Genomic DNA, 71,783 nt, shown 5'->3' with positions numbered 1-71,783 from the left:
CATCTGGCTGCTCACGGGTTGGTCCTGGGGCTGGCTGCTTGCGGGATGTCCCTGGGGCTGGCTGCTTGCGGGTTGGTCCTGGTCCTGGCTGCTTGCGGGCTGGTCCTGGGGCTGGCTGCTTGCGGGTTGTTCCTGGAGCTGGCTGCTTGTGGGGTGGTCCTGGTCCTGGCTGCTTGCGGGTTGGTCCTGGGGCTGGCTGCTTGCGGGTTGTTCCTGGGGCTGGCTGCTTGCGGGTTGGTCCTGGTCCTGGCTGCTTGCGGGTTATTCCTGGGGCTGGCTGCTTGCGGGTTGGTCCCGGGGCTGGCTGCTCACGGGATGGTCCTGGGGCTGGCTGCTCGCAGGCTTGTCCTGGATGCTGAAGGGCTAGTCCTGACGCTCTTTTACGTTTCGGAGCTGGCTGATGCTCATCCTCCTCTTCAAACTCAGTGTCAGACTCTGAATTTTCAGAAATGTTATCCTCACTTTCTGAAACTATTTCCTCTGCATCACCATCAAAACCCTCTGTCTCTTCAAATATCAACTGTAAGGCAGTCTGAACAGAGAATCGCTTTGCCATTTTGATCAGTTGTGGTATGGAACCACACTGACTGAGCTTTTTTATAGTGACAGGTCCCCAAGCTTGGTTCCCGCAAGACAGAGGGTGAAATGTGTGGGAATATGGGTGTAGATAGTGTTGGGTGCTCCAATGTTGCAACCTTGTGTGGGAACAGTGGGTGCACACTGACCAACACACCACACACCAAGGGCCCATTCACCTGCTTTACTCTCCTCTCACACACACACACACACACACACACACACACACACACACACACACACACACACACACACACACACACACACACACACACACACACACACACACACACACACACACAGAGGAGGAAGGGAAAATGAGGGTGCACAGAACATATGAATTCCACACTTAAACTAGCTCCGGGTCCACCGGACCCGAACACCCTGTGTGTAATATAAATGTGATGGGGGGGTATACAGGGGGGGAAATGTTTTCTGATTCATGTTCCTCACAGAAAATGAGCCAAAGCCAATGAATCTTACTTCAAAAAAATAATTATTTGTATCACTTTTATAAAGCTAAAAACTGAAAACGGGTCCCACAGACCCGAACACCTTATGAGGGTTAACAAAGGGTTAGGTAATGACTAGTTTGCTATTTATTATGGAACCTTAGTATAAAGTGTTACCGTAATATGTTAATTGCCACTTAGTTAGTTTATTTTCTTCTCTTTTTTTGCAGGCGTGACAAGTTCACCCCGAACTACAACTCCAGGGTCTGTGGGTGGCATTTTCCTGATGGCAAAGCAGCTGGGCCAACACGGTTTGCATGGAATGACGGAAAGGCTTTCCCCGACCACATCCCCACCAAACGTAAAAAAAGAATGGTCCCTGCGAGCGTGGAGGATGAAGGAACAGCTGGACCAGGCCCAAACCACCTTGACATCGCTCCACAGACCCCTGGTACTTCAAGTGTTGTGCTTGAAATTGAGAATGATATGCTCAGAAAAGAAAATGACCAACTGAAACGAGAATTGGAGAAACAAAAACAAACATTTTCATTCAGTCAAATCTCCTCACACCCTGACAAAGTTAATTACTACACTGGCTTGACAGATGCTGCCACTGTCTTCTTTTTGGAAGCCCTTCTCTCCAAATTTGATCTCCAGTACCACTTTAATTGGAATGTCCAAATTATGCCCCTTATCGATCAGCTACTCCTGACTTTGATGAAGCTCAGACTGAATTGTGGCATCCTAGACCTTGCAACAAGATTTAATTGCTGCCGTGCCACAGTCACCAACATCTTCACCACAATCAGCAGTGCACTGTATGACATTTTGTACGTTGGCATGATGGAAAAATGGAAAACAACATCCCCTCGAGATTCAAGAACCAAACATCCCTGCCAGATTGCTTCCAATCATTTCCCGACTATCGGATTGTGCTTGACTGCACTGAAGTGGCCGTCTCCAATACAGAAAGACTGGACACCCAGAGTCATCTGTACAGTCATTACAAAGGACGCACCACACTTAAAGCTCGGTGTGGCTCCCAATGGAGTTATAACCTTCGCCAGTGACCTATACGGTGGAAGTACCTCGGACAAGGCGATAACAGCTGACTGCGGAGTACTCCAACAGCTAGAACCAGGTGACATGGTGATGGCAGTTAAGGGATTCACTATTCGTGACATTTTGCCTGAGGGAGTGTCACTGAACATCCCAACGTTCCTTGTCAATGGACAGTTCACAGTGGAGGAAGTAAACCACAACAGACTCGTTGCCTGTGCAAGGATTCATGTAGAGCGTTCCATACAACGTCTGAAAACATTTGGCATTTTGACCTACATCCCGTACCAGCATAAGAAGCATGCCAACAAGATCCTAAAAGTATGTGTTAGTCTTGTGAATTTACAGAAGCCCATTCTTCAAGAAATTGCATGAATAAATGTCATTGTTTTACTCGTGTCTATCTCATGTCTGTCACATCAAAATCATTCAGTTTAAGCCACCATCAGTTGGGAACTACTTGGACATACACTTTGACAGGCTAGGTGCAAAACAAGCTGAACTAGCAGACAAATTTGAGTCTTCACACAGAGTTGCTCCCACTCCCAGTCAGTTTATTGTTAACACAAACAATGTGAATGTAGCAGTAGACACTCAATGAAGTGCGCATAGCAGCCGGTAGGGGGAACGCTACATAAAGGGGCAGGTCTCCCCGGTGCTCTCTCTCTGCGCTCAATTGCATGCATGACTTCCGGTCCGGAGTGTTGTCTCGCGGCAGGTAAGGTGGTACGCTGCTGCTTTGTTTCCGAGATCCTATTGAGGTTGTTGTTGATTCTTGGGTGCATTTGCTTTGCTGCAGAGCGCTTGAGCTGCCGTGCCCCGCTATAAGCGTGCGCTATTCCCGTTGGCCTGCGTTGGTAAGTGTCCTCTTGGTCTGCACAATCTGATTAAATATTAGCGCTAACAATGGTTCGGTTGTAGGTACCGCATGTAGCTGTAGGCTCCTCCCCCTGTTATCGTCAGTGTGCCGCCAATCGAGTCAACAGGTATAGTGTGTTTTAATTCAGCATTGGGCCCATACGGTCATTTCAATAATAAACATTTTTACCAATTTTATACATTCTGTTTTTAGATGAGGGACGGCTACTGAGCAACCTGAACGGCTGAACCCTGCTGCTTTGTCTTGTATTTCGTCTGCGGTTTCAATTACAGCGCCGTCCGCTGTTGTGTTTACAGCTTTGTCTGCTGTCCTTGTTTATAGCGCTGTTTGTTGTCCGTTGCCTACAGCGTTGCAACAGATTTGGCGTTGTGTTACCACGGCCGGAAACCGTTACAGCCATTTTTACGGCCATAAGTGTGCCGCCTTGGCCATTGGGTTTGTTTTGCTTTGAATATAGTTTGTTTATTTGCTTTCTTTTCTGTTTTTGGGCAAAGGATATTTTGTTTGGATTGATTGTTTGCCCCGTTTTGGTTTCGCATTAGTTTTGTTTCATTGTGTTTGATTCTTGTCTGTTTTACTTTGCAGAGGTCTGGTGGTGGCGGTGTCCCTCTTCTTCCGGTGTGCTGTGCTTCCCTGGGATTTGTGTTTGTGTGTGTGTGATTATCACTTACCCGGGTGATTTATATTATTTGGACCCTTCCCTTCGCTAGTCCCCCCATTCACATCAGCCTCCGCCTTAACAGTTTATTGTGTGCTTATTCCATTGGATTAATTAAATAAAATATATATTGTTAAAACTGTGAACCACTTCTCCTGCCATTAGAGTCAATTTACTTGCGTGTCTTAAATTAAATCTTTGGGTGAAAGTCCCAAGGTGGCGTTGTCTGCAACCTCCTGAACACGGGCTGTGCTTGGTGTGGTCCCTAACGTCACCTCGCCGCCGTGCTCCCCGCCCGCTTTTCCCCTCGCCCTGCCACATAACAAAATAATAATATAGTGAACATGAATGAGGCCTTACCCTTAAAAGGTCCCATGACACGGCACCAGGTGTTGTGTGATTAGCTTACAAGCCGTTTTGGAAATCTGCCTCATATGACATCACATGTGGGCGTGTCCACCTAGATGTGTTCTGGATAGATCAGTCTACCAGCCAACACAGTAGACTGCAGCAAACGTTGCTCATCTATCCGCCATACATCTAGGTAGACACGCCCACCTGTGATGTCATAAGGGGCAGATTTCCAAAACGGCTTGTAACGGCTAATCACACCACACCTGATGGCATGTCATGGGACCTTTTAAAGAGACTAGGTGTATCAGTGTAAATGGCATCTGACTATGTGTAGTGTGTTATGTACTGTGATGAGAATGTACAACAAAACAAAAGGATAAATACCTTGGTGGTCCGGCAAGCTGCAGAAGAATGAAATCCTGCACTAGAACAGGTCATGAATGCAGAAGTATGCGAGGAAGGAAACAATCCTTATAAAATGTTTCCAGAATGTTAATGTTGCTAGCCCATGCTGGGTCTTTAGGGATAAGCAGGATAACAAGGTCAAGAGGAGTCCACACCACAAGATGACAATTGTTGGCTCCTGTCAGGTGCAGATTGCCCTGAATCTGATGCCAGTGGTTGTGTGTTTGCTTGAGCTTCAGTAAGCCAGTGACTTCATCCAGTTCTAGAAAATAGTCCTTCCTCTCCGCTGCCTGCAGGTTGGTCTTGGTTCTGGCTGAATAGGGACATTTCACCTCAATGATGAAGTCATCAGCCACCGTCCCATCTGGAGAGCCACCGAGCAGTAGGGTAACTTGGGCATCGTTTGAATTTGAACGATTCCGATTCCGATTCCTCGTTTCGATTCCGGTTCCTAACGATTCTCGATTCCGATTCTCTTAAGAGGCAGGGTCAAAAAAGTTTACATGTTTTAAATGAGCTAGCTAACCAGAGGTCTTTCTGGATGAAATAGTCTGAACTTCTCCATGAATTTGAATTCAATGACATTTTTATTTTTTATGAACTTCATTTTGAATTTCTCACAGGGCTGTTTTCAACTAGGTAGTATATAGATATCAAATCTATGAAATAAATATAAATGTTATGAATTTTCTTTACACAGAGGTACACTTTTCACAAGATAGTTTAATTCACTTTTGAAAACTTCCAATTTAGACATCCTGCAGGTACTTAAACATTGAACTGAGCTCCAACTGATGGGCTAACCTGGTGCAGATAATATCGAACAAACAAAGAGGAACAACTTGTACAACCTAGCCCAGATTAGCAGCAGGTACAGTATAAAATCAGAAACAGTTCTTGTTTAGGAAAATTATCATATCTGCCTTCTCGGGCAGTAGGCGTGAGCGTTCTGGACAGATAGTGTCTCCTGCAGTGGAGAACACACGTTCGCTGGGCGTAGATGAAGCTTGAACACATAAATATGAGAAAGCAAGATCTGCCAGTAAAGGATACGTTTTTCGTATCCTTGGTATTTGCATTTGAGTTGACCAACCGTTTACGTATTTGTTGCTTACCCGATAGTGCGGTGCTAGGGTGAGGGTCGGAGCCGGAGGTAGAGGCAGCGGAGGAAGTGGCAACGGAGGATGGCCGGCGCAGCGCGTCAAAGACGGGGCACTCAGTTATCTGTACACCATGACCCCGGAGATGTTTGATCATGTTGGTGGTACACCCGCCTTTGCACGATATAATTGTTTTGCAAATGTTGCACCGAGCCGACTTGTCATTTATTTTAGTGAAGTTAAGCCACACTTTCGAGCGCCGCACAGTTTCCATGTTTACGCACGCACACACAGTTTGGCGGGTTCTCCGGAAGCTTCTTCTTCGTTAGTGTTCGGCGGCTTCTTCTTCCGGTCAGCGGACTGGGCATCGAAACTAGGAATCGAAATTTTAAAATTTGAACGATTCCGGGAGAACCGGAATGTTAGTCCCGGTTCCATTCGATGCTCGATGCTCGATGCCCAACCCTACCGAGCAGGCCACACCAGTGCGCTCCATGTATTCCTGCTTTGCCTTTGGCTCATGGAGGATTCCCCAATCACAAGCCTGGGGGCAGGGAAGGAAAAAATATGCAATCGTGAAGACTATCCCTGCATTCCGTATCGCATTCTACACGACACAAAAGTGGTGGCTTTGCATCCTACAAAATTTGACTGGACGTAGTATGCATTCCTATACTCTAGGCATAACATTGACATAGTATTATTATTAATATTAATTTATATATTCATGTATTTTCAAATGCATACAATTATATGTATAATATGGAAGTATGCTTCAATTCAAAACACTTAGTGCCCACCACTTACATGAGATCCTTGTTTGAGGTTGTATTGGCCAAGCAGGGTTTTGAATAAGGAAGGAGGGTAAGAGTTCCGCTTCAATGCTGCCAACACCAAACCGAAGTTGCTGGCTGTGATTCTTTTGTGGCGATATGCCATCCTGTTAAAAGAAAACCATAACAGTTAACCTCATGCCACTTGCAACACAGGTGCATTTTGACCATGTAGCACACAGGGATGTTTCCAGCACTAATGGAGAGAAAGCTAGTCAATACCGTACACCTGAAATCAATAGAGACTATATTTGTATGTATCACCATAAGGCATTCTTAGTTTGCCCAACTGTGGCTCTCTCAATGGCTTCTTTCTCTTGCTGGCTGACAGCAAGCGATGAAAGCACATACAGAGCTTTGCCCTCTGCATTGCCATAGCCTGAGCTGGTCACTACCCCATCAAAGGTCTTGATAGGGACGGTCTAAGTAAAACAGACAAATATCATGAAATTAGACAGAAAATGTTGGTCAATGATGTTCAGTAAGTCATGGACCACCAACCCGGTATCACGCAATTGCGTGCTCCTACGCACGAACGTTAATCTATTGAAGCGTGTTCCCGAGCACGATAGTCCGACTTTTTGCGTGTTACACAAAACGAAATGTAAACCAATGCATTCTGAATGGGAGTGTTCTAAGACAATTAACGTGCTCCACAAAACGGTACGAGAGAGAGAGAAAGAGAGAGCGGGAGGGACAGAGAGAGAGAGAGAGAGAGCGAGAGAGAGGCTTCAGAAAGGGTGTGCGCAGATAGTACAGTGCACCCTAGTTATGTTTATGCCAAAACCTATATATATAATTAGACTGTGGAAATTGCAATAAGTTAAGAACACAACTTCGCACGTTGAGCACACAGCCGTGTGACTCGTTTATTTTGTAAAAAATAAAACCGGAAAACAAAGCGTGCTGAAGGTAAACAAATCCAGCATGGTCTGTGACGTCATGAGACGCACGTAATCCTTAAGGTGCGAACACACCAAGCGCGTACCTCGCGTACCATGTACGTGCGTAACGCAGCGAAAATGTAGCTTGACCATTTTGTGTCAAAAATGGTCAGATACGCGCGTATCTGACCATTTAAGGAGTCCGAGGATTAAGGAGTCCGAGGAAGGAAACCCAAACGCCGCCGTGTTTGGATGGATGATAGAGCTTGGATCGGGTTAGATTAAATAATCTCGGATATAAATAACAATAATCGGGTTAAATAACTTCACATGGTGTGTCTGGTGTGTTTCCAGCATTCGTAGTGTTGATCAGCAGAGAAATAGTCCGCCAAGACGTTGAGGTTGCTTAGCAATCAGAGACTCTGTCCATGCAAGTGAACGGAGCGTTCACTCTTCGTCATAACTATCAAACCAAACATCCTTCACATTCACCGAGCGAACATTATGAGAGTAAAATGCACATTTCTCGCTAGAAATGTTCCCATAAACGCATTTAATGGCGTAACTATGTTACTATTTCCACTCAGAATAAAGAAAGTTGCCGGCCGTGGCTGCCATGGACATGGCTGCTCTGGAGTCCGAGGTAGGAAACCCAAACGTCGCCGTGTTTGGGTGATAGAGTTTAGATCGGGTTAGATTAAGTAATCTCGGATATAAATAACAATAATCGGGTTAAATAACTTCACATGGTGTGTCTGGTGTGTTTCCAGCATTCGTAGTGTTGATCAGCAGATATATAGTCCGCCAAGACGTTGAGGTTGCTTTAGTAACCAGAGACTCTGTCCATGCAAGTGAACGGAGTGTTCCCTCTTCGTCATAACTATCAAACCAAACATCCTTCACATTCACCGAGCGAAGATTATGAAAGTAAAATGCACATTTCTCGCTAAAAATGTTTCCATAAAAGCATTTAATGGCGTAACTATGTTACTATTTCCACACAGAATAAAGAAAGATGTCGGCCGTATGCTTCTGTCCAAGCTCACTACTCTCTGCCAGTGACGTCGGGTCAAGCTCAACGCTGATTGGCTATTGCGGCGCGTATGAGCATAAAAAGTTCAATTTTTTGAACTCCTCGCGTACATGTACGCGCGTATATGTACGCGCGTATATGTGCGCGCGTATATACACGCGCGTATATGTACGCGCCTCATACGCCCCTACAGCGAGTAAAATGTTGCTTGGTACGCATGATACGCTGTACGCACCTCATACGCGCGTACACCAATGCTTCCCTATGGAAAAATTGCCGATTTTATACGCGTGGTACGCAGGTGACGCGTTTGGTGTGGCCGTACCTTTAGGGACCGCGATCCCTGAACCACCAAGAACGTAAATGACATGCAGTAAACAACAACACAATTGAAAGAACAACACATAACGAAATACTGTAGGTGAATTATGTTACGGTCACTACAAGGCTATAATTATATTATTTAGCGTGTAATGAGACAATCTATAGCCAAATTGTCGAAGATGCCCGAGAATCTTCGGGGATATCAGCATGGGAAATCGGCGAATCAGACCCATGAAGGGGGGGGGGGGACACGTTAGTTGAAGGGGGGGGGGGGGGACACGTTTGTTGAGGGGGGGGGAGACACGTTTGTAGGGGGGGGGCACGCTCGACAACGAGAGTTGGTTTTTATTGAACGCTCGACAACGAGAGTTGGTTTTTATTGAACGAGACTTCAACACGGAACAGCTGCACGAAACGATGGTCACGTCACTCTCGGTGACGGTGTCGACAATAATGAACACACGAACAATGTTAATAGAACAACACACAACCACATAACATCCCGAACCCATTAACCCCACTTAATCCTAACAACAAAACAAGTTAACAAAAGCCCCATTTGTCAACTGAGAACCCCAATTCCCAGAATCCCCCGCGGCTCCGGAACACGGCGTAGCTTATATTAATCTTTATTATCTGAATGGGAAATGCAATATTTTAGGACAGATACACCATTAAACGCGTTTCTAATGACATTTCTAGCGAGAAATGTACATTTTCCTTACATAATCTTCAGTCAGTGAATGTGTATGATCTTTATTAATCTTTATTATCTGAATGGGAAATGCAATATTTTAGGACAGATACACCATTAAACGCGTTTCTAATGACTTTTCTAGCGAGAAATTTACATTTTCCTTACATAATCTTCAGTCAGTGAATGTGTATGATCTTTATTAATCTTTATTATCTGAATGGGAAATGCAATATTTTAGGACCGATTCAGCGTTAAACGTGTTTCTAATAACATTTCTAGCGAGAAATATACTTTTTACTTGCATAATCTTCAGTCAGTGATTGTGTCTGATCTTTAGTTTTATAGTTATTAGGATTTGATCGGCTCGCTCGCATGTTTCAACGACGTCAGGTTGCTTTCGCTAAACTAGCAGCTCACGTGCTTCCTGCGTTTGTGTTATTAAACTGTTACTTTATGTAACTTTTAATGATATCATCTTGTTAGAAACACGTATATCTGAGAGCCAACCCAGTCGCCAAAAGCATACGTTGACAGTGTACTTTTCGTGAACACTGGATTACGTCGCATTTCAACATAAAATAGCGTGTTATACACACACACACACACGCACGCACACGCACAGACACACACACACACAAGCACACACAAGCACACACACGCACGCACAGACACACAGACACAGACACACACACACACACACACACACACACACACACACACACACACACACACACACACACACACGCACACACGCACACGGTGCATTTTGCTGCTAAAACAACAACAAAAAAATATTCCCTCAAATATTATTACTTTCAAAACGTTGGCCAAAATGGCCAATAATATCATTTTTTATTTGGGATGCTTCTAGGACATTTTGGGTGGATTTTGAACGGTATGTGGGGGGCACGTTTTTTTGCAGGACCTGGCAACCCTGCGCTGTTGCCCGAGATCTGGATCCACCCCGGCGTGGTGCCGTCTCCTTTTGACCTTTTGACCCCAGACTTCTGGGGGAATAGCTGAATCAATTCATTAGTCAATCAGAAGCATGTAAATATCGTCCCGGTGGCGTAAGAGGACGAACAAGGTGTCCTTCAACATCTACGCTTCCAGGAGATTGCAACGGTGCCACACATGAGCATATTCGAACATGTTTAATGGTAGTAATTAGCTGTCGAAATTGGAGGCCTTAATCAATACTGAGCAGCTATTGATTTGCTTCCCGATAAAGATTTGTCACAAATGACATGTTATTTAGCATCTACACGTTGAGCTGAGTCCAATGACACCAAGAACGACACTCTAGCTAATGGTAACATGTATTTTACATGGTACACCTAGGTCTAGGACATGATCTCGGTGTAGCAAGAGGCCGAGCTTGATCTCATTGGACTCAGCTTAACGTGTAGATGCTAATTAACATGCAATTTGTCAAAAATCTCCATCGGGAAGCAAATCTATAGCTGGTCATTATTGATAAAGGCCTCCAAAATCGACAGCTAATTACTACCCCGAAACATATTCAAATATGATCATGTGTGGCACTGTTGCAATCGTCTCGAAACGTAGATGTCAAAGGACACCTTGTTTGCTCTGTTGCACTACCGGGAAGATATTTTCATACTTCTAATGGATTGATTCATATTTTAAGGTTCTCGGAGTGAGACTTTAAGTGGCTGCAGCAGAAGTGTTGAGACGAAAGATTATATCAAGAGATTTATAGAATATTCCCATTCACATTATGATTCTTCGTCGTTACATCCGACCAAACATCCTTTACATTCACAGAGCGAAGATTATGAAAGTCCAGGCTCAGCAAGTGCTCCATCTCGTTGCACCTCCATCTCGTTGCACCTACAAACGTGTCTCCCCCCCCTCAACAAACGTGTCCCCCCCGTCCCCCCCCTTCAACTAACGTGTCCCCCCCCCCCCCCCTTCATGGGTCTGATTCGCCGATTTCCCATGCTGATATCCCCGAAGATTCTCGGGCATCTTCGACAATTTGGCTATAGATTGTCTCATTACACGCTAAATAATATAATTATAGCCTTGTTGAACGTAACATAATTCACCTACAGTATTTCGTTATGTGTTGTTCTTTCAATTGTGTTGTTGTTTACTGCATGTCATTTACTTTCTTGGTGGTTCAGGGATCGCGGTCCCTAAGGATTACGTGCGTCTCATGACGTCACAGACCATGCTGGATTTGTTTACCTTCAGCACGCTTTGTTTTCCGGTTTTCTTTTTTACAAAATAAACGAGTCACACGGCTGTGTGCTCAACGTGCGAAGTTGTGTTCTTAACTTATTGCAATTTCCACAGCCTAATTATATATATAGGTTTTGGCATAAACATAACTAGGGTGCACTGTACTATCTGCGCACACCCTTTCTGAAGCCTCTCTCTCGCTCTCTTTTTCTCTGTCCCTCCCGCTCTCTCTTTCTCTCTCTCTCGTACCGTTTTGTGGAGCACGTTAATTGTCTTAGAACACTCCCATTCAGAATGCATTGGTTTACATTTCGTTTTGTGTAACACGCAAAAAGTCGGACTATCGTGCTCGGGAACACGCTTCAATAGATTAACGTTCGTGCGCAGGAGCACGCAATTGCGTGATACCGGGTTGGGACCACATATGCTGTTTGGCAACACAGTACAAACAAACTACATTCAAAGTGTGAACTGTTTGATGTCTGATTTGCAATGGTTTATATCTATGGGTATGTAAACTTGAATTTATCATCAGTTGAAATGGAGTTTGGTGGGATAACTCAATCAAACTTAGCTAATTTGTAACTGATTTAATGTAGTGTACTTTTCATGTTTCTCATATAGCAGGACGTGACAAATCAAAAATACAAAGGACAGAAGTCAAACCTGAGGTGTTTCTGGTGCCAGAATCCAACCAAGACCTGTAAAACGGCCCAGCTGTGCCAAGGAGTTCAGTGTCCATTCTCTGTCCTCCTGGGTGACAGGTTGTTTAATTCCAGCTGAAATAATAGATTATAGTGTTCTCACTTGAAACCATCTCCTATCTCACATACCTGCTGTCAGAAGCATCACCATTCATTTATAACACTAAAGCCAGACAGGGCGTAGCTTTTAGTATTCAAAGAAAACCTGACCTTGAGATGTGGAAGGTGCAATCACAGACACCCTCTTCGCTGTGACCTCATCTGTTTTGGGTGCTGGGGCCCTCTTCCACACACACTCGACATCCGTGCGGGTTAGGTTACTTGGCCCTCCCGATAGCACAAGAGCAGGTACTTGCCTTCACCTCCTGTCCCTCAACGTGTACCTGAGTGAAAACAACTCAACTAGCTAACCCTCATCAAACCCCAAGGACTCAGCAACGCACACACTGTGTTTACATTAGATAGCTATCGCTAGCTTCCAATGCGAAATTCACTAACCTGTCTAGCTATGTTTTAAAGTTGTATGTTATGCTATTACGCTGAAAACAACTAATCTAGATAACCCTCACCAAACCCCAACACGGCTAAAAGACAGCCCTGTGTTGACATTAGCTATCAACACCCTTACTTTCTCACCTCAACATCGTAGCTTTTTTTTTCATTGACGCCTGGACTTTCCCTGTCAGACTTCCACCTGACATTAATACTGATACTACCCTATTCGAATTGTAAGAATTAAGACCCTTTTGTACAGACTTTGGGATGTCTGTAAAGTACGCTGTCACTGTGTAAAACGTGACCGGTTCCTGTGCTGCTGTAGCCATTGTTAGCGATTGGACACAGAAGTGGACATCTGACGTCACACTAGCCATCCCTATTGAGACGTCGGAGCAATGAGGTGTCGGAATTACGGGCAGGCCCCCTAGTTAAGTCATGCTAACTTTAGGTTAGCTTAACATGTTCGATGCATTTAACGGATTTTGTGAAATGTGTTAGCCATATGTTCAAACCACTGGTGTGCTAAAGGTAATGTGGCATTAAAAATTATAGTGATCGTCGTCGTGCTATTAACTGATAGCAGCAGCAGCAGCGCTCTGCTGCTATTTCATTTAGCATTTTTCTAAATTAATGACATGTGCAAGTAACTTCCACGCGGGGCTCTCGTGGTGTAATATTGTTACTGAAAGTAGTCTTAAGTTTACGTATGTCATACTGTGTACTGGTTAAGCTGCTTATTTGCACATTAACACAGATACATTTAGGCTTACATGTGTTTGCAACTGTGCTGCGCAGTTCTGTTAAGATGTGTGTGGGGGTGGGTGTTTTATTGCCGCCATCGTCTCCGTTAACGTATTTAGTGAGACACAGGCGACGAGAGAGGGTGCATTTCGTTCTCATGAAGCACAGTGGTGAATCCGGCCGCTAATTAAACAACACCACTGCTCTGCTGCTATTCCTTTTAGCATTTTTGTCAGTTTGCTAGCGGAGAGTTGGAGTAAACCTTTGGTTAGTAACCTTGTGCGAGGTAGTCTTGTGGTGTAATACCGTTACTGAAAGTAAACGCAAGTCATGTAGTTTACTGGTTATGCTGCTTATTTGCACATCAGCGTGGATACTTAAAGGCATTAATTTTACGGTCAATGTGGTTACCCCCTATAAGGGACGTCGGACTTGTGGGCTAGCATCGGAGAAATTACATGAATCGAATTTCTCACTCGGACAATTGCAGTTGTCCAATTGAGGAGCAGAGTCGAACTATGGCTGTAATCGGATTAAAATGTGCATGTTAACGTACTGAATGACGAAGCCCTGAAGCAGAGCTTCGGGCCAACTACATTGGCTGGCTGCTCATGTTGCATTGTTTTCTCCCTCTTTCCCACATTTGCGGAAATTAACCTGATTGTCAAGCTCAACACTGAATTGAAACATCACCACTCCCTTAATATTAATTCATTTTCTATTTGCTCTTCATGATTCTTTCCCTGATTGGTGGTGGTTACATCAGCCCTGGACACAACTCATCAAACTACCCAAAGGTAAGTTAAACTGCAGAATTAGAGTGCTAAAGACAGTGATTTTTTTATGGCTTTAATGTCATGAAATGTTTGGTCATACCATCTGAACCGAAATCAATTTCAACAGTTAAGGTGGAGTGCAAATTACTTCCAATGGGCATGTGTGTATTTCCCTTAAGCCAGACTTGATAACTGTATCCCTTAAGGCACAGTTTCTCAATCCTCTTAAAAAAAACAATTCAGCATCATGAATACAGAGATATGTTATTGCCAAATAACTATTGAAATATGTTTAATATTTAAACAATACCTGCATGTTATGGAATTTATTGTCATTTATATTAAGGTGAATGGTAGGCTATTACAAACTACATTTACACTGTTGCTGTCTTTGATGCCTCAGTCAGATAGGAATGCAGTTTCATATTTATCATACCATTTACAACGATCACCTTTTACGCAGTACGTGTGAATAAATATTAATTTGCAGCATTTCAATTACTATTTACGGGCAACTATGGCCGTTGCATGAGGTTGCAAAGGCTGCTACACATTTCGAGTTTATTGTGTTTTATAAAATGAAACTGGGGCTACTCCAGGGGCTTCATTTAAAAAAAGGGCTTATGATTCAAGTCAAAAGCATGGCATACGGTGGATGATAGCCGGGATGATACAGTGGCATACGGATTGTTTAAACTGTTGTGTTTAAACAATTGGCTCCACCACCACTATCTCCTTAAAAAATTAAACCTACAAAGGAACTCCCAGTAAAGCCAGTTTCTTTGTTTTTTCAGTTTTCCGCTTCATGTGGAGATGCAAGGACTGTGGGATTGTGTTAAAAAGAAGATCTGAGCTGCTCAAGCATTACAAACTGAATCATAGGCACTACGGACGGGGGCCGGGGCCATCCATATCCATGTACCTATTTACATTGTACATGTAGATTCAAGACTTGGAATGCCCTACTGAGCCATTTATCAAGGAATCACCCTGCCCAACAAGCTATCAACAAAGCCGTATCAACATTCACATGCCATATTTGTGGTCATAATCAACTCTCCACTGAGAGGGAATTTTTTCAACACATCTTTAATCATCTAAAAAATAAGGAGACTGTTACATGCGTGTTCCAAGACTGTGAATATAAAACCAACGTATATGAGAACTTTAAAAGCCATAAATACAGGAAACATTCTGGGACAGGGAATATCTTTAAGCCTGGTATTAATTCTGTTACAGAATCCTTTGCCAGTGTTGCCAGTGATATTTCAGATGGGGAACGTATAGAGAGCAATGACGATTTAGATTCTGCTTTTGTCGATGTGGTTCCTGAGAACTTAGAGAAGGATATCGAGCTTAAACTTGCGTCAGTCCTTCTTAAGTTAGAAAACATCTTTCTTGTGTCAAATGCTGCGGTAGATGAACTTCTGCAGGAGTTTAACTATTTGATTGGTTCTCTTTCTCTGCCAATAACTCAAAAGACTATTAGCCAAGTATTAAAAGATAATGGTTGCCAGTTTGACCAGTCAGTGGTTAAAAAACTAGCCAGTGCACTCTGTGATTCAAACCCTGTTAAAAAAGCAATTGGAGATAAAGGCCCACTTTCCAGTGCTTGGAGGCGAAAGGCTTACTATAATGCCGCTTTTCCACTGCATGGTACCAGCTCGACACGACTCGACACGACTCGACTCAGCTCGCATTTTTTGCGTTTCCACCGCGATACCATGGTATCTGGTACCTGAAGTGGCTGCTTTTTCTAGTACCTACTCGCTCTAGGTTCCAAGCGAGCTGAGCCGATGCTAAAAGGTGACGTCGGCAGACGGCCGGCGACTGGCCAGAGAGTGTGACGAAGTCACGAGAGCGACATGGCAACCATGCTGGTAACATCCATAGCAGCGCCGCAGCCAACATGTTCCACTTCTCCAACTTCTTCAACATGCCAGCTAATAATAGTAATGTGATCGATGTCCTCCATTGTTGTTATGTGGGTTCTGTCCATGTGTGGGTTGCGTATGTGTTGTTTGCGTCGCGTACACAAATACGTCACGGCCCTTTCGCGCAGCCGACCCCGCCCACGTCCAGGAGGTACTATTTGCGGTGGAAAAGCACCCGTGCTGCTACCATGTCGAGTCGTGTCGTGTCGAGTCGTGTCGAGTCGAGCTACATGTGCGGTGGAAAAGCGGCATAAGTTACACTTTAATGTAGTGGAACCAGTGGAATATATACTAGACCAAAAGAATAGAAAGTCATTCCAATATATTTCAATTTTAAAGTCTTTGGTACAAATTCTTGACTGCCAGACAATCTTGGATCAGGCTGTTAATTTGAATAATGTAGATAAAGAACCACATGGAACTTGTGCACAGATATACAGATCCTTCTTTGATGGTGCCTTGTTCAAAGAAAATTGACTTTTGTCTAAACAGGAAAGCATTTCCTTGATATTATATATTGACGTTTGATATTGATATTTTGAAATATGTAATCCCCTTGGCACATCCAGAAGGAAGCATAAAATCTGTGGTTTGTATTGGACTCTGGGCAATTTACCACCGGGCTGTAACTCTGCTTTGTCCTCCATCTATTTGGCAGCTTTAATCAAAAGTACTGATCTGAAGTGCTATGGCTATGATAAAGTGTTGGAACCTTTTCTTAATGATCTAGTCATTTTGGAACAGAAAGGGATATTTGTGTCAAAGTTGGGCAGAACAATATAAGGCACAGTTCAGTGTGTGGTTGCTGATAACCTTGGGGCACACGGTATTGCTGGATTTGTAGAGAATTTCTCAGGGTCATATGTATGCAGATTTTGCACTGCAGAAAAAGCTGACATCCAGACTCAAGAAGTTAGAAGCGGCGTCTTTCCTTTGAGAACCAAAGACATTCATGGCGATCATTTAAGAACAATTGAGGAAAATGGGTTGCCTTATTATTATGGTGTGAAATCGGAGTGTATTTTATCAAAGCACCTCTCCTATTTTGAGGTTACCTCTGGGTCTCCTCCCGATATCGTGCATGATCTTTTCGAAGGTATTGTTCCTTTTGAACTTGCACTTTGCCTGAGTGTATTCATAAAAAAAAAGTATACCACATTACCTGCATTAAATGATGCAATATCATCTTTCAACTTTAAGTGGGCTGACAAAACTAATCGACCTCATCCTGTGCCTCTCAGTTTTGGGTCCAGAAAAACTGTTGGGGGAAATGCGCATGAGAACTGGAGTCTAATCAGATTTTTGCCTTTGTTGATTGGGCGGAGAGTTCCCTGTGAAGAGCCAGCTTGGCAGATCTTAACAGACCTGAAGGACATTGTTGATCTGGTCGTCAGTCCCATTCAAACCCAGGACTCCATTGCATATCTTGATTTTAAGATCTCTGAGCACAGAATTAGATTCCAAGAGGTTTTCTGTCCCCTTAAACCAAAACACAATTTCTTAGAGCATTACCCATATTTGATCCAACAGTTTGGTCCACTAGTTTCCCTATGGACGATGCGTTTTGAAGCAAAGCATAGCTTTTTTAAAAGAGTTGCCAGGAATATCAGGTGCTTCAAAAATGTGCTTCTTTCCCTTTCAGAGAGACATCAGTATCAGATTGCCCATCATTTGCATGCATGTAGCTTTACCAGACCTCTATTGGAAGTGACAAATGTTTCCACTGTACACATCGATGTTCTTAACAAGGACATTTCAAATGCTCTGAGACAGATGTCTTCAGATATGGACACAGTGGGCATGGCCAAAAACGTGACATATGATGGACTAAACTACAAGTGTGGAATGATCTTGATCCAAGGCTCACTGGGAGGACTGCCAGAGTTTGGTGAAATCATCCAAATGGTGATACTGCAGGACAAGTTGATCTTCATTGTGAAGAAGCTCATTGGATGGTATATTGAACACTATAGAGCTTTTGATCTCAAACCATCCCCAGTCGAGAAAGTGGATCTTATTGAGCCACAAGAACTACATGATACATACCCACTGGCGGACTACAAAATTGGAGGGATGCGTCTTGTCACATTGAAAAGATATATCCATGTTTAAAGGATGAGCCCTCTCCCTGTAATGTTGTTTTATTTTGTTCTCAATACATTTTATTTTTCATACCGAAAGCCAAATATGGTCCACTTACAGAAGGTAATTTACAGGACATAATTTTTTTTTATTATTATTGATTAAAAAGGGATAGTTCAGTATTTTTTATTTGCCTCACACCTTATTGTGCTTTTGCTCTCTTTTCAGACTGCCATGGCTCATTCCACAACTGCCAGACTTAAAGTGATTTTGGGGGACAACCACATTGAAAAACTGACACTTCCCAATGGAATACCAGAGTCACTAGATGACCTTATCGGCACGATAAGGAGTACGTTCGGATTAAAGTACAGCTTGAAACTGCAGTACATGGACCAAGATTTTGGCAATGACTTTTTCAATCTGAACTCTACTGCTGAACTCAAGGATTTGGCGACAATCAAGGTCATCCAGCAAACAACGTTGATCAGTGCCACTGCATCCTCTGCTTCTGTTTCATCCGAGTCGGATGACTGTGTTTCACTGGCATCAAACGACACTATACTGCTTTCATCCCCTGAGTCTCTGTCATCTTGAACCAAGCAGTGGCCAGAGGAATTTCCAATTCCTCAATTTTCCTACGACACAGAGTTGCAGTTAGTGAAAGGTAATTCTGAGTGCCAGGTTGGAAACAAGTTGTTGACCTTGAGCTCCCGAATAAAATCTGATATCTTGAATAGAGTAGTTGAAGAAATTTACCAATATAAGGCCTACCGGGAGGATGCACATTTCTGCACAGTTGCAGAGGCCTTAATCAAAAAGCACCCTTGTTTAAAAGAGCCTGGCTCATTCAATGGCTGCTACGGCTGGAAACAGCGACTGAAGTACAAAATGGGAAACTACCGGACTCAACTCAAAGTGCTGGGGTGTCCAGAGCTGTCAGTAAATTCCCTGAGATCGAAATCAACGATGGATGCTTTCCCTGCTAAAAAGGTGAAGAGGCCAAAACGAGCTGAAGCCAACTTCTATTCATCCTTCCCTACTGGAGAAACTCAGGACAGCATGGAAAAAGAGAGAATAGAACTTCTGACAGATGTCAAGATGAGGAACAATGAAAGGGTAATCGCAGACAAAATGGCTTGCATGTTTGCCTACAGACGACAAGAGGTGGTCAACCAAGAACCCAGCATTCAAGACTTTAAAGACCGGTGGCCTGCCTTGTTCCATCAGAAAGAGGTATGGTAACAATGGAACTGAAATTACTTTTGAATTGAACATTGTTTATTGACAGAATTTACATATTCAGTTAAACTTTTCGTTGCATTGACATTTTGCCAGTTGTGTATGCAGGCTTCAGTGTTTACGTTGTTAAAACCGAGATTGTATGTGAGGTAATTTGCATTTCCTTTTTATTTATTCACTGTCATTTGTTTTAGATCAATGCAGAGTTCCTGAGGCTCATGGCTGTTCCTCTTGAGGATATGTTCTTCGCCCAGTTAGACATCCACTCAAGTCAGCTAATCAGAGTCATCCGTGCCAAAGGTGGATCAACACGCCAAAAGAATGCTGACATCATGGACATTTTGGACCAGGTACATCTAGAGCAGGACTATTCAACCTCCTTAACAAGTGGGCCGAAAAGGAAAACCACTGGGGGTTCATGGGCCACACAGAGTAAAACTACGTGAATGAATCGCTACAAATAAATCGTACTTAAAGTAGTGTTAACTCAATATATATAGTACTACTACATGGAATAAACTTGTCAGACGCATCCCTTCCTTTATTTAATCGTATCATTATAAAAGACACGTATTTAGAATTCAACAATGTTGTTTGAATCATCACAAAACAGAACTACTGTACATATGAGACATTTTGAGCCAGTGAGTCAGTGAGAAAGATTGCACTGCCTTGTTTGCAGTTTGCAGTGTTCGCCAAGATAAGTATCTTGGCGAACATGGAGCATGTGTATTGTTCACGGATGTCACAAGCTCTGTGTTCGTCAATCGACCTATCGAGTCTTAAATACAAAATGGCGTCGACGGGTGAACTACTGATGGTATTGTGTGTATAAAATGTCATTTTTAATAAACAATCTGTACACTTACAAAGTTATCAATGCCTCTTTTTATATTTTAAGACCCTTATTATACTACCAAAGAAGTGTCGGGCTACTTCTAGCCTTTTAAATAGCGATCTCGTTTTTAACATGAGACGATGCCCCCATGATTCCAAGTTTATAGCGTGGATTCTACCGATGGTAGAATCAGCTAAAAACAGCCAACTTAAGAATGCGTCTAGATGCGCTATTTTGCTCCCAAACGGACATACCATCTCGTTATCATATTAAACATCCCAGATCCATTTTACACCAGATTTATCCTTTAAGACATGGGGCCTGTGAAACTCAAGCCTCTTTGGGTTTTTTTGCCTTTGTGTTTAAAGAGACAAATATTCTTCAAACCACAAGATGATACACATTGATTTTGTTGCAGGTTTTTCGTAGAGGAGTTTTCTTCATATTCTGTGGAAAGGTTACATTTTTGTTTCCATGTGTTTTCAAAATAACAAATACAATCTGTTAATGCTTAGAGCTCAAATACCTTATTGAGGTGTTACTGTTAGTGTCATCCATCGTTATGCACACTGTTAGTCCGATTACATGGTACACCTATGGTCTGGGGCATGATCTCGGTGTGGCAAGAGGGCGAGCTTGATCTCATTGGACTCAGCTTAACGTGTATGAAAGTGCCTTTCATATATACTTTTGTTTCTTTTTTTGGAAGTAAAAAAACAACCTGCAAGTCATTATATTGAGAAACTATCTTAATATGTTGGTTAAATATAACCATATTTGGACTTACTAGTTCAAATGTATTTTCAAAATATAGGATGAAAAGTTGATAGTTGCGTTATAATAACTTGCAGGATTATTTTTTTGGTGTTCTATAGAGGTGTTCTATATGGTTAAGATTTTGCTTCCCCAAACTGTTATGCACTTTTTATGCATTAATATTGTGATTGTTAAAATGCATGTTTGCATAATACTTTGATGCCTACTTTGGACTTTATTCAGATGAATAGTTAAACATTTGTAATGTATAGCTTTTTGCCTCACACTCCGGCTCAAACACTGGTAGTGAAGGGGAGCAGGTCAAAAGAATACTTTGCAATATCACTTATGCTCCTGTGTGCTTGTTGGGACTTGTTTGAGTTAAAGGACAATTCCGGTATTTAGCACATTGAGCCCCCTTTCTGGGTTGTCTAGGATGAAAGACAACCCAGAAAGGGGGCTCAATGTGCTAAATACTGGAATTGTCCTTTAAGCTATCCTGGATGAGCGACATTTGTCGACTGCTATATAAAAAATGCATGCAGTTACAGGAATGGTAAAGCAATTGAAAATGACTAAAATCTTTTTGTAGTATAAACTGTAAATTTAACCTGTATGCATTTAATGGAAATGTGTTGGAAGATATCGGCATGTTGTGTTTTATACTTTCATATAATAAAGTATTTAAAAAAAAAAAAGGATTTGAAAATGTGATATTTTTTTCAAAGCCAATTTAAAATTTTAATTGTAAGAAAGTATTTTAATTATGTTGAGTAAACTTACATTTCACATTAAGGTTACTTTAAAAATATTCTTAACCTCAAGTCAGAATATTGGGTTCTAAGGAAGCAGTATCTTACTTTAGGATATAGCAAATAATTGAGTTGGGGAAAAAAGGAAATTTTAATTTGTTGTGCATTAATTTTAAGTTTGATTGATGCACATTTTTTATTTGAAAACTAACATTTTAGTCATTTGATCCGACTTCAAACAATTGGGTTTGTCTAACTTGCTATTTTTATTTGAATAAACTTAATTCATTTACGTGTTACCAATTGAAGTGATTCAATTAAGTTGATCCAACTTTTCCAGCCTTGATGGGGTGATATTTTAACCCTTTTTAAGCCCATTTTCCTCCGACATTCCTGCGTCTCCCCCTGCGTCATAGCCCGTTTCAGCACCATGTCAGTGGACAGGTACAATCCTACGATCGTCGTGAGTGCAGCGAATGCGCGTTCACGTTAAGAGGAGTTTCGGGAAACGCTCCAAAGAAATTATCGATGGTTCGAAAGATCCATCGAGAGAATGATCTTACGAGTGAAGATCCATCGATATCGGGAAACGGGGCCCTGTGCCTTTTTTTAATATTACCTATATATAATGGATTACCCGTGCATCGACCTGTTTGCCTGACTAACGTAGTCTCCGACTCCTAGCCTGCTCCCTGCCTGGACTTCGCCTACCCATCAAATTTCCTGTGTATGACCTCCTGCCTGTCCCTTGACCCATCTCCAGCCTCCTTCTTGGGAATTGTGTTAATAAACATTCTATCATGCTCTGCGCTTGAAACCTATTCTTGGCATCCTTCGTATTCATTACAGTCAGGTTATTATCACAAAAAAATGTAAATGTGTACACTACTTTTGTACTTGCACCAAACTTTACTTCTTGTCTTCTGGTATTTTTGGCCACAAGACATTGTGGCTATTTTACAAGGGTGTGGGTTTTTTCTGTAGGGAACAGTTGTAGGGCTCATTAATGTAATGTGTGTTCAACTTTGATATCTGTTGATGTTACATAGGATTTCTGAAAGGAAGTCTATTCTAGAATATTCCTCAAAGTCAGAAGTTGTTAATTGCAATTACGTCATGCATATACATATGTACATCCATACACATATTCATAATATGTACTGTTCATTATATTGACATGGTAGGCATCAACACTGGGAGCATTTTGAATGAGTGAGTAATTCTGCCGGCATGAAGTGGCTGTCAGGCAACCCGGTATCACGCCAAGGTGATACCGACAAACGTAAAATAGATACGTTTGTCCACATCGCAAGGCGTGTTCAGGGTGACGCTTTGCTCGAGCAAAGCGTCACCCTGAACACGCTTTCTTCTCCATTCAAAATTAATGGGGGAATAGCACCAACAGGTGCTATTCTCCTAGCATTTGGTGAAATTGTTACGTAGCCATATTAATCGTTATTATCTGAATGGGAAATGCAATATTTTAGGACAGATACACCATTAAACGTGTTTCTAATGACATTTCTAGCGAGAAATGTAAATTTTCCATGCATAATCTTCAGTCAGTGAATGTGTATGATCTTTATTAATCTTTATTATCTGAATGGGAAATGCAATATTTTAGGACTGATTCACCGTTAAACGTGTTTCTAATAACATTTCTAGCGAGAAATATACTTTTTACTTGCATAATCTTCAGTCAGTGATTGTGTCTGATCTTTAGTTTTATAGTTATTAGGAAGATTTCATCGGCTCGCTCGCATGTTTCAACGACGTCAGGTTGCTAGGGACGCTGCTTTCCCTAAACTAGCAGCTCACTTGTTTCCTGCGTTTGTGTTATTAAATCGTTACTTTATGTAACTTTTAATGATACTGTAATAACCACAGGCGAGGTAGTGAGCGAACTAAGCTTGATAGCAGGTTTATTGGATCCACAATCGGACAGGCAGGCACAGCTCCACCGGAAAACTACAACAACCAAAACTCCCGCCCGGAAGGAAACCCCCGGAACCCCCTCTCAGAAGGCCTGCCCCTTCCTCCCAAACCCTGTGACGCTACAATATCATCTTGTTAGAAACACGTTTATCTGAGAGCCAACCCAGTCGCCAAAAGCATACGTTGACAGCGTACGTTTTCGTGAACACTGGATTACGTCGCATTTACGTCGAACATGTGTTTTTACAGTATAGAGTGGTGGAGGGAGGACGTATGTTGGCCAACCCGGAAGTGAGCGTCGACCTGGGTTTCCCTTGACAAAAAGCCAACGGTTTTTCCATTGGATTTTGGATTATTGCAGAAAAAATAGCATCTTTGAAGCACCTCCACAAAAACTGAAAATAAATAAATAAATAAAAATAACTGCTCCAAAGAACGAAATGTAAACCAATGCATTCTGAATGGGAGTGTTTCTCCAATTTTTCCATGCTACACAGAACGAAATGTAAACCCATACAAATAAAGACTTTATGGTCATAATCATTTAAAAATCATTAATCTCCTGTGTGTGTAGGGTGGTATTCTATTTCTTTCAACGGGGCTGCATCCAGTCACTTGACCGTCATGGTTGCTATGGTGGTTGCTATCGACCGCTCCCTCTAATCCTTATGGCTCCAAAAACCATGCGGCAAAGGAGCTGCCGTCAATTGTATTGATTTTGTCGTAAACTAGGGTCCGATGGAAAATAGACATATATTCCAAGGTATCCTTAAAAGGCACCTTGGATGTTTTTATTTTCTGCAGTTTAGACTTCTTCTATAACCTATTTTTGAAAGCAAAACACCAAACTCATTGATTTAACGAGGCAGGGTTATTTGAAACAATTTATTAAATAAATATTTGCGAGAGGTCATTCCATCTCCTGAGTTTGCTTCCTAATTATGTCTAGTGTACACCCCTCAAAGGACACATATACGCTTCAACCTGTGGCTCCAGCCATACAGGAAATGACTCAGCAAGTGCTCCATCTCATTGCACCTCACCCAGCGGCTCGCTCGCTCGCTGAAGTTCTTCCCAGACCTACACCCTAGCCATCCAACATGCATATCTGAGAATCAGGCCTCTCTTTAATAATGACAAGTTATGAGAGAAATACACATTCACTTTTTGTTATCTCATAAGCGGCGTGGTGCCGGCTCCTTTTGACCCTTTGACCCCAGACTTCAAAAACGTGGCCACAGGCCAGCTGTGTCTACACACCTAAAGACACAAATGTACAGCTCCATCCCACAAAAAATGGGGACCAGAAACTAACCTCTGTCTTATTTACATTTATTGTACTGTTGGAGGTTCTCCGGCCTTTTCGAGATAGCTAGAGATGCTAAAATGTTTACGCACATTTCCCGGAGCCCCGAGAACGACATATCCGAGATTTGGAGTTCTAGCCCTTAGAGAAAAAAAGTTTTCCCAAAATGGACTGTCATTTGGACAAAGCCCCTCAGAAGTGTTGCTTGCAAGAATGGTTCAGAATGTGGTGGAAAAACAGTTTTTGAGATAAGAAGGTCCTACCCCCCTGAAATTTGAATACCTTATTCTAGGGCCTACCTGGGACCCCCACACAGAAACTTGGCCCGGTCGGACCCCGAGGGCAGGAATTCTATGGCCTAACTGGGACCCCCGCACCGAAACTTGGCCCGGTCAGACCCCGAGTGCAGGAAGGGGGGGCCTGCCCTCGGGGTCCGACCGAGGGCAGGACTTTCATAATCTTCGCTCGGTGAATGTGAAGGTTGTTTGGTTGGATAGTTATGATGAAGAATCATAATGTGAATGGGAATTTCTATAAATGTCTTGATATCCTCTTTCGTCTCAACACTTCAACACCGCTTAAAGTCTCACTGCGAGAACCTTAAAATATGAATCAATCCATTAGAAGTATGAAAATATCTTCCCGGTGGCGTAACGGGGCAAACAAGGTGTCCTTTGACATCTACGTTTCGAGGCGATTGCAGCAGTGCCACACATATTTGAATATGTTTCGGGGTAGTAATTAGCTGTCGATTTTGGAGGCCTTTATCAATAATGACCAGCTATAGATTTGCTTCCCGATGGGGATTTTTGACAAATTACATGTTATTTAGCATCTACACGTTAAGCTGAGTCCAATGAGATCAAGCTCGCCCTCTTGCCACACCGAGATCATGCCCCAGACCATAGGTGTACCATGTAAAATACATGTTACGATTTGCTAGAGTGTCTTGCTTGGTGTCATTGGACTCAGCTCAACGTGTAGATGCTAAATAACATGTCATTTGTCACAAATTTCTATCGGGAAGCAAATCAATAGCTGCTCATTATTGAATAAGGCCTCCAATTTCGACAGCTAATTAGTACCATTAAACATGTTCGAATATGCTCATGTGTGGCACCGTTGCAATCGCCTGGAAGCGTAGATGTTGACAGACACCTTGTTCGCCCTCTTACGCCACCGGGAAGATATTTACATACTTCTGATTGACCAATGAATTGATTCAGCTATTCCCCCAGAAGTCTGGGGTCAAAAGGTCAAATGGAGCCGGCACCACGCCGCTTATGAGATAACAAAAAGTTAATGTGTATTTCTCTCATAACTTTTTGTCATTATTAAAGAGAGGCCTGATTTTCAGATATGCATGTTGGATGGCTAGGGTGTAGGTCTGGGAAGAACTTCAGCGAGCGAGCGAACCGCTGGGTGAGGTGCAACGAGATGGAGCACTTGTTGGGTCATTTCCTGTATGGCTGGAGCCACAGGTTGAAGCGTATATGCGTCCTTTGAGACCCCCTTTGATATATAAGAGACTCCAAGGTACAGCTTACTTAAATGTTGTCACCTTTTGCATCACTTCCTTTAGGGCTTCAGCCTCCTAATTGATCATAATTGAATGCCCTCTTTCATATATATGATACTACCACCACTGGGACGTGGCAACAATTATCCAAATCCATATGGGGAAGGGGGGTACTTGTGGACAGTAGGGGTGTACACTAGACATAATTAGGAAGCAAACTCAGGAGATGGAATGACCTCTCGCAAATATTTATTGAATAAATTGTTTCAAATAACCCTGCCTCGTTAAATCAATGAGTTTGGTGTTTTGCTTTCAAAAATAGGTTATAGAAGAAGTCTAAACTGCAGAAAATAAAAACATCCAAGGTGCCTTTTAAGGATACCTTGGAATATCCGTCTATTTTCCATCGGACCCTAGTTTACGACAAAATCAATACAATTGAAGGCAGCTCCTTTGCCGCATGGTTTTTGGAGCCATAAGGATTAGAGGGGGCGGTCGATAGCAACCACCATAGCAACCATGACGGTCAAGTGACTGGATGCAGCCCTGTTGAAAGAAATAGAATACCACCCTACACACACAGGAGATTAATGATTTTTAAATGATTATGACCATAAAGTCTTTATTTGTATGGGTTTACATTTCGTTCTGTGTAGCATGGAAAAATGGAGAAACACTCCCATTCAGAATGCATTGGTTTACATTTCGTTCTTTGGAGCATAGTTATTTTTATTTATTTTCAGTTTTTGTGGAGGTGCTTCAAAGATGCTAATTTTTCTGCAATAATCCAAAATCCAATGGAAAAACCCGTTGGCTTTTTGTCAAGGGAAACCCAGGTCGACGCTCACTTCCGGGTTGGCCAACATACGTCCTCCCTCCACCACTCTATACTGTAAAAACACGTGTTCAAATTGAATGATAATGCATGAATCTATTCTTTATTCTGCCATAGTATTTATTTAAGGGGGGGAGGGGGGGGGGGCATACAATTATTTTGGCCATGGTGGATCCAGATCTGTTCCGGAGCATTTCAGCACCTCGGGCAACAGCGCAGGGTTGCCAGGTCCTGCCTGTAAAAAACGTCCTGCCCACATACCGTTCAAAATCCCCCCAAAATGTCCTAGAAGCAGCCCAAGTTGTTTTAGCAGCGAAATGCATTGTGTGTGTGTGTGTGTGTGTGTGTGTGTGTGTGTGTGTGTGTGTGTGTGTGTGTGTGTGTGTGTGTGTGTGTAAGTGCGTTCACATCGCTGGGAATTATGGGAAAAACCTTTTCGCAACGTCGGAAAGTTTGCGTGAACGCCACCTCATGACGCTGTTATGATTCTACTTCCGTTCGGCAACTGGGGCCAAATTAGTTAACAGAGTTAACCAGTTGGTGGCGTATGGTGACTCATTGTTTACTAGTGATGCGCATGACCGTGTCAGACCTCAACGCAAACGTTTTGAACGGTGAGAAAGTTGGCTCAATATAAATCAACCATCATATCACATATTTTCTGCCATGTCTACACTTTACTATTGATTGACGTTGTAACCGTCTGTTGCCATCGACTTTGCTCAGTTTTAAAGGTTGTGTACTGGTAAACCAGCTGTAGATAAGGGCAAGTGTAGCCCTCCATACAGTTGCAATACTGTATGTGCTTCTCAACAAACAATATATTTCTTGCAGCTTCCATGATCCCCGACAATCAGTCAGAACCTATGTTCCACGCCAAACAGATGGTGGCGGTAATCCTCTTGGTGTGATATATACCGCTGACGAAGAAGAACTTCTAGATTCCGAGCGGAGTGCACATGAACGGTCGCTGTCGGAAATACGCGTAAACGTGCGCGTCATCACTGACGAGCCGTCTCGTTATCACCAGGAGAGTGAACGCACCATGTGTATGTGTGCTTAACACGCTATTTTATGTTGAAATGCGACGTAATCCAGTGTTCACGAAAATGTACACTGTCAACGTATGCTTTTGGCGACTGGGTTGGCTCTCAGATAAACGTGTTTCTAACAAGATGATATTGTAGCGTCACAGGGTTTGGGAGGAAGGGGCGGGCCTTCTGAGAGGGGGTTCCGGGGGTTTCCTTCCGGGCGGGAGTTTTGGTTGTTGTAGTTTTCCGGTGGAGCTGTGCCTGCCTGTCCGATTGTGGAATCCAATAAGCCTGCTATCAAACTTAGTTCGCTCACTACCTCGCCTGTGGTTATTACAATATCATTAAAAGTTACATAAAGTAACGGTTTAATAACACAAACGCAGAAAACACGTGAGCTGCTAGTTTAGCGAAAGCAGCGTCCCTAGCAACCTGACGTCGTTGAAACATGTGAGCGAGCCGATGAAATCTTCCTAATAACTATAAAACTAAAGATCAGACACAATCACTGACTGAAGATTATGCAAGTAAAAAGTATATTCCTCGCTAGTAATGTTATTAGAAACACGTTTAACGGTGAATCGGTCCTAAAATATTGCATTTCCCATTCAGATAATAAAGATTAATAAAGATCATACACATTCACTGACTGAAGATTATGCAAGGAAAATGTACATTTCTCGCTAGAAATGTCATTAGAAACACGTTTAATGGTGTATCTGTCCTAAAATATTGCATTTCCCATTCAGATAACAACGATTAATATGGCTACGTAACAAATTCATCAAATGCTAGGAGAACGTATCGCCCCCTGTTGGTGCTATTCCCCCATTCATTTCGAATGGAGAAGAAAGCGTGTTCAGGGTGACGCTTTGCTCGAGCAAAGCGTCACCCTGAACACGCCTTGCGATGTGGACAAACTTATCTATTTTACGCCTTGGCGTGATACCGGGTTGTGTCAGGATACAAAGCCCCCCCCACCTGCCAAATGTCCCCTGTTATGACTACACGTCTGAAATTTCTACAGTCACATCCAGTGGCCGAACGATGTAACCCCAATAAATTTGAAGTGTCTCAGCCTTTGCAAACAAGAAATAGGAGGGGGGTGATGAATATGGCAGGCTAAATTGGCTGGATATTGAATATATCCAATATCCTTCACTCTCTCGAAGGCGAGGCTGTGCTCACTGAGTCTGTAGCCTACATAGTAAAGGATTTCCTTAGTTTTGGATCAGTCACAGTTAAATGTGCTTTCCAGGGTAGGCTACCAAGAGGTTGTCAAAATGAATATGAGTAAATAACATAATGCATAAATGTATTACTTTTAACTATTACGTATTTAAGTGCTCTCGTAGTTCATTATCGTGAATGTTGTAGCGTACATGGGTCGTCGGAGGTTCCATTGCGATGTGTTCGTCTTCAAACTTACTGTACGTCCACACCAGGAGCTCACAAAGTTTCGCTGCGAATTTTTCTGTTCGCTTTGGTCGCTCAAGTCGCTCATGACGTACAATTCAATTATGCAGACGCATTTAAAGGAGCCGTATGCGTTTAGTAGGCCCTACAGACAGCCATATCAAATAGTGAACTCTCCCATATACACCTTGGCCATATTGCCGAGACGGTTTTGCTTGTTCGATAAAGTGCTTCGACAACAAGTAGGACAGTGATTCCCCCCAATATAAAAAATAATCCTAAAATGTAGGCTTATTACAACCGAGAACAAAAAACTCTGCGTGCTGTAGTAGTTGAAATATGTTTCACTGATCTGGATCTGCAAATCATGATCTGCACTCATTCGTCGCATTCAAAACAAATAGACATTAGCGCACATGGCTAATTTGCATACGTGCACAGGACTGGTTGGCTCCGCAAGGCAAATAATGGAACATATCTATCTATCTAGGTCTTTCTGTCTATCTATCTATCAACGCGTGTCTAGTTTTAATGTGATGTATTGTGTGTATGTCCAGTCAGACTTGTTCTGTGTGGTCTTGTAGGCTACTGTCCTGTGTGGGCCGAACCACCTAAATGGATTCCCGACGATTTGTGTCGTTTGGTATTAATAAAGACTTGACTAGGCTATCTATCTAGACTATTTAATTAACAATTATTCACCTCAGGCTCCGTGAATAGTGGGGAATAGAGGGATAAAAGACAAGAGATATATCCCTTGTCATTTATCCCTCGTCTTGTCGATTAGTTTGTTTATGTGACGATTTCAAAAACTTTTTTGGTTTTGTTTAAAGCATGCTACACGCGATTGGTTGGTTAGATTGGTGGCATGTAGAGCAAATTAAAATGAGTCCCGCTTGAATACGAACGTTCTAGATGTAGCCTATAAATACTCCCGCATATCATCACTTGATATCCAAACCACTATGGCGTTTCGATCTCTGAACTGAAAAAGGGTGGGTTCGTTCGTACAACACCGGGTGCCCAGTTACAGCCGCGATTAATACTTCAGCCGACATTTTGTTCAGTGAGTGAATAAAGGTAGGTAGGAACCAAAGTGCCTGCCGATGTTCCCTGGGATCCACGCAAGCGAAGAGCGTCTACATTCCGATTGGCTGTCAGTGTTTGGCCGCTGAAGCGAATAATAGTCATTTGCATAAAGTTAAAAAGTTTTCAACTTCTTTTTGACGCTCTGGTCGCTCAACTTTGGCCGCTGGTAGCGTTGGTCGCTTTGGTCGCTCTTGCCCATAGAAAGTGAATGACTTCCGGCGATTTGGTCGCTCAATTCGCTTCTGGTGTGGACAGGCAGTTACAATCTAAAATATGCCATCGCTTTCTGTGATAAGTTGCTCAACTTGTGATGTTGTGATAGAATATAAACACTAATTTAGACTAATATTGACAGAAGGAAGAGCGCCTCGAACTAAATGAAAGTATGGGGCGTTGACAATAAGCGAATGCGCGTTCACGCGAAGGGGGGTCGTAATATGCGGGCGCTGTCTCCCGTCTTGGTGAACGTGTGTTCGCCTTCTAAGGCCCCGTCCACACGAAGCATAGGAACATAGGTTCCGACGGACCATCCAGACGGAGCCGGCGAATCACACACTTTCTGAAACCACCCTCGGAGGTGGTTTCAAATCTATCCGGACCTATGCGGTTCGTGTTATGATTCGTTTGGATGTCTGAAACTCTTGATGGCAATAGCCCCCCACCAGCTGGGGTCAGAGTTGCGTTGAATTTTTTATTTATTATTTTATTTGTATTCTTTTTGCAGCTTTAAATAAAGCCCCTTGATAAATATAATTACTAACTGTACATTAAAAAGTATTTCTGCTCAATTTTAAAGGTTGAATCTCCTCGTGACTGAATGTTTGGATACAGCGCGCAGGCTTGATGCGCTCCACTTTTTTCTGTGGAGAACCAGCGCCTTGAATATTTACTACAGCGTTTCTACAGCTCGATGCGGTTTCGAAATGACTCCGTCTTTACGGAGCTATCCCTGAACCGCATAAAACGAAATCGGATCGTTTTCACCAACTAATACTCTTCACTAGAAATATTGTGTGAAATGATTTTCAAGCAGTCTTGCGGTATCAGCTTGGTAGATGGAACAGCGAGGTGTCCGATAGGCGGAGATCTAGATCAGCCGGGTGGCCAGCGAAGCTGTGCATCGTGGTGCATGGTGGGAGTTGTTGTCTTCAATCCACAAGCGCCAAAAATTCACTTTCTGCCTTTTCTCTGTCAAGACGGCACGAAATTAGAGTTTTATTTTATTATTCGACTACATATAGGACCCAATTTCAAATCATATTCATGCCTCCACCGGTGAAATGCTCCTTTAAGATGGGCACTGTGAGTCCAGTCCAGTCCTTAAAAAGACTTCCGTAGACACAACATAGGTAGGATGCGGAAATCCCCCCGCTTACCACCAGTACATCATTCACCAACTGACATAAAGTTAAAATAAAATGTTTGCACTATTATATAAATAGGGTTAGGGGGGCTAACCCTTTCATATATAATACCAAAGAATACAGAATCCATACAAAGGTAAATTCATTGCGATTGCCTTCTATCCTACAGCTTTATGTCATTAGAGACGTTTTTTGGAGTTTTCTACTAAAATAAAGATCCACCTGTAGAAGTATTCTACTACCTTCCAGATGCTTCTAGGGTTAACTCAGTGTTTCTACGATGAATCACCAAAAAAATGAGTCATAGTCAGCCGGTTGAGAGGGAGGAGACATGTTTAATAACATAGCCAAGACGAGCTATGCTAGTGTAGTCTATCCTGTTTTTGCAAACAATAATAACACTCACGTAATAACCACCTCCCATCATGTGACATGTGATGACATGACTTCATGTGGAGGAAATTCCCCTTCGGAAAAGTGCTTTGTCATTCTTCCTGCTCCGATTGGTCCAGCACCATTGGCCACGCCCATTTGTTTACATATCAGCGCTTGCGAGAACTCCCGCCCCCTAAAGTTTCTGCACTATAAATATTTCCCATTCGCAAGGAAGGGATCATTGTGTGCCAACAGTAAAAGGGTATTAAATAGGGTAAGTACAACAACAGCCGAGGCCCTTGTAATATTTCTACTGCGCAACAAGCGAGCAGAGACCGAGGTATCGCCATCATGTCAGTGACAATAAAAGCCTATCTACTGGGCAAAGACGACGTCCATAAAGAGATCCGTCGCTTTGCTGTTGATAAAGAGGATTCTACCAGTTTTAATTATCTGAGTAAGAAGGTCGTAGACGTCTTCTCCAATCTCCGCAACATCGGCTTCCAGATGTACTATCGAGGTGAGTTTCAAATGGGTCATTTAAAAAAAAAATATATATGTAAACATGCTGTAGGACATAGCCCAGCTAACGTTATAACATATCAAATCGTGTTCATAAACTTGCCATGTAGCCATTATGGTGTTTGTTTATTTATTCTAAGCAGCTTAAAAGCTATTATGTGTCTTCTTTTTATTTTTTGGTCTCAGGATCCTTCGCTGCCTTATGTCGTCCAATAACATACGATTCAGTATTTCCTTGTTTTACAACCCTACGCATGTTGACCAGGCCGTCCTGCGTCCGCTACTTCCTTGTTATACCAAACTCATTACTCCGTATAGAAGATCAAATAAGACTAACAGGCTGAATCACTGTGAATAGAAATTAAAACTTCAGAAATTATGTTATCACCCCAAACCGTCTAATCCACATCTAGTCTCAAAACAGAGCTTTTGATGGGTTTCATGGGTGATGAGCTATGTGTTATGGCCTTTTAATGACATCTGATTGTTTGGATGTAGATGAAGACGGCGACATGATCGCCTTCTCCTCAGACGATGAGCTGAGAATGGCGCTCACCGTCCTGCAGGACAACACCTTCCGCCTGTTCATTAAAGGTAACACACACACACACACACTTAACGCTGCTACTTCCTATTTTAATTTGTTAAATCATATATTCGTCTACTCATAAAATTTTCTTTGATTCGTATTCCAGAGAAGAAGGAGCACAGGCGTGACTTCCCGCTCCACGCCTTCCCCGGTGGAATCCCACCCTTCACCTTTCCCCCTCCTCCCGGCCCAGGCATGCCTCATGCCCCGCCCCCTCCTCACCCTGGCCCGCCCCCCGTGCATCCCAACGTCACATGCGACGGCTGCGAGGGCCCTGTGGCCGGCACACGCTTCAAGTGCACGGTGTGTCCTGACTACGACCTGTGCTCCACCTGCCAGGCCAAGGGGCTGCACCGCGAACACCCCCTCCTGCCCATCTGGCACCCCCTTGCCAACCTGATGGAGGTCAGCACCGCCCACCTGCAGCTGGCTTCTTTAGATGACTCCTTTCAATGGCTAGCTTCTTTAGATACCCTGTTTGTCTGGTTAGCTTTTTGCATAATCCAGTTGGAGAGTTAGCTTCTTTGATTACCTTTTATGTTAGTTAATTAAGCTGTTTAGAGCTTGTTTAGATCATCGGTTTAGCTCACTTATTTTGCTTCCAAGTACTCTGTGAAAATAACAATGTCATTCGGATGTATTTCTGTCATGGCTCCAGTGGTTTCCTAGGGGCAAGTGGATGAGGAAGATGAGACATTGCATGTGGAACGGAGCTCAGCCCCCGACCAAGCCGGGGCCCACTGGGTTCACCTGTGGGACCCAGTCCACCGCCGCCCCTGGTACTTCGACCAGCCCGCCATCCTCCGACACCTCCAGCTCATCTGGTAAGTCTTAAGGAACATTAATTCAGGTCCAGCCCCCCAAAAAGAACTATACAACTTCAGCCTTAGTTGACTCCTTGGATAGGATAGGTTTAGTGCAGCCCTTGAAAAAAAACCATTATTATTATTATTATTATTGTAAGCATTATTAACTGATGTTGTGGTTGATTACAAGGTCGATCAACCAGAATGGATAAACTGTTGGTTCTAATTGTAAATTGTGGCTTTACAGAAGGGGATACAGGGTTGTTTGTCATCATCATAACTCAACTGAGAACATAACCCAATAATATTTCCCTCAGAAACAACCTAACATGAACTTTTATATGATTATAAAAGGGCTAAAGATACGAATAGAATGATTGTGGAGTAGACTAAGAGAGTTAGTGTTAACCTGATAAAGTACCGGAAATCATAATGTATGATTTCCGTCCTTTTTGTCGCCCCCTGAAGGATATTCTCAAGCCAACGCTGAATTCCTGAAGAACATTGGCGAGGGAGTGGCGGCCATGTTGAGCCCACTAGGTAAATAGACATGCCCACTGGCTCTTTAAAGCACCTTCTCACAATTCTTAAAATACAAATATGTAAAGCTGTACTACGCACACACACACACACACACACACACACACACACACACACACACACACACACACACACACACACATCTATCTAGTACCTGACGCTCCACAATATCATTTAAAACACTCCTGCTTTTCAAACCTGCAGTACTTTCTGGCTGTGCCCATGTCAGGAATCTCTAGATAAGCATTAGCCGTCATTCTAATTAAGACATCAACGGTTGCCCTTGTGTAGACGCTAAGGATAGGCATCTCTACCAGACACGTCATCATTAGCCTCTTGTTCTCTGGTCCAGGCATCGACGTGGACATCGACGTGGAGCACGACGGCCTCAGGACCAAGGTGACCTCCCCAGAAACCCCAGCCCAGTCGGGGGCCCCTGCACCTCCCATGGCCCAAGCTGATGGAGCCACAATGGGTCCAGAGGGAGCAGGGTCCGGGAGTGCTGAGGTGGATATCGACAAGCCAAACAGTCTCGGAGGCATTCACTCTGACAAAGTACTTTATTTTAAACAGACATATGTGTGCTTCATGTCATTTGTTAAATGTTTTTGACGAGCGATTTGTAATGCTTTATGGTTGATTAATGGCTCGATGCTTTTTCTCAGGGCACCAAGGAGTCCGAAGAGGAAGAGTGGACCCACTTGACTCCAAAGGAAGTGGATCCATCCACTGGTGAGCTGCAGTCCCTGATAGGCACCCCCTCTGAGGGCCAGGAGGGCCCAACAGGGCTGCGTGAGGCTGCCCTCTACCCACACCTCCCAGAAGGTACCTGCAGCTTTTACACATCCAGCCTAGTTGAGCCTGGCTTAGGGCAGATTCACACTGAATCATGCATTGCGGCGAAAACTCCAGTTCAACCATTCATTTGATGGGGGAAAAGTATGTTTAGGCTGATCAGTGGCGCTGGCCCCACGAAGAAGAACCTTGTTTACCATCATGGTAAACAAGGTTCAACAGAATGGTACAATGCTTAAGTTACATGGTAATGTAAGCATTGTACCATTCTTCTGTTTACCAAGCCACTTTGAAGATGGAACAGACATTGGTTGCCGCTGTGTTGTCCTTTCCAACCCTGCCATTAAGGAGTTGTTTAAGTTAAAAACAAATACTTCCCATACTGTTTCTCTAACTGCAATTTGTTGATTATGCCTTTTCGCTGACTCTTGGGGTGTTCAAGGGTCCAACTGAGTAATAATAATGTTTACTTAAAGGACAGTTTCCTGTATTCTCATCAAGTAGAATAATGCATAAGGGGATCTCTGCTCCCTCGTGACTGGTTAACCCCAGGCACTAAGGTTCAGAGCTTACATTATGAACGGGAAACGACATATGGATTTTTCCATCACATCATGTGTGGAGCAGAGCTGTTCTCAGCATTCCTGAGATCTGTGCCAGTGTATAAGAAATCCTTGCTCTTGCCAATGCATTGGACTTCTCCTTGCGGAGAGACGCAGGGCGATCTCCCATCTGAGGCCTCGGATTATTGTGAGGCCGGATCCGGATTTCAAGACGGATGCCATATGAGCCGTTTTATAATTTGCAAACAATACATTGCTTAAGTATACATTAGCTGTTCAAGTTATTGTATCAGACTAATCGTTGCTTGTTATTGTCAAAATATTGTTGCGCTTAGCTCATCATGCCCTCATTTTCTTTTAGTGTCCTCAACTAGGCCGCTTAAGTTGAGTCCTGGGAGGAGGGGGTCGGGAAGCAGTATTAAACACTGTCAATGTTACATATTATACCTTGAAGCCTGGTTTATACTCCACAGCCTGGTTAAGTATTTTGTGGTACAAAATATGGCTCAAGCTAAACTCAATTATAGCTAGACATGTACGTCCTATCCACATGCTTGCTTCCATGATTCACAGTATTGGATAAATGGGCTATAGGAAGTTAATCGCTAATGTCTTGCAGAGGCAGACCCCAGACTGGTGGAGTCCCTGTCCCAGATGCTATCCATGGGCTTCAGCGACGAGGGAGGCTGGCTGACCCGCCTCCTGCAGACCAAGGCCTGTGACATCGGAGCCGCGCTGGACACCATCCACTACTCCAAGCCCCCCAAGAAGTAGTCATGGCAACCACCTTCAAGAATTTAGCAAGAGCATCCCTTTAACAGTTTATTTTCTTTCTGTGTCGACTACTCCAGGCTGATGTCCATTTGGCCGAGAAATTTTTCATATTGGACATGTTTATAAAATGAGCTCACTGTTCATCAAAATGTGATGGACTAATATGGTTTTCAAATATTTGGTGTTGATTAATTCGAAATGAATGACATTTATTGATAATATTAAGACACTTAGTCGTTAATAAAAAGGTTAAATTAGGACTAGGATATGAACTCCTTGATTAATATTCACCTGTGAATTAAAAGTTGAATAGACATTTACTACGTACGCTATTGGAATAAGTGCACTTCTGTTTGAAAGATATCTATTCTCATGCTATACTTTGTTAACCAGTATATAAACCATAAAACTCTTGCAAATGAATTCAAAAGATATATATTTTCTTTAATTTTCATTGCTCGACATTTCTTTACTTCCAAAACAATGAATTGATAGCTTTTCTTTTTAAAACATGTCAAAGTCGTCGCCGGTATTGAACAGGGAGTTGAAGGGGAGGGAGGGGCGTGGTTTGAGATGAGGGGTCAGGGTCTGTGAAGATTCTGCCTTGGGGAGCTCTGATTGGTGGCCTGATTCTATCATGTTACCAACACAGGGAGTGGCTGAAGATTCCAACATATCAAGAGGCTTTCTCTCCATGTTGTTTGCCAGATGGCTGTCTTCTTCATCTTCCTCCTCTTTCTCCTGCTGATGAGGAACTGGGAGAAACTGGGCCCATTTTGAGATAGGGGCAGCTGCAGAAGACATGAATGAACAGGGTTGGTTGCTCAGACGAAATCTGTCAGAGCCAGAGTTGCTGACATCAGGCTTGGTTTGGTTCACTTCTGGGTTGATGGTTCCTCTGGTAAAACCTGGATTAGCCTGGTTGTTTCGGTTGATGGTATTTCTGGTAAAATCCTGCCTGGTTTGGTTGGAGCATGTACTGATGGAGATGCGTGTATGCTGTACAGTGGAGGGCTTGCTGATGGGCATTACTGGTAGCTGATGGAGCTGAAAAATATACATTTTGTGAGAGATTGTAGATAACAATTAGTTGGCATAATGACAACAGAACAATCTCTCAATGACAGAAATAACCATCTTAATGATTTTGACAAAATCTCTCAATGACAACCATCTTAATGACAGAACCAACTTTTAATGACAAAAGTTACCATTTTAACAATAACTACCTCTAAACGACAGAACTTAAGATAGAACTAATCTAAAGCAGCGGTTCTCAAACTTTTTATACCGCATACCACCACAGAAATTATTTGTCTCCCGAAGTACCACCATTATGACAGATGTTATAAAATATAACATACAGTAGCGTAGGCCTGCGTCCCTATTCAGCTACGCACATCTCATGCAGGAGGCACCTTTATTCTTAAAAATATTATTATTTATTGTTAGCTGTTGTCAGCTGTACAAAGTGGTAGCACTAGAACAGAGACACGGAGACACATACTGTGGCAACCCGGCCCGGGCCAATTAAGGACATGGAGAACACCTGTGGAACTCATTCGGGGCTATCCCAGCCATGTGGCTCCTTACGGAGAGACTGGTCCTCGTGGGTGACGGGATTCCACGACGGATGGGACCGTTGATTCCTCCCAGGTTTTTACGTTCTTTTGTCAGGGTGTCCGCGGAGGTCTTAAAAGTCTTAAAAAGTCTTAAATTCATTTTTCTAAATTTAAGGCCTTAAAAAGTCTTAAATTCGTCAAAAATGTCATATGCTGGTCTTAAATTTATAACTCGGAGGTCTTAAATTTGTCGGGGCAGGGTTATTTAATTTTTTATTTTTCTCGTGGGACTTTTCGGGAAGGAGATGTACGAGAGGCTACTTTCTTGCTAGCTGCATATATAAACGGATGTCTGCGCGCTTGCTAGCTAGTCTGCAACAATGGGTAAATGCAAGTTCAACGTCAGTTGGCTGGAAGACGTCCGTTTCCGAGGTTGGCTAGCGTCCGTTGCCAACCCAGAACAGGCCAGATGCATTCCGTGCAAAAGTAGCCTACATTCAAGCTCGGCACCATGGGGATTAAGGCTGTCGTCAGCCATATGCAGAGCCAAAAACATAAAACCTCTGCCAGGAGCCACACACAGACCCCAGCCATTTCTACGTTTTGCATCTCTGCCCCGGCGCCACCGCCGCAGACGGTCCGCGCTGCTAGCACTGACCTGAGGGTAGCATTTGGTGCGACACCAACACTGAAAGCGGAGGTGTTGTGGATTCTAAACACAGTGGTCAAGCACCAGTCCTACAACTCGAATGAGGGGATAGGAGATCTCTTCGGTTTGATGTTCCCTGACTCTCAAATCGCGAGCACCTTTACTGCTGGAAGGGACAAAACGGCGTATATAACTCGCTTCGGACCAGCGCCTTTCATCCGAAACGAGCTAATCTGCAGCGTCAACAAGGCTGATTTTGTTTTGATATTTGAGACGTTGAACCACGCCACTAAAAGCAAGCAACTTGACGTGCACGTCCGATATTGGGTCGGAGATCGAGTGCATTCCCGGTACTTGGGCTCGCAATTCATGGGGCCCCACATATATGAGGGTAAAAGGGATGATGATACATAATATTTTTTGGACAATATGCAGAATCTTTTCACTTACGAATTAACACGGTCGGCTATTTTTGCCAGCACGCCACCCTAGCCATATTATGGGCAACCGTGTTCCCCTTGGCTGTGATTTGAACTTTGAATTCCTCGGAGTTCATAATAATACATTGCTCGCCTTGGATGAAATACACCACTCTCTTGCGCGATTTATTTTGCATAAGGGTGAGTCAAATGACGCGAGAAACGCCCCTTTTATGTGAACGCGCATTGAACCTAAAGCGGAAAACCTGGTTCAACTAATTGAATCTAAAGTGAGCGTCTTGGTACCATTTAACTGTGATTGCGAGTTGCGGCTCTGTCGAGCCAGGTATTCCCAAGAAACCCTGGGTATGTTCAACGAGGTTCCTGGTATACCCCCCAGGTCTTACTGAAGGCATTTATTTAATGGTGAAAATATTATTAATCAATGGCGTAAATATCGATGGTGCAACCGGTGCAGCTGCCCGGGGGCCCAGACGCTGTCACCCCCCTCTCAACAACTCACAACTTGGGTGCACCATAAATACGTGCTGGTGCACCCAAATTAAAAATGTAGGCGCACCAGTGCACCCAAGGAAAAAGTTAGTCTGGAGCCCTGGAGTATCACTTTATGTTCAATAAACAGACAGAAAGTAAACTTGAATGAGTCTCATTGAGTGACACACATGCTATGCTTGGGTTGTAATACAGCGGGATCCCCCCCACCATCGCAGGTTTAAGGTCTTAAATTTCATTCAAGGTGGTATTAAAAAGGTCTTAAAAAGTCTTAAATTTGACTTGCTGAAACCTGCAGATACCCCGTTTGTGTTTTGAGAGACTTTGTATTATGTTTTGGATTAAACATGCCTTTTTTTTCTTTTTTTCCCCTCAAAGTTGTGTCCTGTTTGGGAGGAGGTGGTTCGCTCACCGTAGGGGGTTGCCACATATGGTGGAGAATGCAGGCAACTCGACCGAGCTACCGGGCATTTTGGGATGGAACACCAACCTCAAGCAACCCCCAAACCAGACCATGACATAGCCGGAGACGCAGCCCGAGACGACGCAGCCCGAGACGACGCCGCCCGAGACGACGCCGCCCGAGACGACGCCGCCCGAGACGAGGCCGCGGGAGACGAGGCCGCGGGAGACGAGGCCGCGGGAGACGAGGCTGCGGGAGACGACCCTCAAAACTTTGTATTATGTTTTGGATTAAACATGCCTTTTTTGGCTTTTCCCCACAAAGTTGTGTTGTTTGGGAGGAGGAGGTTCACTCACCGTAGCGGGTTGCCACAATACACATACACACACACACAGCAAGTGAGAACATGATCTCATGGTAAATGTATTTCCCTTCGTACAGTGGCGGCTGGTTATTAAAGTGAGGGAGGAAGGACTGCGTGCTTGGTTGCCATTGGCCTGCCTGCACTGTTAGTGGCACGTATGATGGCCTAATTATGTGAGTTTCAAGGTGTTTTGGAGAACTACAAAATAGCAGGAAGGGATAATGTGAATTGATACAAATCCACCAGTGGCAGCATTGTACTTTGAAAGCTGGTGGGCAGCATGTCTTGGGCTACCAGGGCAGAGAGGGAAAGGTTGCAAAGCCAATTAGTCAAATCAGGCCTACTCTTGATTTGTAAAATTAAATAAAAAAAATCTGGGCCTATTTTTGCCCTCAATGACTGAAGCTATTGGTTGTAATTTGGCTATGTTTATTTTCAGCTACAATTGTTAAAAGAAAAATGAAGACAAGACCAAAAGTGAAAATGCATCATTTAAAATGCATCATGCTCTGAATTATTCACCAACATCCTTTCCACAATATCAAACAGAACGGTCAGAGTAACAAACAATTAAAAGAACAAGAACATTATTTCACAACTATTTGCATGGGCTGTAAGCCTAACATTGTTTGAGGCAAATGTGGATGTTAATGGATGTTTCAGAATGTTGTTCATGGTGTTAAGCCAATTAAGACTGAGGGACTTCATTCATAGATCAAGTCAATGCTCCGCAGCTCGGCCGCGGGCAGCCCGGCCGCAGGCTCCGCAGCGGGCTTCAGAAACGCTAATATAAGCGAACAAAGCCGCGTGGCATACGACTGAGGGGGTTCGTTGGTTCTCGTAGCATAGACATGAGGGGATAACCCCTCCCTCCAGGCTGCTCCACAGCAAGGGCTCCTGCTTATTGGTTCATAGCGCAGCCATGCGCTATGAACAGATGTAGGCGGGATCCAGATCCCTTAGCTAGTCACAACCACTCAGAGGAGGACTTTCCTCCTCTCCCATTGAACCCCATGTTATTCACCGGCAGCCAACACTTTCGGTGAAATTAATGGGAGTCAATGGAGGCTGAGGGAGGAACGTCCTCCCTGAAGTAATTGTCAATAGACGATAGGAGGTGCTAATGTCCCTTTATTGAGGGAAACAAACATTACATATACAAAGGCATTAAAGTATAGTGATATTAATTCATTAGTAGTCTGGGCAATCTACATTTTTTATTCTCAACAATGTTAAGGAGGATCTTCCTCCCCCTCCTCACTGGAGAAGCCTCCACTGCATTCATACTAATTTTGATAGTATTGTTTTTAATCTAATGATTTTGCAGTATGTGTACCATAGTTTGAGAACCACTGATCTAAAGGACAGATCAAAGATTGAAGATAGGAAGATGTTGGCCTAACGACCAAACCATCTCTTGGCTTAATGAAAGAACTTAAATTATATAACTATTCGAAATTATATATTTAACGTAAGGACAGCACTTTTACCTTTCCCCCTCTGCAGTGGTGGTGTATCTCTTCGTTTAACAAGCCTTCGTCCGCTCTGCCTACAGCTCTTTTCCTCTTCCTGTCGGTACAAAACGGAAACAAGGCTCAAAAACACAGCGTGTATGGGAGAGATTTACCATTGGTTTAAAATGACGTATAATCATTATCTTGCCAATACAAATGAAACATGCGTCTCAAAAAGCACCAAGTCAACAAAGGACTACATTCTCAGTGACATCCACGTCTGTTGTTACTTATTCAAACTTTCTGATGCCACTGAGATGAACCTTGTTTACTTAGCTGACTTCAAGGGGATCCCTAAAACTGTAAACCAACTTCAATCTGGTTCAACCCATCCTGACCCCCTGCATTCTTTCCCTCACTTTACTTCTACCAACTTATATGTTAAGGTTAACTGGTTGATGTTAAAGTCAAATATTGTCTGCTTTATGAATGGACTCCACATACACATACGGTGGTATTGTCAATTGGTTAAAGGTATGCTTTATTGTCTGAGTAGAAGTGATTTTAAATTTTTCACTGTGCTCATTCATGTCATATCTCTAGTTTTAACTAATATATGTGGTATAGACATTTGTTTTCTTTGATTCGACTTTGTGTGGGTGACAATTGGATTACAATCAAATAGTACCTCACTGCTTTACATCTGAGATAACTGATGTTTAAGATGTCAGTTCCAAGTATCCGTAGGAGGATAGACGTATGTTCAGTTTATGGGGAACAATTTATAGAACCAATGCATAGGGTGTTGTGATTGGTCATTGCATGTAGGAGGAATCCAAACATTTTGGCAACATAACCTGAAGCCTTATCCAAAACAGGAGTTCTTTGCAAACCCACTCAGGTTTGTTATTACTTTTTATAATAAAGGCTTTATCTTTCAAACTTTGGCTTTATCGACATGTTGTGTTTGTTTTCAATGGAATGTTGTGTTTATCCACGACACGTGATACATGCTTCATGGACCACTGCCAGCAACACGTTAGTGTCAACCCAAAATCCAACATTAGACAATGCTTCAATAAAACACAAGGCCATCTTAAAAAGGTTGCCTGAAATTAGATTGTTAATTCAGACAGTTTCTGGAGATAAACAAATCTATTAAATGCAATGGTTATGATTAGTATATGTTGAACATTAATGTTCAAGTGCTTTTCAGCTGGTTTCAGGCAGAGCTTGATTCTCTCTGGTGGAATGAGTCAAAAAAATACCTGGCATTCCTGTAGTCATGGAGAGGGCTTGTGCTCAGGTAAACGGTGTCCTCAGGCTCCTCCCTTTCCTGTTGCCTGTTCAGCAGGTATTTGTCCCAAAGGCTCTCCTCTGCCTACAATACACAATAGCCAATCAGTGAACATCAACGATCTAACACAACCCCTAACCCTCCCTCTTTGTGTAACTGACGTATTGACAGATTCAAGACCCCCCCCCCCCCCATTAAACTGACATAGCTCTGTGATACTAACCAGCTCAGTGTTGCTCGGTCTCAAATCGTGGCCACTGACCGCCCAAGCTCCATCTCCAAACGATTGTCCAGCCTCCTCGTCCTTTTCCCTGTCATAACGAACCATCAGATCCAGGTTAACAGTCCCTGTGTACCAACAGGGACACGTCACCATGACAACCACTCAAAAGTGTGTCAAGTAAAACTGATTGTTTGAGCTAATGAGTTAAAGTTAAGACTTTTTCCTGTTGAGCGTGAGGTCAAGTTGTGGTTACCTTAGCGACCAGGTCACATGCTCCTGCTCCAGCTCTCCTCGCTTTGCGTTCAGCTTCTGAACGTGGCGTCGGCAGTCGGCCCCAGTGCCACGCCCAAACTCCTTGGATAGAGACCGATCCACACAAGGGTCACAGATTCGACATAATTATGCCTAAAATGTAGGAATGATGAGAAAGGAAGAATAGGAAAAGTAGTCTTGCTACTTTATACTTAAAAATGTGCTGTAGGAAAGCTTGAGCAATTTGAGTGTAATATGTTGAAATGGCATAGTCAACCTCCGTCAGCTATTAGTGCAGTGGTAGGTATTTTTCAGCATGTGAACCCATTTCTGTCTCTGAAAATATATGCGACCCAAATAACTTTTGTGCATTTGCTTCCACGGCTTCCATTGCTATGATTCATTAGACAGTCAGTTCGTATACAGGACGTTTATAAGACCTAAAATGCTTTATCAGGTGGGAACCACTGTTTAAGTGCAATCCTGTGTGAGAAGATCTGTTTCCAGTTGATAGTGCCTGCCTCTTTATTGTACGTCCACACCAGGAGCGACCAAAGCGTCTAAGACGCTATGGTCGCTCACAAAGTTTCGCTGCGAATTTTTCTGTTCGCTTTGGTCTCTCAAGTCGCTCGAGTCATGACGTACAATTCAATTATGCAGACGCATTTAAAAGGAGCCGTATGCGTTTAGTAGGCCCTACAGACAGCCATATCAAATAGTGAACTCTCCCATACACCTTGGCCATATTGCCGAGACGGTTTTGCTTGTTCATAAAGTGCTTCGACAACAAGTAGGACATTCCCCCCAATATAAAAAAAATCCTAAAATGTAGGCTAATTACAACCGAGAACAAAAAAAACCTGCGTGCTGTAGTAGTTAAAATATGTTTCACTGATCTGCAAATCATGATCTGCACTCATTCGTCGCACTCAAAACAAATAGACATTGGCGCACATGGCTAATTTGCATACGTGCACAGGACTGGTTGGCTCCGCAAGGCAAATAATGGAACATATCTATCTATCTCGGCCTATCTGTCTATCTATCTATCAACGCGTGTCTAGTTTTAATGTGATGTATTGTGTGTATGTCCAGTCAGACTTGTTCTGTGTGGTCTTGTAGGCTACTGTCCTGTGTGGGCCGAACCACCTAAATGGATTCCCGACGATTTGTGTCGTTTGGTATTAATAAAGACTTGACTAGGCTATCTATCTATCTAGACTATTTAATTAACAATTATTCACCTCAGGCTCCGTGAATAGTGGGGAATAGAGGGATAAAAGACAAGAGATATATCCCTTGTCATTTATCCCTCGTCTTGTCGATTAGTTTGTTTATGTGACGATTTTGTTTTTGTTTAAAGCATGCTACACGCGATTGGTTGGTTAGATTGGTGGCATGGAGAGCAAATTAAAATGATTCCCGCTTAAATACGAACGTTCTAGATGTCATCATCATCATCGGGGGCCCATCAACCTACAGCCGCGATTAATACTTCAGCCGACATTTTGTTGTCGGCTGACGGCGAGTGAATAAAGGTAGGTAGGAACCAAAGTGCCTGCCGATGTTCCCTGGGATCCACGCAAGCGAAGAGCGTCTACATTCCGATTGGCTGTCAGTGTTTGGACGCTGAAGCGAATCATAGTCATTTGCATAAAGTTAAAAAGTTTTCAACTTCTTTTTGACGCTCTGGTCGCTCAACTTTGGCCGCTGGTAGCGTTGGTCGCTTTGGTCGCTCTTGCCCATAGAAAGCGAATGACTTCCGGCGATTTGGTCGCTCAATTCGCTTCTGGTGTGGACGTACAGTCAATTTAGATGTTGGGCTGCTCCGGATAATCATTCCCCTGATTGGTTTGGGCAATCCATGTTGCCTGTCAATCAAGTGTGTCAATCCCTGCGATTAAACGGCAGGGTTGTAGCCTACGGTGTCATTTTCTCAGTGGCGAAATGTTGTTCTCCTTCACTCTCTCTCTCTCTTTACAATTTATATCTTACCTACAGCACTCTTAAATTTACATTGAGAGAGGCAGTTGTATGAACGAGATTACGTATTAGAAAAATGGTTAATCCAATGGAATTACGTATATAATTAAGTATAATATTTAAAGTGACTTCCCCCAAACATGCAAGATAAATAAAAAAAGCCTACCTTAAAAACGGACTGCTTCTCTCCGCACATTTTACAGCTCCATTTCTTTGCCTTTATCACCTGTGACAAGTGAGTCTCAGATTAACGAGTCTCAGCAAAAGCACGCTTGTCGCAATTTAAGAGATCTTCAGTACAGTTAACGTTAGAGATTGAACGCTTCAGATTTATTGAAAGTGTTGCTCATGCTCATACATGACAAACGTGGATTTTTGGCAGACCGATACAAATAGGGTGACCCAAGCTGTCCGTAGAGATGCAATATAAAAATGTGTCGTCATTAAATACATATATATCTTTTGAGGGCACTCCATAGTCCTCCACCTAGGACTAGGGACACCAGCTATCCAACAATTACTAACGATAATGCAAATAATGCAGTTGATGGCTTAAAAGACTGCTGTCAAGTTACCTGCTGTACTTGGTAGGTTTGGCAAGAATAGCATCTCAAGACATGGAATTGTTGTGCCATTGTTAAGTTTATATGAGATAGTTAGTTAACCCACTACAGCTGAGATCTTGGGTTTTTCCCCGGTAAAGTTTGAAGCATGGATGAAGTAAATGTCGCTAGACGCGGTCCAGAAATTGTCCACAGCGCCCTCTTAAGAATCGGCGGGGATCTGTTGCCATGTGAGTGGGAGGCGTTATTAACCGAGCCCCTCACCTGGTGCATAGACCCTGGTCAGTTCTTAGATATTTAGTCTTTTGTAGTTTGTGATTGGTGTTTTTTTACACAACTTTATTCCTATTATTTTAAATCGGTTTTTATTTACAATTGTCGCTTGCATATGAGCTTACTTCTTTTCTTGTGTGTTTATGCATAAACACACGAAAAGAAGTAAGCTCATATGTAAGCTAGCAGCAGCAGCACATAAGATCATATGATGCAAACGTGCATCTGTGCTCAACTCCCTTGGATAAACAAGAGTAATAATAATATTTATCAGTAGCCTACAGTCCTACCGCAGGGAAGTGAAACCAGACCTCTGAAACCTCATGCAAATATCAAAAATATTCAGATCCTGTAGAGTTGATCAGTGTTAGCAGAAGAGGAAATACTTCAAACTGTGTGTAATGAAAATATATAGCCTACTTAAGTAATTTAACTGGACATGCATTTATTAAATTAGAAAAGTGTTCATCAATTACGAGATGAAAAGTGTAGTGAGTAGGGGTTAAACTCGCAAGCAAAACGTACTGGATTAGATCCCGAAGGACAGCTCAAGTTTTTGCTATTTCCACCTGGGTAGCCTAAGTGAGCCTCAGATTAACGAGTCTCACAAGAGAGACTGGATATCGAGACGAGCATCAGATTAAACATGCTAGCCAACAAGCACTAATGATTACGGTAATGCAGTAGACAAGGTTTTATCTTTTTACAATATTGAAGATTTAATTGAAGGGCCCTTTTATCATTTTTGGAAATACAGAGCTATTTTAGTATTTATTTGCATTTGCAAAAAAAAGTGCACCTGTTCTCACTGCTCAGTTAACTACCCTTGGATAAACAATGGTGAAATAATAACATTGGTATGATCTATCAGTAGCATACAGTCAGTGGTCCTTCCCCAGTGAAGTTAAACCAACACCTCTTCAAACCTCTGAAAACTCCTACAGTCACCATTCACGAGGTCCTGTTGAGTTGATCACTGTTAGCAGAAGAGGACATTCTGTGGGAAAACTGTGAGTATAACAATCGAAATCAACTTCCATAATTTTACTTCTTTCATCATTTTCCAGGCGAAGAGTGTAGGGATAGGAGTTCAACCCCTAAGGAAAACTACTGGGTTCAATCCCCAAGGTCGACAGCTGTAGGCAGCCTAGAGAAAAATGCTGATACGTGAATAAAGTATCTGAATTCATTGCAATTCACAAGGGCAATGAATGGATAGTTAACAAATAAAAAGCAATAATAATAATGAATATTATTATAATTATAATAATGTTAACAATATTGATTAAGCTTTTTATTCATCAATCTTTTATGTGTTTGTAGTGTGTATTGGACTTGTTACCATTCCACTCTGCTCCACATCTACTACCAAACGGACCTGGCAGTGATCACTTTGAAGAAGACCATGTCGCTAGTGGGATGTTGCATTCTACAAAATGTAGCTGTCTTTCTTTTTTCCATGCTTTATCTTAATCCTTCACTTTCTTACTTGCTAAAAAACTGCACCATACCTTTCTCTGAGAATAGGTCTAACTCGGCTTGTATTAACATTGACTGTTCTCAAAGAAAACTGTTAGTGGTACCAGATGGCATTCCCAGAGGTGTGACGCGGTTATCCATTTATCTTAATCAAATCCAAGCAATTCACAAGAATGACTTCCGGTATTTGCCAAACCTTACAGTGTTAAACCTAGCCAGGAATCAAATTGCTCATATTGAAGACGGATCTTTTATTGATTTGCTAGAGCTAAGGGAACTTAACATAGCTATGAACGAACTGACCAAACTCTCAAACAACCCCTTTGAAGGACTGTGGAAGCTCACAGTGCTGGACCTTAGTTGGAACAGAATCAGAGTCATTCCCCCCTCTGCATTTGGGTCAATGTCCAGCTTGCATTGGGTGAATTTAGATCAAAACCTGCTAACAGAAATGACTGACATTCAGTACATACTACCACTACCACACATTGATTATATCAGTATTAGTGATAACCCCTTCAGCTCTTTTGAGACTAAACATTTGCCCCTGAACATGTCCTCGAGTCTCAGAGGTTTCAAATTGTCTTCAACAGTGTTAACAATCTTCAGCATCACAACACCTGTCTTTCCCCATCTTGAGAAGTTAAGCTTTAATGGCCTTTGCCCAAATCCTGTTATGGAGGTGGACATACCCGAGCCTCGTTTCTTCAGGACTGTAACTCATCTTCAATCTTCAACTCATTGCATCTCTTTCAAAGACATGAGGAAGCTCCTAGAGAGTCTGGTCTCACTGACGCATCTTGAGCTTTTACACACAGAGAAATGGATCAACAGAGGTCTCTTAAAGACAGCCTGCAGCATCCCCTCTCTGAGGTCACTGGACCTCCATTATAACTCTGTTGTCAACATTGACCCGAAGCTGGCCAACTGTTCACAGATAACCAAGTTGGACCTATTCTCCAATCGCATCTCCAATCTCTCCAGTCATTCAATACAATCAATGAAGCAATTGAGATACTTGGATTTGGCAGGTAACTCTCTCTCCAGCGTGCCTCATGACCTTAACAGTCTCTCGTCTCTTGAAATCCTATATCTGTCAGCCAACAACATTGCTGAGGTAGGCTGCTTAGATTTCTTCAATTTAACAAGACTCAAAGAACTATATCTTGCATACAACTACATTGATAAACTAGATGGTTGTGTGTTTCAATATCAAAAGGATCTAAAGGTTTTGGATTTAAGCAATAACTTGTTGTTGGAATTGGACAATACTTTTAAGATCGGTCTAAAGAATCTAGAGTTCTTAGATTTGAGTACAAACCGAATTAAGCATTTTGGAACGGGAGATTTTATAAGTTTGGAATCGCTCAGTTGTTTAAAATTAAATATAATTGAAGATGTACACAGTAAGGATTTTGAACGATTGTACACTCCTAGTCTGTCTTTTTTACTACAGATGGACAATATTTTTAGCGGACTGCAGTTGTTAAGAAATCTCACTGTATATCTGAATATCCCAGAAGGCTACAAAGGGGTTGATCTAAACTCTTACCAAAACTTGATAAATTTACCTTCTTTGAGGTATCTGGACATAATATGTAGAGGTATGCATTGTTCAAAGCCTTTTCATGTTCCTATACATTTTCTTAAAACAATGAAGAATCTAGAGCACCTCACAGCTGAGAATTTCCAACTTGTGGAGCCAGATAAAGACACGTTTATATACACACCAAAGCTTAAGAGTCTCGCCATAACAGAAAGCAGCCTTTCAGACCTAAATCCTGAGCTATTTCAGCCAATCTCAAATCTAGAGGTTCTGGATCTTTCACGGAATACCCTCAAGAATTTAGATTTCCTGGCCCAAGCGAACCTGACTAGCCTCCGGTGTTTGAAACTCTGTGAGAACGACTTAACGGTTATTGATCACAATATCTTCCAGTTCCTCCCAGCCCTAACATATCTAGATCTTTCTGTTAACCCTCTGACCTGTGACTGCTCTAACTCTGGCTTCCTGCTGTGGGCGCTGAGCAGCGATCAAACGCAGATCGTTAATGTCGACCAGTACGTGTGCACGTACCCCCTTAGCGAAAGGGGAACTATGTTCGTGGACATTGACGTGCACTCCTGCTGGATGGACGCCAGCTTCCTCTGCTACATTTCCACCACCAGCCTGGTTCTGCTCACTCTGCTCACTGCCTTCGGCTACCACTTCCTGCACTGGCGTCTGGTCTATGCCTACTACCGCCTCATGGCCTTGCTCTATGACATGAGAGAGAGGAAGAGAAACAATCCGTATTGCTACGACGCTTTCATATCATACAACATCCAGGATGAGGCCTGGGTCCACAGGGAAATGCTTCCTGCTCTGGAGGACGAGCGAGGCTGGAGACTCTGCCTGCACCACCGAGACTTCCAGCCAGGTAGGGCTGGCTGCCTGAATTGACCAGATCTTTACATGTGCTGTCTGCCTTCTGTTATTTGCCAGGCACATGCAAGTCATGACATGCATCAGGTCATGTGACGAATACCAACTTCAAGAGTTAAAACGAAAAAATTGAGTTAAGAAATATAAGCATAGTATAAATATATAATAACCTCCTTTAATTGTTAACTAATTATAAAGTGACTTTAATTAGTTCAAATACGAAAATACTTTGGCCAAATGTATCTAGATACAAATGACATCTATTTTCTTTCAATCTGATCAAATACAACGGACGGAGTAGCCCATGGTAATTGAAACACTTAATTCAAATGCATGTCATTGAAATAATGCCTTCTGTTGTGACCTCCATAGGTACGTCCATCATGGAGAACATTACGGAGGCTATCTATGGCAGTAGGAAGACCATCTGTGTGATCAGCAGACACTACCTGGAGAGCGAGTGGTGCTCCAGGGAGATCCAGATGGCCAGGTGAGACCAGCAACTGTACCGTCTTACTTTGGTTTGGTTCAGATGTTCTCAATCTCTTCCACGTTCCATATGAATAGTGGCAGCTTCTCTCCCTTCACGTAATGACTCTCTGTCCTGTCCGAGTGGCCGCTTGGATGCTGTTTAAAGACCTTGTGGTGATGTGTCCCGTCTCCAGCTACCGTCTGCTGGATGAGAAGAAAGATGTGTTGATCCTGCTCTTCCTGGAAGAGCTGCCAGAGAAGCAGCTGTCTCCTTACTACCGCATGAGGAAGCTGGTGAGGAGGAGCACCTACCTGAGCTGGCCCCAGGCCGCCCGCCACCCTGGACTCTTCTGGCAGAACGTCCACAGAGCTCTGGAGAGCGGAGACAGCCATGATGACAACACACACTTCCTGTCTGGGCCGGCCCTATAGCCTGTTGGAGTAACAGTCTGCTCTCACTTGCTGCCTTGGAGTGGGACTTACCTTTAGTTTTTCTTGTCATAGAGTAAAGTAAGATAGGAGTTTAGTTGACCTTTAAATATTTTTGCCCTGTATTGTGTGAGTAACTTTCGTACCTGTTTTCATGAAAGCTATAATCAAATGGTGACAGGATCAGTCACTTGATATGTATGCAGATGTTTGTTTGGTGTTCTCTTTGTCTAGCGTGATCAAACAGGCATAACAATTCCACAACGTTTTTTTAAAATTAGTCAAATTGGACCAATATAGTAGTTTTTTTAATTGTTGGTCAAGCCTTGGTTACTACATTATTATATTATTTGTAGGGCTGTCAGTTAAACGCGTTATTAACGGCGTTCACGCAATCCAATTTTAACAGCGTTAATTTTTTTATCACGCGATTCATATATATTTCTTTTTTTTCTTTGGCTCAAAACAAAGAAGGAGTAGCCTGACTGCTATGTTCAAGGCAGTATGTTTGTATGTTCATCGTTTAATTGCACTATAGGCTTTTTTTTCAGTATATGCCAATGTTGTTATCAATAAAAAAACATTTGCACAAGGCAAGCCGATGCACTTCTCCATGTTGATAAGAGCATTACAATTAGAACAATTAATGGGACAAAGAAATCAAGGGATATTTAGCATAGAAAAAAGATTTGCGATTAATCACGATCAATCGTGAGTTAACTATGACAATAATGCGATTAAATATTTTAATCGCTTGACAGCCCTAATTATTTGCTAAGTAGTTAAAGGTTGGGTATGCGATTTGCGAAACGCCAGCAGATTTTGAAAATACACAACTCAAATGGTCCTACCCCCTCTCCTTCAACGCTGACTCTGACTCCACCCATTCCAAGTACCTGGACGCGCAATCATGCACGAGCGCGAACAGAGATGCGCGAGAGCGAGCCAGGCTAGCGTAGGTTTTCGTTTAACAACATGGCACTACATTCAGCTGTAAGTTGCACCCATTACCACGGGAAGTAGGGGTTTTGGGGGTGCTGCAACACCCCCTGTCCGAGGCCCTGTCTTATCACAGAAAACGATCATTTCTAAAAACTCCGGCCAAAGTGGAGATTTCTGAAAACGCCGGTTATGTGTTGTCGTGTCAACGGGGAGAAACGGGATTTTAGGTTCTGAAGCGTCACATTATGCACCAGGAAATGCTTAACGTCATGTGAGCGCCCGCTGTACCGTATTGGTCCGAATATAAACACAAACCCCATTGTAAGACGACCTATATTTGGAAAAAAGATTTGAAGACCAGATCTTGTTTTTATGAATAAATAAATTGTATTCATTGAAAAAATATACGAAAATAAAAAGGCATAGAATAAAACACTGCATTGCCACTAAACAGTAGTGAAAATAGGCCGTACTGATGTGTACACCAAAGACTATTCCTGACACTCTGGCTGTGGTCGCTCCGAACTGTTTCGGCCCGTGGCAAAGCGAGTCATCCTCGCTGCTGTCCAAGGCATTTTGAGACACAGCATTTATTTAATGCTCATATGACCTAGTGCTGAAAAAAGGTTATATGAAAAAGTGTGAGGGTAGCGGTGGTGCGCTAAACTTGTTATGTGAGCAGCTGGATGTGAACCATGGTGTGAAGGAAGTGAACACAACGATCGATTTTCAACTGTGCGCGCATGCACTGGTGTAATTGAGCTGCGCTGCTATATATCTTTTTTATCAATGTAACGAGTTGCGAGTCTAGTGCAGGCTGAGTTTTTTTTTCCCAGCACCCCCTGCTGAGAATACGTTCTCGCGGCTATGGTTGCACCAGATGTTATAAACATTAAACGGTCACATAAATCATTACTATTTTTAGAAAATGTATGTTTGTTTCATATAATTGTATTGGAAGTCCTGGTTTTCACTAGGGTTGCTGCGGTGTGGACATTTTCACAACGAGTAATACACTCGTCTCAACACCGGTATTACCGAGTATAAACGGTATAAACTTTGAAACTAGGTCAACCGCCACACAAGCATCGGTTTTTAGACCCTTCTCGTCCTTCAGTGGCCGCCAACGTTCGAAAGCAGCGCCTAGGATTATTCTTGATTTCAGTTTTTCTCTTTCAGCGTTTTTATTATCAATTACTCTCTGAAAAAGAGTTTTCCTTCTCTTTGCTGGTGGTGGTGGTGGTGGTGGTGGGGATGGTGGCGTCTTGTCTGCCATGGAAATTGTCTTCTACTGCTAGGTCCAAATGTGGATTAACTAGTTCCAGTAGCTACCGCAGGATAACAACAAACAGGAGCTTGCTCTGGGTCACGAGCTCTGGGTCACGAGTACTGCACGAAGGGGTCGCGCGCGGGGCGCGGGGGAGGGGGAGTGCAGTACGACCGTTTGATTGACGTACTTACTGTCCAATGCAACGAGGTGGCAATCCAAATGATTGGCTGGAGTTTTTCGAGCCCTGCCCGTTCCACAGATGATTGACTTGTTTAATTTTCATGTCAGTACTTCTAACTCAGTGGCTGTAAGCGGGTTATGATAAGGATTTCAAGTAATTTTGCAAAAATGGCCAAAAAAGCAAATTCCATACCCAACCTTTAATTACAACGAACAATACATCACTAAAATGGGGAGGCCCAGAATGGTCAGCACGCCCCCTTCTGGCAGCTATATGTATGTTCAGTGAGAAGGAAGAAAAACAGGATGTTTTCTTTTACATGGTGGTAAAGGTGCTCCACTACCTTCATTATTTCCCGCCTGTTCCATTGAACCAAGAAAGCCGACTCCTTCACGAAGGGGGAATAAACCCCCTTGGTTTTACACAGGCAAGACAGTGAAATTGTAACATCTGTCAAGCAGCGACCGTACCTGCTTGGCAGTGTAAAAATGCCTTCTGTTTCATCATGTGGGTTAGGGGTTAGGTTCTTTCACAAATTAATCCTGTTTCCCTACAGAAGGATCACAGCAACCAGAGCCCCTACCGTCTGTAAGGGATGGTCTCTCCCCTCGGGGAGAGCATCGACACCTGTAACTAAGCTTTTATAGTAAATAATGTAAATCTCTACCTGACACATGCGTTAAACACCAGACCCGTCCCACGCTGGGGGACAGTAAGGTAATGGACGTCTTGTGTCCCCCAGGTCACTACGTCAGAGACATTGCTGGAGAGGACGGCGCCGGATGGTTCTCTCTCAACGACGCCCGAGTTACGTCCCCAGGTGATACTTTAAACGTTACTCTTTACAACAGCCACTGCATCTTTTTAAACTCGAAGTCTGTTTTACTAGCTGCACTTACTGAAAGATTGACTCCTGCTTGTCTTAGTCCATCAGTGGAGCAGGCGAGGGAGACCATGTCCCACTGGATCAGAACCAGGAGCCATCGGGAGCTGAGAGACTGAGACCTGTGAGGACCAGGAGAGCATCTTATTGGTGGAGCCTCCACAGCCCGCTCTAAGGGCCATGCCCTGACGCCCCCCTCTACAGCCCCCTCTAGGGGCCCTGCAGCCCCCCTCTACAGCGAGTGAGTTCTTTCAAATCTCAATCAGATGTGTAGCATGAAATATAAGGCTTTTAATAATTTAGTCATCCTATCTGGAGGCTACAATTAACATGCATCAATAGGTCATATACCTTACTTTGTCTTCAGGTACTGCACTTACGGGGGGAGATGGCTACATCTTCACAATAATTTACACTGCCATAGTACACTGCTAAACAGTACTGTAACATGGATTTGTATCAGGCTATGAAGTCATTTAAAGCATAACTTTACTTTTCAGGGGGACATGCTCTCTATCAGGAGGTGGTGGTGTGGACAGCTGTTGGAGACCTTTATGCTTGAAAGGTTTATATACTGTGTCCATGTTGCTATTTACTTATTTTTGGTGCTCATGAAGAGCGTAGCAAATACACTTGTCTCTCTGTCTCTAGCCCTGCAGAACTAGCTGGCTCCTTCTCACCCTCTCCATCTCCCCATCTCAGTCACACCTTCCAATCACTAAGCAGTGAAAGGTATTACATACTATGTCCGTACATTTCTATTTACGTATATTCTCTCTTGCTCTTTCTCAGACTTTTGATCGATCAGTGATTGCCTTTTTGTTTAATGGTGTGGGTAGTGTTGGTGTGATTGAATTGAAGGTTGATTATAATCCGTTTCTCTCCCTCTCTCTCTCCTTCACTCTTTTTCGGCTCTCTCGCTCTCTCTAGCCCTGCAGGACTAGCTGGCACACCAAGCTCACCCTCTCCATCTCCCCATCTCAGCCACACGCTCCAATCTGGCACAACAGAGGACCGGCCATTCTTACCACCCGAAGTCCTTCAGCAAATTGTACAAGAGACGCTGAGACTGGACATGGCGATGCTTGGCGTGTTCAACAGGGTTTCAAACACATTCCGAGAACTAATCAAGCCTCTCCACCCTTCCATATATATAAATGACAGTTTGGCAGGGGACCTTAAGCTTAATAAAGACAATCTCATATGCATAACGGTTAGAAAGATTTACAACAATGCAGGCTGTGGCAGTGGCCTTGCGCTACGCCTCAAAGGCTTCTCAAAATAGAAGAATTGGCCAAGCGCACGCCTGGTACTGAGGCACGTTGCATATGGCAGGTATGTCATAAAAGATGTCTGCCTAGCATAATCTTCTTTTATTACTCTTTCGTTTTATTTGGGACGTCTTGTTTGGCAATCCCTTAAATTTGTAAAGGTACATACTACTGTAATAAATGTATCTGCCCAGAAATGCTGGTATTTTAATACTACTATTTTTGTTTTTGTGACAAATTGCTATACGATGTATAACATACATCTAGCCTACGATGTATGTTGTAAGGTTAATTGTTACAGAGCAATTACTGTATTTTGTCTTTATTGAAAACATTCAGTGGGAAAAGTAAGTGAACACTTGGAGTCAAATGGTCTACTGTTTTAGCCTTCATAGTGTCTGGTAACTGGATTTGAACTGCATAATGTCCCAAGTGTTATTTTAATCTATTCATTATTTAATGTGGGCATATTCTTAAACAACTGTATATCAAACATCTCACTTATACCTAATACCCTATCTATACTAACCCAAAAGATAATGAACATGTAGGCATACTGCACAACCCAAACATTCTCATTAGATTTAGCAATCATGGAGCCTCCCTGAAATGATCGTGTTGTAATATCAAGTTTGATGCAAAGTTTGGGCCGAGATCCGACACATAAATGTAAGCTAACATTCTGTAGGCTTAGCTGGCTAACGTACCCGTATTACGAGATCGAAGAAGAAGGGGGCGCTAACGTCAGTTCTATGCTGCCCATACTACTAGATCGACGAAGAAGAAGGGGGCGTTCCAGCCTGCGTAAACGAGAACGCCCACCACACGAGAACGCCGGGGGGGCGTTCTAGTCTGCGTGAACGAGAACGCCCACCACACAGGAACGCCCATTTGTGTCTGCAGTCGGATGATATTGGAGGGTCCAGGAGTGGGTCGGTCATGGCTTTCAGGTGGGGCAGCACAAGGCGCCCAAATGACTTCATGACCACAGAGGTCAGGGCGACGGGACTGTAGTCATTGAGTCCTGTGGTCCTTGGTTTTTTGGGGACGGGGATGATGGTGGAGGCTTTGAAGCAGGCTGGCATGTGTCAGGTCTCCAGCGAGGAGTTGAAGATGTTCGTGAACACTGGAGACAGCTGGTCGGCGCAGTGCTTCAGGGTGGATAAAGAGAGACAGAGTCTGGGCCGGCTGCTTTGCGGGGGTTCTGAAGAGCCTGTGGACGTCCCACTCATGCAGGCAGAGAGTCGTCACTGTGGTGGGGGAGGTGGGGGACACAGAGGTATGAAGGTGTGGAGGTCTTGTAGAGCTGGTGGTGGGGGAGTCAGTGGGATAAGGATGGAAGAAGGTGTCGTGGGGGATGGTGTCAGGTCTGTCCCTTTGTCTATCAAAGCAACAGTAGAACACATTTAGCTCATTGGCAAGGCTCAGGTTGTTGATGTAGCGAGGGGGGGTTGGTTTTGTAGTTGGTGATCTGCTTGAGCCCCTTCCAAACAGATCTAGAGTCTTTGGCTGAGAACTGATGTTGGAGCTTCTCAGAGTACTGACGTTTAGCTTCACTCACCGCCTTGCTAAACGTGTTCTTCAACTCTATAAACCTTTCTCTGTCCCCACTCCTAAACACCTCCTCCTTTTGCGGCCGTAGCTTCCCGAGTTTGGCTGTGAACCAGGGTTTGTCGTTGTTATAACTCACCCTGGTGCGTGATGGAATACAACAGTCTTCACAGAAGCTGATGTATGACGTCACAGCCTCTGTGTACTCGTCCAGACAGTTGGTGGCAGACCTGAACACATCCCAGTTGGTGCAGTCCAAACACGCCTGAAGGTTCTCCACCGCTTCACTGGTCCACTGCTTGGATGTCCTCACAACAGGTTTACAGAGCTTGAGTTTCTGCCTGTATGTGGGGATCAGGTGGACCATGACGTGGTCAGAGAGGCCCAGTGCAGCGCGGGGGACGGCGTGATATGCGCTGCTTATTGTGGTGTAGCTGTGATCCAGAATATTCTCCTTTCTGGTCGGGCATTTAATAAACTGTTTATATTTGGGGAGTTCGTGGCTGAGGTTGCCTTTGTTAAAGTCCCCAAGAACAATAACTAAGGAGTCAGGGTTTGTCTGCTCCACACTCAGGATCTGGTCGGCTAACAGGCACTGTGCCTCCTGCACGTTTACCTGCGGTGGGATGTAAACACCGACCAGAATGAATGAAGCAAACTCACAGGGGGAGTATAAGGGTTTGGGAACGGTCTAAAGAAAGCTGAAATACATGCACTATTAGTTTGATCTAACTTTGACTTAGTATTCTTATTTAAAGTGTTATATTTTGACAATATGAAAAAAATATTGCACCTAAAATACCTTCCCCCCCCCACCCCCGTTGACAATCAAGTGCCACCACAAATATAAGACCAGCCCGAGCTGGCCACCACAGTAATAATGTCCTGGCTACGCCCCTGCCTGTGACCCCCTATGACCCCCCTGTGACCCCCCCTACGACCCCCCCTGCGACCCCCCTGTAACTGATTGACAGATCTGACTTTATTATTCTCGGGGCTCTTCTGCGATTTCAACGATGAGAAGTGGTAGTTTTCGTATTTGTATTGGTGTGGAAGAGGGTTGGAAGATGATTTATTAACAGTAACGTTTTTTTCTCTTAGTAATTCGATATGTAATAATAATACAACATTTTCACAGAATCCGGTCCTCCTAGTTCACTGAGAAACCACCTCTGTTTAACGGCCATGATTTGTTTTGTGTTTAACAATCCCAATCCATGATCATCTCTGTGTTCAGCTAGTATGTGTTCTGGTTACAGTGTAAGGGAACCCCCTGTTTTAGCTTGATTAAAACCCTAAGATTTAAGAAAGAGAGGGAGCCGTTTTCTCCTATGGCTCACGCCCATTATTCTTTGTATGGGCTAGTACATTTATTAAGCATGAGCAAGATGCAAACAATGCACCCTATTTGTGGTCCGTTCTTGTATGTGTACATGCGTCTCCTGACCTGTTGGCCTTTCGGCATTCCGCATGCCAACATCGCTCAAGGTGAGGGACTACAATTTGGGAGCAGTCTTTAGGGTTCAGGGACCACAGGTCCTTCTCCTCCAGGGGACGTTTGTATCCAGTTGCCATCAGCCTGGAAGGAAGAAGTGAATAGTAGAATACCGGCATTAAAAAATAAAAACTGATGCATTGTATTTTATGACAATATGGATAAAATAATCCAAATATACATCAACAAAACATATATCATACAGACGCATGTATACGTGTGCGTGCAAGGATGGGAACTAATTTTCTAAATGCATCAACTAACGCTGCTGAAATTTGAATCTTGGTCACAGAATGTTACATAGTTACTAGTTTTTCTCTCACCTTGTGATCCACCAGAAGCTTATTTTAGAGAGAAATGGAGATCCACCCTCAGGACAAGGATTCTGGGTAATCAATCATTTGTAAGTCAGGTCTTTAATTTTTTTTGCAAAACATCAAAGCATTGCAATTCAAAAAGGAAGGAAGAGGCAAATTACAAACAAATTACTTTGCTGAGTAAACCTTAAACGGTTGACTGATTCTACAGAAATAGGAAAGAGACATTATTTCCATTCCGTTTTCACAACATTTGGGAGATGACTCTGCTGTTATGATGGTGAAAAAACAATTAGCGTTGAAATATGCCTTCAAAGGTATGTAGGAGGCCGATGAGGTGGACGAGCGCTAACTCAGCTCCCCAATTTACATCAAGGGGAGACAAACTATTTGGTGATAACACCGAAACCTACTGGTATTGTTAAAAATATACTGAATATTTTAAACGGTTTCAATAATCATTCACCGCTGTAACGATACACCAGTACCAGCTGCGCATTCTCGCTCTGTTCTCTCCAGCTCACATAGCCACGCCCCCGTCACTCACACAGCGCTACAGTGCTCACATAGCCACGCACCCTGTCACTCACACGTCTCTACAGTGCTCACATAACCACGCCCCCTGTCACTCACATAACCGCACCCCTGTCACTCACACATCTCTACAGTGCTCACATAGCCACGCCCCGTGTCACTCACATAGCCACGCCCCTGTCACTCACACACTGCGCTACAGCAGAATCATCAAACGGGCGTGTATTTCCTCTCTGTCTGATTCCCTAGATAGATGGATAGATGAATACTTTATTGATCCCCAGGGGGAAATTCAAAGTGACCCACCTCGCCCCCCACCCCTCTACCAAACAGTTGATGGCATGGTGGAACACTACAACCATTCCCTCTCTCTCAGCCTGGACTTTGTAGCTCCTCTCGCTATGTGTCTTTCTCTCGCCCTGCCCCCTGGTCCACCCCTGACCTCAACAGGACGTAGGAGAAAGAGACGATACAGAAGATCCAGCCTCACTGTCCATCGTGAAGCATTCAAAGAACACGTCACAAACTAGAGACGCCCTTTCCCAGGCTAAAACAATGAGTTACTCCACACTCATCAGTAACCAAAAAAAAAAAGAATTGCTCTTCTCGAACATCAACCGTCTCCGTCACCCTCCTGCTGCCACTGAACCCTCCGATGTTGCTGACCCCTGCTTCAGGATCCTGGATTTCTTCCAGCAGAAAGTGGACTCCATCCACCAGCAGATCCAGTCTCCTTGGTTCCCCCCCTGCCCCCATCTTCCACAACACGATTCTCATCCCTCAGGAGCACTGAGGTGAGCAGGCAGCTATCTACCTTCTCTCTCCACTGGATGCCGACCAGGTGAAACTGGTGACCTCAGCCAGGACTTCAACCATTCCTGACGGTCATGAGGAAGTACAATATAACCTGTTTTTGATGACTTTGCACCAATTCAGTAGAATCATCCCTATAAAAGAACACACACAAGTGGGAATGCCTAAGAGAAGAGAGAGAAAGAGCAATATTCTGAAACTCACCTCATCTTTGATGGTCTGAGAGAAGAGTGGTGGCTGGTCTGATAGGCAGGAGAGGAACAGGGCAACCAACAGCAAGACATAGTATGTGTAAAATGTTGTGTCCCTCCAAACGGACACAGTTGATGGCTAAAAAACATGCACAGAAAAAACAAATAGAAACAGAGAAACACTTGAATGAAAGTCATAGGGATTTAAACCCAGCTGTCCTAGATGGATTCTCAATGAGTCAAAATGAATTAATATCAATGAATCATCCCCATGGGCTCTATCTAGATAGTTTTATTCCTCTCCTATCCACTGTGAGCCAGTGGGATGAGAACGTTCTGATGCTTCCTCGTATACCTGTATTTCTAAGGATTCTTATATTTTTGGTATTGATTACAATTAATTAATCGATTAACTCATTAGAACAACAACATAGTGTCATTAACAGTTCTGACTAGTTTCTGCTCCTACACATAGTGGTAAAGACACCGCCATACCATTTTTCTAATGTTCAGAGATAATTCAGAAACTGTAGGCGTGGATCCTTTACCGTCCCGCTCACACCAATATAGACTGAAGGTTTTAAATTTAGATAAATGTAAAACGTAATTTGATCCTGAATACTGTAGATACATGTCCACCCCTTGGCGAAGTTAGCTGGCTAGGTAACATAAATAATGACTAACTCAGTGTGTGAGTGAGTGAAGGTCTTCAGCAACCCCACGGAGCCCAAACAATTCTGGCACACTTGCTCGACCTCATTGGTACAACCTCTGCCTTATTTTGAGGCAGGAAAAAAGTCTTTACATCCACACACTGTTGTAGAAAAGTTTTTTAGTTACTAGTTTCTAATGTTTTGTGCGAATTCAGCTATCATTGAATTGAGGTTATGTGTGATAATGTTTCAGATTAGCTCAATTGTATAAGAAAAGGCTAAACAAAAATGTAATGGACTTTAATAGACATTGGTTTATGAAACGGACACAATGAGAGCTTATTTGAAGCAACGATATCAACATTTTCTGATACAAATTCAGTGTCTCAATATTATATTGGAAAAGGGTTAAATGGAAGTGTTAAACACTGACTTTATGTTGTATATTTACTGTACTCAATACATTTGTATAAAACTGCTTGATATTTACCTGAGACAATGGCTCTCCCATGACATCAATTTGAATAGAACAATCAAGGTCAAGCTCAAATAACTTAGTACATAACTTATTATATGCAACACATAACACTTAAAGGTCCTATGTCATTACAATTTCTCTTTATGAGGTACACACACACACACAATCCCTTTGTCCTCCATATTTCTGTTCAATCTTGACTTCAGCAAGTCAAAGTCAAAGTTTCCTTCCCCCAATTCCTTCTCAAGCATGGCCGAGATAACCCCAACTACAAGTCTCGTTGTGGAAGTACCGGGAGTCCTCAAACGGCAACAATCCCTTTCTTCTCCTCCATGTCGCCGCTCAAGCCCAACACACACAAGCGCCGCAGCGGCGTGTAAAAAAGAACGCCCCCATTATTTCGGACGTACTAGCCAACACCGGCGGCGGCTAGCGGCGCTCGGCAGCGTGGCGCCCCATTATCCTTCACGCCACTGCTCTATTCCCTAGCGTCGCCGCCCCTGAAAAAGAGCATTTTTAAAGCTGTTTGGTACATCCCGGCTTGAAACAAGGTCCTGTACATATGGAGTTTGTTGATGCACTTGATGAATAATTCCACAATGCAAAAAGAATGAGCCATGACAAATGATAAATAAAGTGTGTAAAGTGACTAAACCATAAACAAAGTGCCCGACAGTACATTAAGTAACTATGAATTAATGTGACTATCAATGTAGGCACAAACAGAGGAACATGGGCTTCAGGGCAATATATGTAGTCATAAAACAACTAGTATAACCTTATGGTAGCCTATACCGACTGTTCTGCCCTCAGAATAGTATTTGTTCTGCCCTCAGAATAGTATTCATGTTCAAACTTAAATGCACTTAAATGATTTAACGAATGTAGTAATTAAAACTTAAGGCAAGGAAATATGTGAAAGAAAACACACTCACACACACTTATTTTGAAGTGTTAAAGTTACCTACATGATGCTTCTACTTGTTGCAACCGTAGCAGCCAGCAGTAAAAAAGACAGTCGGTCACTTGGAATTTTCTCTTCCCTTCTCACGCTCCTGAAAGCAATGGTGGTACGTTTATAATGCAGTACTTTGTGTGTAATGAAGATGTCTAGCACTGTAAAAAGTGATGTTCAGTTAACAAGATAATGTAAAGTGTTCGCCTACGTTAGATTAGCCTATTGTTACTATGAGCGGGCTCACTTTCGGCGCGTAGTTCTAGTTATTCTTTCTAGCTTCATTCAATTCAGTTTATTAGCATCTTGTGCTGTATTGCAGGACAATTCTATCAGGAATGACAGAAACTGGATCTCTCTTAAGTTTTCGTTTATTCTCTCTTTACTTCATGACACTGGATCGCATATCATGAACAATCAACAAATCAAACAATTTACAAGGTCCCTATATAACCTTACCCCCCGCTAATCAATTAATTCACGATTGTCTGTGTGCGACATGACGTCACCACTAAGGTGCGCTTGTTTTTAGCACCTTTAAAGCTGCAACATGCTGTAAGGGAAACTAATATAAAAGAGTTACGTATTTTAAGAACATAAGCTGCCTCCACATAGCCTCTAGGAAGCAGATTCAAACACACAAGCAGTATTACCCTCACATAACCACTAGGGAGCAGGACCAAACATATAAGCCGTAAATACTATACATAGCCACAAGGGGAGCAGGACCTTACTGAAGGCTGCAATAGCTGCTCCATCCACAGAAGGCAGCACCTCAGACAAGTGAGGAAGCCGAGGCTAATACGTCATACCGGCTCCGCCCACTTCACACAGGCCGCGTGGATTTGAACATAACAGGCTACAGAGCCAGTAGAGACCTCAGACATTTCTAGCAGCTCAGACTAAGATTGAATCCCATTACTTGGCTCGCTTCAAAATCTCAGCCCGAACCCTCGCTGTTGCGCGTTCACGCGCCGTGGAGCCATGTCCCAATACCAGTTTAAAAGTAGCTTAAGGGGTAGGGGGAGGGCTAAAATCCCCTCAAAATTGAGATTTTCGATGGGCACCCTCAAAGCGCTTCAGTTCCGACTTGCTCCCACAATACCTTGCGAGAAAACGGAAAATCAAGAAATATCCTAGGCAAGATGGAGGGCGAAAAGATGCGACAGGATTGGAAAAACACAAATGTAAGTGTTTTCTCTGTAATTAACTAGTAATTATTTTATTAATTATACTCTGCAGCCCGGCCGCGGACTCTCGGAAGATCGCGAAAGTCTGTGGCCGACTTTCGCGGAAGATCGCGAAAGTCCGCGGCCGACTTTAAGCTTTATACTAATATATTATATTATATTAGTAATATTCTATAAGTAATATTATATATACTAATATATTATATTATATTTGTAATATTCTATAAGTATTATTATACTAATATATTATATTATATTAGTAATATCACATGGTTAATCAATGTATTTTTTGGCAGTACTATATTGTGTACATAGCTATTATATATTGTACATAACATATGGCCATATCAACCAGTTCTGGCATATAATTCATATTTCCTTCTTATTCGTTTTCTTTCAGGACTTCGTTGAGTCCACTGCCACCAGCCCCCCCACCTCTCCCTCATGCTCCTCCACCCCAGGCACCTCTTCCACCACCCCAGGCACCTCTTCCAAGAGGAGAGTGCCAGGGGGCAGGCGAGGCATGAGGAGAGCGAGGCAAAGTTGGCAGAATGGTGGAGAAGATGTGATTCTCCACCATTCTCTCAAAAGCTGAGAGAGAGTGTGTGTGTGTGCGTGTATTTTTAGGTGTGCGTGTGTGTGTATTTTTAGATGCGTGTGTGTGTATTTTTAGATGTGTGGTTCAGTGTTTCTTATTTAAATAAAGTGTTTCTTCTAAAGTGTTCTTGTTCATAACCGATTATTATCTAAGGGTGCACTCACACTAGGCCATCTGGCTGTGGCCGTTTTAGCACCTAACCGTGCTCAAATCTGCCAGTGTGAGTGTGGCCAGTCTGGCCAGGCCGGGCCAATTTGGCCACTTGGGAGAGGTGTGCTGCTACGGCACGGGCCGCTACGGTACAGATGCTAATGAGCCGACACGCGCTACGCAACCTGAGCTGGATGACGTATAGTCAATGCGACGACCACGGACATAATAAAGGCGACGAGCCTTCTTTCCCATTAAACGGTAAACATCGCGTCAAGCGGTTCAACTGTTGGCTTGTTCTCTGTGTTGTTGTCCATTGTTGTTAAAACTCTGACTGGCGGCAGACTTTATTATGGTCCATGCAGCGGACGCTTGGTGATGACGTGTTACGACGTGATGACGTATGTACAAGAGCCTTCCGTGGCCAGGCCACAGCTGCGACGGCCAACGGCCACGGCCAGATGGCCTAGTGTGAGTGCAGGCCAGAGAACAATGGGGCCATTTGAGCACGGTTAGGTGTGAAAACGGCCAACGGCCACGGCCAGATGGCCTAGTGTGAGTGCACCCTAATACCACCTTTAACATGTAGCTAAGTGACATTCAAAATAAAGGTATATTACAAATAGTATTATTTATTTTTTAACACTTAATTTAAACATGCCAATTAATATAAATACCATTTCAGGTTAAACATCTTTACAATGGGTCTTGCTCGTTGCCCGAGACAATGGCAGCCAGTCTGTCTCTTGTAACATTACCAGGGGTCTGGTTATCTGCTAGGGGGCACGGGGAGGCCATGATGACGTCACAGGGTAGGGTTGTCCCATTTGGTAGGGGATCGGTTAGGGGTAGCAATGAGCATGAGCAATGAGGGTTAGGGTTGAGATGTAGGGTTGAGACAGTGAGCAAAGAAACGGGATTGGGCCTAAGGGTTATAGTTTTTGATCAGCTGGGAGTCGCTCAGCACATGTTCGACAACCTTCCCCTCCTTTCGCTCCATAGTTACCATACCGAAATACTTTAACAAATAAAGTAAGTTAAAAGCGGATTGGACTACTTTCTTTGAAGAATGCTGCAAGAGGAAATAAAGGGAGCAAGACGCTCTTAACCCTGCTCAAGTGTGCTATAACTGAGTTTGGCTTGCTGTTAAACTGCGATAACGTAGAGATACCAAACGCGCAGGGAGAGCAGTACACCGACTATGTTTGTTGATCTGCATCTTTCAAAACATAATCACAGCGGTGCTGCAGCGCGGCGCTTCCTATTTTTGCTAGGGGTGGCAATTGACCCTTATGAAATGCGCACCGCTTTGGCACCGGTATCTGGCCGGCTTCAGTCTGTGCTTTAGCTTGACGTGGAAGTGGAAGAACCAGAGACATCGGAGAACCCGACGCATTCGTTTGAGATTCATAATATCATTCAGGCTTACACAGAGGCTTACACAGCTTTTGCCCGTGATAATGTACATTATATTATATAGATATCGATATATTATATTATATTATTTAGATATAGAGCTCCAGGGCTCCTCCCGGAGCACCCGGAGTGTTCTAGAATATTAATGTTGCTACGTTGCTGAGTAAACCTTGTTTCGGCCCATGTTGTTTCGGCCCGGCATCCGAGAGGGCTCAGTGCCCGGCTACGTTAACTTCTCGTGTCCAAGGTTTTTCTTTTTACTTAACATGAATGACGTTGATGGTTTTTAGGCACTGTGTTGACTTTTTATGACTTAAAGTCGCCGAGGGATATGTAGACAGACCTCTCACTTATGATGCTACAATGCTAACAATGCTAGGCAACGAGAATATTTCTGCACCCGGCACGTCATGCACTAGGCCGTGGCTGGCTCCCATGATGCGGAAGCAAATCTTCCTTGATGTTGCGCCATTGAGCAGTTTTCATAGGAATGAATGGGCGGCATTTTTTAATCCGCTGTCCTTTCTTTAATAGGTCCATGATGTGGCCCCATATGTCTTCATAAGGGGCCAAGTTATCTCCCCTTTCTCTGCCAGAGAATTTGGCCTGCCAAGACGATGAGCTACGACAGCGCGAGCGCCACGTGTGTGTGTGTGTGTGTGTTATTACACACACTGTAACGCAAGTGTTGTACACTGGTGTTATGGCGCATAACACATCAATTCTCTGACGTCTCTGGTATTTCCACAACGAGACTGTAGTCGGGGTTATCTCAGCCATGGTTGAGAAGGAATTGGGGGAAAGGAACTTTGGCTTTGACTCCCTGAAGTGCATGAACCGCGACATGGAGGAGAAAGGGATTGTTGCCCGTGATTGTCTTCCGCCGGAGCCCCGCTGCCCACCGCCGCGAGGCACCACCGCCGCAGGTACCCACTGATGCGGGGCGCTGGTGCCTCGCGGCGGGAGACAATCGCGGGCAATAATCCCTTTCTATTCCATGTCGCGGTTCACTCTACTTCAGATTGATGTGGAAGTGGAAGAACCAGAGACATCCCGCAGCAGTCAAGTTTGAGATTCATAATATCGCCTGGAGGCGCACAGAGCTTTTGGCCTGATCATATATATTATATGATATAGATATCTATTTATAATATGATATTATTGAGGCATAGAGCTCCAGGACTCCCGCCGGAGCATCCGGAGTGTTCTAGAATATTTACAAAACACTGCTAAAGGCTGTGTGCGCCTCGCCATAGCTTTACATCCTCTCTAAAAAGAGCGCATGGTACCCTGGCCGCAAGCTGCTCAGGGCCACACCCCCACCCTCCTCCTTGACCCGCCTCTCTCCCCCTCATTTGCGTTAAAGCTACAGACACCAAAACGGCGCGTTTGGGGAAAGCTCAATGTGCGACTGGCTCGTAGTGGCTGTTATTCTGCACCACGGCTGAATTTCTGGAACGACTTCAAATACTGTGTTAGGGGCCCATTAATATCTTACTACTATAATAGCAGGCCTGTCCACCAGTTACTCAAGTTACTCAAGTGTGCATGTGCCAAGTGTGAACGCATATATACACCGCAAGATGGCATATGCACACGAACATACAACACTAGCACGCGCCCACACCGCACATCAACACAAAGGCAGCGACACATACACGAAAGCGCACACACACGCACACAGGTAAGACATTTAACGGCTCCACCATCGGCACACGCGCAGGTAAGAACACACGCAAGCATGCACATGCGCAAGAACATACACACTACACACACAAGCACGCGCACACACCGCACATCAACACAAAGGCAGCGACATATACACGGAAGCGCACCCACACACACGAGCACACACACATGCACAGGTAAAGACGTTTAACGGCTCCGCCATCGGCACACGCGCAGGTAAGAACACGCACGCACGCGCACCCACGCAGCGACACTCGCCCAGGTAAGACGTTATGGTTTTAAACATAACGTCTATATGTAGTCACAAAACAACTGGTATTACGTTATGGTAGCCTGACTATGTTTGTTGACCTGCTTCTTTCAAAACACAATCACAACGGTGCTGCAGCGCGACGCTTCCTATTAGTGCCAAGGGCGGCGTTTGACGCGCATAAACTGCTATAAACTTTGCTTTGGCGCCGGTGTGTTGCGGGCTTAATTCGGCACCAGGTTTGAATTTCTTGAACGTCAAATATTGTATTAAGGGCCCACTAACACCAATATATAAGCATCCATAAAGTAGCATGCCATGGGACCTTTAAAAGATTAAATAATTATGTTTTTTACACACTCAGATCTAGTTCTTACATAATGCTTACCTGATAAAGAGACTGGATGACCTTAGACCTGAAGGTAATTGTGGCACATAGTGCACCCACCAGCCAGAAGCTGACCATCACACCAGATGATTGGACACCTTTCCTTCGCTCGTATTGGATCAACATTGTGGCTAGCAACTGGAACACAACCAAAACAACACAATCTCATATTAGTGTTGCACATCCTTCAACTGAAACAAAATCAAAACAACATCATCTCATAATAGTGTTGCACAACATTCAATGAAAAATGTAAAATTTAAGTAATTTTAAGTTACAAATTGTAAGTTAAATTGAAACAATTTAGAGTGAGGATTATGATTATGATCATAACTACTATGATTTTATCAACATAAAATCATTGAAGTTATGATATGTTAGTCAAATAAAGCCTCGGAAGGTTTGGAGAACAACAAAATGACTATTATTACTACTATATATAATGAATATTATCTGAATTATTATACATCAAATTATTTTCTGTCAGCCTCTCTCTTAAGACCATGGGAAAGTTTTAGAGATGGGCTCAACATTAACCCAGATTATTTTTTTTGATTTTAATGGTACGCTCAATCCTAATTTAATGGTACCTCAATATTAATGCTACTAGACCTCACTGCTGCATTCAACACTCTAGACCATACAATACTTTTGGACAGGCTAGAAAACTGGGTGGGGCTTTCAGGCACAGTCTTAAATTGGTTCAGGTCCTACCTACAAAATAGGAAATACTTTGTTTCCATTGGCGACTTTGTATCAGAATCAACCAACATTACATGTGGAGTCCCACAAGGTTCGATCTTAGGACCCTCTTTATTCAACATCTACATGCTCCCACTAGGGCAAATCATGGAAAATAACAATGTTGACCATCATTGCTATGCTGATGACACGCAAATCTATGTATCGCTATCACCAAATGACTATCGGCCCATAGATCTGCTGTGCCAGTGCATTGACCAAGTGAAAGACTGGATGTGCCAACATTTCCTTCAACTAAATGAGGACAAAACAGATAATTGTATTTGGTGCTAAAACGGAAAGGCTTAAAGTAACCCAACACCTTCACTCTCTGTCCCTGAAAACCTCAATCAAAGCCAGAAATCTAGGGGTTATCATGGATTCTGATTTACATTTCGACAGTCACACCAAATCAGTTACAAAATCTGCATATTATCACCTTAAAAATGTATGTCCACCGAAGACTTAGAAAAACTTGTACATGCCTTTATCACTAGTAAGCATGATTACTGCAATGGTCTCCTTACAGGTCTCCCAAAACAAACTCTAAGGAAGCTTCAGCTTGTTCAGAATGCTGCTGCTGGAGTTCTAACAAAGTCCAAAAAATTTGAACATATTACACCAATTCATAAATTGTTACATTGGCTTCCTGTAGGTCAGAGAATTTATTTTAAAATCATGTTGCTAACCTATAAATCCCTACATTAGGCCCAAAATATTTAACTGATATGCTTCCACTACATAAGCCTTCTAGAACACTAATATCTTCTGAGACCAATCTGTTAATTATCCCCAGAGTAAACACGAAACATGGGAAAGCAGGATTTAGTTACTATGCAACAAATAGCTGGAATAAACTCCCTGAGGATTTAAGACTTGCCCCAACTCTGAGCCCCTTTAAAACAAGATTGAAGACTTTTATGTTTGCTTTAGCTTCTGCTAAATCTTAAATACATTGCATTTTCTAAAAAGCTTTTTTTTTTTTACTTTGCCTTTTTTTTCTATTTTATTACTAAAATGCCTTTTTAACTTTCCCTTGATTTTATATTTTTACCAGAAAGATACATGATCTGATACCAGAGAGAAAGGATAAGGGTTTGAGACCCAAGTTCTTTCTGGGTTAGAGACCTAGAATCTGGGTTTGAGTCCCAGAGAAAGGACCAAGTTCCTTTAGGTCGGGTTGGAGTCCCAGAGAAAGACCTGAGTTCTGTCTGGGTTAGAGTCCCGACGTCTATCTGGGTTGGAGTCCCAGAATAAGGTCTTTGGTTTGTGGTTAGAGTCCCGACGTGTGTCTGGGTTAGAGTCCTAAAATCTGGGTTAGAGTCCTAGAATAGAGTCCGGGTTGGAGTCCCAGAGAAAGTACCAAGTTCCTTTAGATCGGGTTGGAGTCCCAGAGAAAGTACCAAGTTCCTTTAGATCGGGTTGGAGTCCCGACGTGGGTACCAGAGAGACTGTTGATCTGATCTTAAATACATTGCACTTTCTATTTTACTCATTTCTTTGTTTGCATATGTTTTCTTTTACTTGCTAAAAGGCCTTTTTAACTTTCCCTTTATTTTCTATTTTTACCAGAAAGATACATGATCTGATACCAGAGAGAAAGGATAAGGGTGTGAGACCCAAGTTCTGTCTGGGTTAGAGTTCTAGAATCTGGGTTGGAGTCCCAGAGAAAAGACCAAGTTCCTTAGGTCGGGTTGGAGTCCCAGAGAAAGAACCGAGTTCTGTCTGGGTTGGAGTCCCAGAATAAAGGTGCGAACACACCAAGCGCGTACCTTGCGTACCATGTACGCGCGTAACGCAGCTAAAATGTTGCTTGACCATTT

The 71,783-nt window shown here is 43.2% G+C and overlaps 4 protein-coding genes and 2 long non-coding RNA genes across 11 annotated transcripts in view; 5 read left to right on the top strand and 1 right to left on the bottom strand.

The window, feature by feature from the left end:
* Positions 1–2,480, top strand: part of LOC132465658 (uncharacterized) — a 6,604-nt gene extending 4,124 nt beyond the window's left edge. The window contains exon 2 of the mRNA XM_060062353.1: positions 1,259–2,480. Coding sequence (XP_059918336.1) covers positions 1,259–2,462 — 1,204 coding nt within the window. The 3' untranslated portion in view covers positions 2,463–2,480. The remainder of the gene's footprint in view (positions 1–1,258) is intronic.
* A 30,372-nt stretch (positions 2,481–32,852) lies between these two features.
* sqstm1 (sequestosome 1) lies at positions 32,853–37,668 on the top strand. Its single transcript, XM_060063480.1, has 8 exons — positions 32,853–33,176; positions 33,677–33,772; positions 33,874–34,172; positions 34,426–34,591; positions 35,042–35,113; positions 35,466–35,668; positions 35,779–35,938; positions 37,091–37,668. The coding sequence occupies exons 1-8, from the start codon at positions 33,008–33,010 to the stop codon at positions 37,243–37,245; spliced, it is 1,320 nt and encodes a 439-aa protein (XP_059919463.1). The 5' UTR covers positions 32,853–33,007; the 3' UTR covers positions 37,246–37,668.
* On the bottom strand, positions 37,363–47,130 carry mrnip (MRN complex interacting protein). 6 transcript variants are annotated; one of them, XM_060063491.1, is made up of 7 exons: positions 46,940–47,130; positions 46,531–46,590; positions 44,383–44,534; positions 44,130–44,254; positions 43,878–43,990; positions 42,646–42,724; positions 37,363–38,292 (listed from the first exon to the last, which is right to left on the bottom strand). In XM_060063491.1, exons 4-7 carry the CDS (start codon positions 44,232–44,234, stop codon positions 37,750–37,752), a joined length of 840 nt encoding a protein of 279 aa, XP_059919474.1. In that variant the 5' UTR covers positions 44,235–44,254; positions 44,383–44,534; positions 46,531–46,590; positions 46,940–47,130; the 3' UTR covers positions 37,363–37,749. The 6 variants fall into 6 exon arrangements, with proteins under 6 accessions (XP_059919474.1, XP_059919473.1, XP_059919471.1 ...); XM_060063490.1 differs by having other exon boundaries at positions 44,383–44,483; XM_060063488.1 differs by having other exon boundaries at positions 44,130–44,217; positions 44,383–44,483; positions 46,940–47,129.
* LOC132466357 (uncharacterized) lies at positions 44,483–47,089 on the top strand. Its single transcript, XR_009527848.1, has 2 exons — positions 44,483–44,911; positions 46,188–47,089. It is a non-coding gene; the product is annotated as an uncharacterized LOC132466357 (long non-coding RNA).
* Positions 47,131–47,273: 143 nt separating the features above from the next.
* On the top strand, positions 47,274–52,401 carry LOC132466298 (toll-like receptor 13). Its single transcript, XM_060063446.1, has 5 exons — positions 47,274–47,773; positions 47,829–48,210; positions 48,524–51,099; positions 51,477–51,594; positions 51,770–52,401. The coding sequence occupies exons 3-5, from the start codon at positions 48,606–48,608 to the stop codon at positions 52,005–52,007; spliced, it is 2,850 nt and encodes a 949-aa protein (XP_059919429.1). The 5' UTR covers positions 47,274–47,773; positions 47,829–48,210; positions 48,524–48,605; the 3' UTR covers positions 52,008–52,401.
* Positions 52,402–55,527: 3,126 nt separating this feature from the next.
* On the top strand, positions 55,528–56,452 carry LOC132466472 (uncharacterized). The gene is made up of 3 exons (XR_009527877.1): positions 55,528–55,845; positions 55,932–56,012; positions 56,211–56,452. It is a non-coding gene; the product is annotated as an uncharacterized LOC132466472 (long non-coding RNA).
* The last annotated feature ends 15,331 nt before the right edge of the window (positions 56,453–71,783 follow it).

The sequence above is a fragment of the Gadus macrocephalus genome, chromosome 10, assembly GCF_031168955.1.
Source record: "Gadus macrocephalus chromosome 10, ASM3116895v1".
NCBI lineage: Eukaryota > Metazoa > Chordata > Actinopteri > Gadiformes > Gadidae > Gadus > Gadus macrocephalus.
Note: the sequence above shows the minus strand (reverse complement) of the source record. Positions and strands in the feature narration are given on the sequence as shown.

Bases quoted from the DNA above. Each gene is read 5' to 3' on its own strand.
- mrnip (XM_060063488.1), bottom strand. From the start codon at position 46,999: ATGGCACAACAATTCCATGTCTTGAGATGCTATTCTTGCCAAACCTAC. The intron at 42,725-43,877 runs GTATTTTTTTGA...TTGTACCGACAG, and splicing joins CATGACTACAGGAATGCCAG to GAAGAGGAAAAGAGCTGTAG. The intron at 38,293-42,645 runs GTAAAAGTGCTG...TATATTTTTCAG, and splicing joins ACCACTGCAGAGGGGGAAAG to CTCCATCAGCTACCAGTAAT.
- LOC132466298 (XM_060063446.1), top strand. From the start codon at position 48,606: ATGTCGCTAGTGGGATGTTGCATTCTACAAAATGTAGCTGTCTTTCTT. The intron at 51,100-51,476 runs GTAGGGCTGGCT...TGACCTCCATAG, and splicing joins CCACCGAGACTTCCAGCCAG to GTACGTCCATCATGGAGAAC. The intron at 51,595-51,769 runs GTGAGACCAGCA...TCCCGTCTCCAG, and splicing joins AGGGAGATCCAGATGGCCAG to CTACCGTCTGCTGGATGAGA.
- sqstm1 (XM_060063480.1), top strand. From the start codon at position 33,008: ATGTCAGTGACAATAAAAGCCTATCTACTGGGCAAAGACGACGTCCAT. The intron at 34,592-35,041 runs GTAAGTCTTAAG...CGCCCCCTGAAG, and splicing joins CGACACCTCCAGCTCATCTG to GATATTCTCAAGCCAACGCT. The intron at 35,669-35,778 runs GTACTTTATTTT...GCTTTTTCTCAG, and splicing joins GAGGCATTCACTCTGACAAA to GGCACCAAGGAGTCCGAAGA.